The sequence below is a fragment of the Sycon ciliatum genome, chromosome 13, assembly GCF_964019385.1.
Source record: "Sycon ciliatum chromosome 13, ocSycCili1.1, whole genome shotgun sequence".
In the NCBI taxonomy this organism is placed as follows: domain Eukaryota; kingdom Metazoa; phylum Porifera; class Calcarea; order Leucosolenida; family Sycettidae; genus Sycon; species Sycon ciliatum.
Window position 1 is genome coordinate 24,752,656 of NC_088655.1, and position 72,089 is coordinate 24,824,744.

The 72,089-nt window shown below is 45.3% G+C and overlaps 2 protein-coding genes and 1 long non-coding RNA gene across 3 annotated transcripts; 2 read left to right on the forward strand and 1 right to left on the reverse strand.

Moving 5' to 3' along the window:
• Positions 1–3,701: 3,701 nt before the first annotated feature.
• LOC135830075 (uncharacterized) lies at positions 3,702–9,425 on the reverse strand. The gene is made up of 2 exons (XR_010555989.1): positions 9,105–9,425; positions 3,702–4,291 (listed from the first exon to the last, which is right to left on the reverse strand). It is a non-coding gene; the product is annotated as an uncharacterized LOC135830075 (long non-coding RNA).
• A 6,301-nt stretch (positions 9,426–15,726) lies between these two features.
• On the forward strand, positions 15,727–51,062 carry LOC135829764 (uncharacterized). Its single transcript, XM_065342148.1, has 6 exons — positions 15,727–15,865; positions 16,946–17,022; positions 27,719–28,036; positions 38,680–38,856; positions 44,012–44,179; positions 50,746–51,062. The coding sequence occupies exons 1-6, from the start codon at positions 15,861–15,863 to the stop codon at positions 50,754–50,756; spliced, it is 756 nt and encodes a 251-aa protein (XP_065198220.1). The 5' UTR covers positions 15,727–15,860; the 3' UTR covers positions 50,757–51,062.
• A 19,866-nt stretch (positions 51,063–70,928) lies between these two features.
• Positions 70,929–71,354, forward strand: LOC135829311 (uncharacterized). Its single transcript, XM_065341715.1, has one exon. The coding sequence runs from the start codon at positions 70,929–70,931 to the stop codon at positions 71,352–71,354; it is 426 nt and encodes a 141-aa protein (XP_065197787.1).
• Positions 71,355–72,089: the final 735 nt, after the last annotated feature.

Genomic DNA, 72,089 nt, shown 5'->3' on the forward strand with positions numbered 1-72,089 from the left:
TATACCCAATATACATACCCGAACTGGGCACAAATCTATCCCATTCCTTGGTGCTGACCCCTTTGATGCGCCCCCGAATCCCTTAGCATTATTAGTACCTCCAATTCATTTCATCATCAGCTCACCGCATGCTCAGTACTGTGTTGTAAAGTATGCAAATTTTCGACGCTTTTAAATTGCAGCCTCCCCAGGGCAAAAACACATCTCGGCCACATTGAAATTTCAGCCTGTACTGCTGATGCCTGTATGCACTGTCACGTTGAACCTTGCAAAACGAATTTTAGGCTACAAATACCCAGTAAATAAAAGGGGAGAAGGCACTGAACGAAGCGTCAACCTACGAATACAACCTCAGTGCAACAACGTGCTCTTTCTCTTTCTGCTTGTGTAAGCAGAAAGAGCATGTTGTTACACTGAGGTTGTATTCGTAGGTTGACAGTTCGTTCAGTGCCTTCTCACCTTGGGTTACGTAATCTTGTTACCTTTTGCGTTTCCTCTAGTAAATAAAAGGGGGGTTGTCAAATGACAACCGCTCTATTCAGTTGCTATTCACTCCTGGCGCATGCGCTGGACGAAAAATTCTTTTATTAGTGATGTCGAAAAAGTATGCGGTTGTCAGTTGACAAACCTCCTTTTATTTACAATTCAGTTGCTTGATGTCCACCACTTTCCGAATTAAAAATGCACAGGCCGATAATAGCCGAAAATAAAATATGCGCCGAATATGCAGTACCTTGCGCACTCTGTTAGAAGACATTAGGGCTACTGGGAATGAATGCCCAAGTAAAATGATGAAGTACAGTAATACAATACTATAGGGAGTGCATTTGCCATGAATGCACCAAGCCAACTCTCCTATACAAACAGTATAGTGTTGCTGCCAAAAATATGATTAGCTAAAGTTGCCTTTTTGCATTATTATGGTTGAACTTTTTTTTCCTGTAGCCTCATTCCCATGCTGTGGATTTAATCACGAAATTTGTTAGCAAGACGAAGAGGTTTTATGTGAGCTTACTGTTATTCTACCTGCACTTGCTTTTATCTTTTTTGTGCAGGACTCTGAGAAGCTGGAGGGACCCCACAAACCTCAAGCATTGAGGATACAACTTTTAACCAAGAACCAGGCAACATGATGTGCATGTATCACGTTCGCTGTGATTGCATCGTTTCAGGGTACACTGACAACATACTAGTACTAGTAACTAGTCCTTGATTAGCAGCAGTGGCCTGAATTATTGCCTGGCCGCTATTCATATAATCCTTTGGTGCTTACTCATCGCCTTGTTTTGTCTCTAAAATGGCGTATGGGTGTTCCGAGGCTTGTAATATTTGCTCAAGCCGCGCATTGGCATTGGTGTATGTCGGTAAATGCCAGCCACTGCTGCCTAGCTCAACATGTTTTGTATGATGTAGAATGCGCTCTGTGTATCTACAATCGAGTGACCTGCTTGTGTGGGCCAACTGCAACTACACCAACAGTTGCACTAGTATGTGCACTGTGCTGGCACAGTGTATCATACTCAGTCTTGTCACTTCTTCTCCCACGTTTACTGTATTGTTTAATTCACTGTACACATCTTGCCCAGCTCCTCTAAGGCCACACAGAATTAGTTTGTTGTTTTGGGCCACTACACTCAGCTGGTGTAAGGTTGGTCTGCTTCTCTCTTCCTTCTCTTTGACGTGTCCAGCCAATCATTCATGTCAAGCTTTGCATAACTTAGATCACTGTATAATATACAGTCACCTGGCTGGAAACGTCCATGCCTGCAAAATCGCATCTTTCTTGAGGGACCCCATTTTATAGAGTGGACGACATTCACTTTCCTGATAGACTCACCTCAGATGTTGGTATTGTACCCATCCCTGATTTGTACATGCACCACGTTTTTGGCAACTCCGAACAGTGAGAATGTCTGCTGTGGATAGTTCTCATGCTTTAAACTCATTCCTAAATTGAATGTAAACAAGTACAGTATAATACCACCAAAATGTAGTTCATTACAAGTCGTCGATTATGATCCTTTGTTGAGACGAAAGCTTCGGGACCTGGGAGTACTTGTGACATACCCATATCATATTCTCTCAGGTTCTGAAGCTGTGTGCTGTGTGCCAGGGGTTATGGCGATCGAGTGCATGTATGTTCGGATAAGGGCGTGGGAAAACACTCATCTTAAACATACTCATTTCCTCATGCATACTTTCATTTCTCATTCTTTTTGGCACACACTCCAGCTCCTCGAAATTATCATGGGATGCATGTTGATGACAGCCTGAGCAGTTCGGACAATCAATCATTCGGATAATCGGCATTCTATATTACTACAGTTGTAGTAGCTGTATTTCATGTACAGTACTACAGTAGAGTCGGGCGCCAAAGAACGTGTTGCCCAAGAATGTCCAGCCTGAAATGCTAAGAACGCCACCGCCTTAAGTTTAAAAGAATGGCGGTGTTGGTTTTCCGGCAGCTTTCGGGATACATAATAATATGATCCAAACATGATTGTTTCTAAGAACATGCTACAAGAGCGCAGCCGGATTGCTGAAAAATACGAACACCCAAGGCTAACCTCTGGGACACAACGTTCTTGGACGCTCTACTCTACTGTAGTATGGAAGAACGCTCTTCGGCAGGGATGTTACATGTTAGAAATCATGCGTACAAGATGCCTATTTAAGTCTGCTCTTCTTTTATGACAAGCTTTGGCATGCATGCAGCTCTTAAAATTAATCCCAAAGGTGGAGTGCAATGACATGTTTAATAAGTCCCAAAGGCGGAGTGCAATGACATGCATTTGGAACCGTGATCACTAAAATCCTGCGCTTAATTCTAAGATTTAGAACTATAAGTGATGTTGCACACCCAAGAACGTCGTTCCGAGGGCCTAGGTCGGGGGCGTTCGTGGAAGAACATCATGCTGGATTGTAGATAAACTACTGTATATAACCCGCATGTGTGTGATAACAAAAGCTGCGGTACAGTGCGGAGAAACTAGTATAACATACTAATATCACCAGTAGGTTTTCTAAACTTCTTGTTCTATACTGGAGAATATTCCAGCGAGTGAATCCAGAGCAAGTGCTATGGAAATGGACTAGCGAGAGCTCACAATAGCCAGACAGACCCACGAGTCCTTTCTTGAACCGAACAATAATCATCTATGGCATTCAACATGCAGTTTGGGAAGCCATGCAGTCCTGGGACAAATATCCAAATGCATTCTTGTCTCCAGACCAAACAACGATTGTTATCATACTTAACAATTTCCAACTCTACGACCACCATGCCAGCTCAAGCAGAAAGAAGCAAAGGAAGACGGAGATTTCTACTTGTGCAGCCATTCAGGGAGGAGCACGAAGGCTGTTTTAACATTACATGATTCAACTGTGCACGCACTTTCCAAAAGTGTACTTATCACATACCACGTGAACTCTTAGGCTGTTTGCAGTGCGATATACTTACATGTGCATGCCCTTGCCGCACATTCACACTCCAGTACAAAACATAATTATGCAAATATGTAATGCACATAATGTAACATTCTACGCTTGAAAGCAGATCAGCATTCGAACTTTTTCATTGCCTTCAGGCTGCAACAGCATATTGCAAGAGGGCACAATGGCCCCACCCAACATCTTCCCGTGAACACCATCGGCCATGGCAGTACAGACCATCTGACATCACTCACACCACCCACATGGAAGAGAAGCAATGTTGATACTTCATAGTTAACACGTTACAAATACTACTGAGAGTGCATATAGGCAGTACACCAGGTTCAGGATGCATTGATCCATTCTTCTGCTTCAACTACCTTAGCTGCTCATTTGATCTATGGCTATGCATGCTGTCATCAGCGAGCCACATCATTTCGAAAGACTGATGACGGAGAGATCATTGTGCGTGTGTAGTCACAATACTATCAGAGAAATACGTTTGGCTAATATAGGAATACTGTGGACAAAATCGTACACAATAACCTGCCTTGAAGCAAATCTCAGAAAGAAAGCGCTGTGCAGATGCATGTCAGCCGCTTCAGATTCAGTCACTTCGTGAGATCCAATATTCTTCCAACTGTACTGTTCAGCCTTCGGTGATCCACAGAGACAGACAAACAATCTGTTCCGTCCTTCCACATGAGACACAGAGAGGGAACATGTTCCAGTTCATTCCAGTATGAAGGTGGCGGAAACAGGCAATGAAAGTCATCGTTGGGCCAACATGACCAGCCTTCAGACATGCGTTCTCAGAGACCTTCGCTCATCATAATGGTATTCACCCTTGGCTACAATCCTGCAAAACACGTGAAAAGATTGCAGCAAAACAAACTGAATGTTATAAAGAAGCAATTTAGGAAAACTATGCCTATCGTATTTGTAGTACAGTGAAGCTAAGATACAACACCCAGGCAAACTTGATAATATCCGATGAATTAGCATGCCTGGTCATGGCATACCGGGTACAAAATATGCAACCAGCATAACGTTTCCACCAGTATTGATAATCTATCGTAACGTTATTATCAAACTACATAACTGCTAAGAATGTGCAACTACTAACATAAGGTACGATCGGCTTCGAAATCCAATGATTATGAGCAAGCGCGCATATATTTCTACATGTGCCATGTAGATAGAGTGTTTCATCAGGTTCAGTAGGCATGGATCCACAGTTCATTGTTCTGCTTCAACTACCGTAGCTGTGATGTACAAGTTTTGATCTCTGGCTATGCATGATGGTATTAGTGAGCCCAATGGCCTACAAAAGCCGAAGTGATGAAACTTTCTGCCGTGGGCAGAGGGATCATCGAGTTGCCCACTCTTGGTTATGTACTCATGCCATGACCAACTATCAGTGCACAAGTACTGCTACGCCCTCACTATGATCCATTGCAACAATATCACCAGGCACATGCATGCTACTGCACCCATTAAACCAAGAGTCGCAAATAGGAAAATCTTTGCTGTGAACCACAGCTATAAGGTGCTTTGAGTCCAGTTTTGTGGGAAAGTTGCACTGCACGATGCACAATACCACATTGAGCGAAATTCTTTTTTTTCACATAGCGTGAAGTGTCTCTCGAGAAATGCAATGCACAATGCATAGCACATCGCAGAAAAATCTTGTATTGCACCTGCAGTCTAAAACTACTTGCCAGCCAGAGCTCTTGAGTCACATGCACCAGCATGCAGGAAGTGATGCCCATCACGTGTCACCCAACCTTGAAGTGGAGCTAGACTCAATTTCCCGTGATACGACCTGTGATGGAGCTGGAACAACCAGCGATGCAAGTTTGCAGTCCAATTATTTGAAACTGGCCCGCTATGTTGCTGAGAACGTACTCAAGGCAACATTTGAGAAATTACCTTTCGAAAAAATGTTCGGTACAAACCTGGCCGGATATTGTTTAAACTTTACGGTCTGTGTGAAGAAAGCAACTATTTTATTGCATAGACTAAAGCTATCCAGCTTTATCGATAATTTTCACGAAATGAAAGAAGGACCCTCCTCCACCCACCCACCACCCCCCCCCCCCCCGATTGATGTCTGTAATATCAGTATTTTTTCGAAATGAAACTCCCCTTGACCCACCCACCAACGAAACTTTTTCTCTTCGTGTAAAAGATCGACAATTATGGACCCGGCATTATCGATAATTTTCACGAAATGAAAAGTTGAGTGATGAGTAACTTGTGACCGTCCTCCACCCCCACCTACTCACCCCTCAACGAAAAATAGCTGGAATGGACTAGTGTTTCAGCTATCAATATTTTTCATTACGAAACCCTTCTTGACCCACCCATGAACGATTTTTTTCTCGTTTCTTGTTAAAGATAGATAATTATGGATGGCCCCTAACGTGCCAGGTTCGAATGAATGGACCGTAGAAGATTGTTTGTGATATCACACGATCAGAACAGGTGACAACCAACACTACATGGCTGTATACTTGATGTGTTGCATTTACTGGGTGCAACGCAGGGAGTTGTAGCATCTAGGTAGATGGCACAGGCGACTGTAAAGCTAAATGACATGGGGTTCGACCCAGGGGTTCCTGTTTCAGCCACCCCTGGGGCACCATTGGGCAGATCTATACACGCTCGTACGTGGCATTGCTAATCTGGGCCGTTCTCAGGGTCAGTAGGTCAAGGCCGTGATTGCAGAGATCACGGAGAACCTCCAAATCCTGACCCAAAATTCTATAAAGTATTGTGTAGTCTCCCTACAGTGTAGGTGCTATGACTCCCTGGCGCGATGTACCTGCTGGTAAATAGACAAATTGCAACCAGGCCATAATTTGGATAGAGCAGACGATCCTGTCCTGGACCCTGTTCCACATTCAAAGTATCTAGACTCATTATAGTGAGGGAGGAATATTGTGGTACTGACTCCGATTTTCATGCGCTAAGAAATTATCAAGTATATGTAACTGTAAGTGATAATCACTCAAAGTACGAAGCTAACAGTAATATTCACTGGTTAGAGGGAAAGGCACAAACGGGAAAGGTCTGAAGAAAAAATTGACTGTCATCACCAGGATTCGAACCAGGGACCTTCGCTTGAGGCCAGCGATGCTCTAATCACTGAGCTAAGGTGTAGCCGTCATCCCAGCCGAGATCGTTCAACATTTTCTTCAGACTTCGTAACGCACACTAAGGGGGTGATTATATGTGCAGCTCCAGCCCGGGCTGGTCGACAGGCGGGCCAGCCCGCCTGCAACGGGATCTCGGGGTTGTCCACAAATCCACACAAAACGTGTTGTGCGTTTACATGGCAAGCGGGCTGGCCCGGCGAGGCGGGATCCCGCCTCGAGGCACCCGGGATCCCGGCTAGGCGGGCCAGAAAAAGCACATATAAACAGACCAGCCCGGGCCAGAGTTGTATTATTATGGTGTCGACACTGCGTTCATACTACAAAATAGGTACTTTTACCTTTTGAGGGAAGTTATAAAGAGGATTCCCGATATTGTCTTGAAAATCTATGAAGCTTTTTGTACAGCAACAAGAAGGACGTGCAGTGAGCACTGTGTATTTGTCGACATGCAGGATTTACATTAAAATGGAAGGGGAACTACTTGCAAAATACTTTGATATGGACAGCTAAAAATGTGAAAAACAGGGAAAAGAAACGAGGTGATACAACACACCAAACATGTGCCACAGCAAGAAAAGAAATCAGCAGAAGAATAAAATGTGTGAGAAAAAAGTTTTTATGTTTATAACCTGAGTTACAGTGAGTATGGCTTGCAGCCCTGCGTCTCAGCCCGGGGCAGCACATTACAGTCGTAGTGTGTTTGCTGCATACTCACAACGGGCTGGCGTGTGCTCAGCGCATATAAACTCACTGCGGGCTGGCGACCAGCCCCGCCTTGCACATGTAAACACCCTTGGCGGGCTGGCCCGCTCGCTCCAGCCCAGGCTGGAGTTGCACATATAAAAGGCCCCTAACAGCATCAGCTAATGGCATATGTACTCTTTTTCGATTGTACATGCAAGCTCTACCTTGTGATGTTGAGCTCTCTTCGTTTGGTGGGGGTACTCCGATCGTCTAATGTGAACCACAGTCCACCTACAATTCTACATTTGCAACGTTTACCAATGTGCATCGGCACTCATTGTACATAACTGTTACAGCAGAGTGTAGATTATCCGCACCCCTCGGGCGCACGCTTTCTCCAGGGGGTTCGGATGGGGAAAAATTCTGATAAGGGAGCAGTCACACATCCATCTAAGACTTGCACATTCCTTCACGTTTCCATCATTTCTCACATTCTCTTCACAGGAACTAGACACACTCTAGCTCCTCAATATGACACCACGGTGATACATTGTTGCTCCAACCTGTTGCAAACTATCTTGTGCACCGCTTGAATGGTGCTTGGGGTTGGGGAAAATGAGCAGAAGCTCATTTTCGTCCCTTCAATTCAATGGAAACTGGCATTTCGAATAAGTGATTGTTCGGATTATCGGCATTCTCCTGTACCATAAAGTCGCGGATAAAAGCCGGGCTTATAAGCACATGAGCCGCTTTCTGCATCAGGCTTTAATGCAAACCAGGCTTGTATGCAAACCATGCTTATATGCACCACTGATATTTTTGCCAGACTTGTATTCCAGGCTTCTACGCGCGACAAGCGTAGATCTACCACTGACTACCAGTATGGCGGCAGTTTTACTATGCACCGTACATAGCGCATGCACTCTTGACCCACCCGATCCGCGCTTGCATAGAAGCCAGGCTTCTACGAGCGACAGGCTTATATGCATTTAACCCGTTTGATTTTCAGGCTTCTATCTGCGATGTGCTTGTATGCAAACCCGGCTTTTATCCGCGACTTTACGGTATTCATATTCACGCTTTTGGTACAGTCTGGAACAGGAGATCCTAGTTCGACTCAGACTGCCCTTTCCATAATACGTTTCCCATGTACTCGCAGTTCTTTTATCGGAACATCTTTTCTTCCCAACCTCAAATCCTGTGCAACACCGGTTGGCTTTCCTCAGTTTCCTGAGTGGTGTTACCTCTCAATAGAAGCATGAGTGGCCATTCAATATACCGGTATAGTAAAACATGTCCATAATTATCGGAGAAAGGATCGGATGTGGCTAAATAATTTGAAACTGTTCACCTCTCCTCACTGCGCTCTTGGCCCACATTTACCACACCATAGCGAGGAAGTTCGTTCTTGGATAGATGCTCTACATCCTCCAGACATCTATCCAAGAACAAACTTCCTCGCTATGGTGTGGTGAATGTGAGCCAAGAGTGCAGTGGTGGACAGTTGCAAATAATTTTACTACAATGTGCTAAGCAGAACAGAGGTACTCGCACCTGGGTGGAAACTATTCTGAATTTTGAATGCCAGGGAAGGCTGAAGGATACCGATGAAACCACTGCCAAAGCAAACACGAATTTGAAAAGCAGTGCATGCATGGTGGCGGTGGGAAAAAGCAGCCAAGGAAAGTGTGTACATATTTTTGTTGAAAGCACGAGAATTCAAAGAAAGCTGGCTGCTTCCTCTATTTCCATGATCGGCCAGTGCCTGCAGCACGAACAGTACATTGTAATACATGTATGTGCATAGACAGACAAATAAACACCAACCTGAGCATGGGTACCGCTTGTATTCGTGGTCAGGAAAGTGAAAGTACGAACGAAGGAGAAGAAGATTGTTGACCATGGCGAACAACTGCATATCCAGAGGGCACACGGCTTGCCAGAATGGGTCGGCTACATCTTCGCTAATTTTCTATCCTAACAACATTCAGCTTCAAGGTCAAGGACGACGGCATTTTTGGAAGGAAATTTCGAATTTTGGAGAAGAAGCTTGCTTTCGGAAAAATGTTCCTTTCACGCAAGGCAGCATGCCAGGTCAGGCGTGTGAACCAGGTGAACTGTGTCAGCAGATCGACGTTTACGTTCCAGGCCGACAGTTTTTTGACCAAGCCGTGAATCGCCCTCGCTCTGACTCGCCCGGCTACGAAGGAGTAATTTTACAACTCTTCAGGCCAGCTACAGGTCTCTGATGCAGAGCTGCAAGTGACGGATATCGGTCATTTGCAGCCACTACTTTGGGCCTCCTGGTCGTCGCAATCTGATACATAATATACCTCCAAATGGACGGTGGTTTATGTGCAGGGGCAGAAGGAGGGAAAACGGGCTACAAATGTGTATGGTACTAAGGCTGTGTTTACATGAGAAATTTCAACCCGGGTCGAGTTCAGCCCGGGTTGAAAGTCTGTACGACAAACAAAAGAGGTGAGCGTTTACATGAAGACAGTTGACCCGGGTCAAATACTGATATGCCGCCAAAAGTCCACTTCTACAGTCCTGTATGGTCACGTGAATCCGTTCGCGCGAAATTTGCATCTGCAGTGCCGTTCAAACCTGGCGCGAGATACGCACAGAAGTACGTTTGTACGATTTTCTTGACCCGGGTTGATTTCAACCCGGGGCGAAATTTCAACCCGGGTCAAGCGCAATGCGTCATGTAAACGCGCCATTCACTTTGTGCACATGGCGGGTTGAAATCTGACCCGGGTCGAACTCAACCCGGGTTGAAACGCTTCATGTAAACACAGCCTAAGGCGGTGTTTACATGAGGCGTTTCAACCCGGGTTGAGTTCGACCCGGGTCAGATTTCAACCCGCCATGTGCATAAAATGAATTGCGCGTTTACATGACGCATTGCGCTTGACCCGGGTTGAAATTTCGCCCCGGGTTGATTTCAACCCTCCCCCCAAGGGGAGGGTTGAAATCAACCCGGGTCAAGAAAATCGTACAAACGTACTTCTGTGCGTATCTCGCGCCAGGTTTGAACGGCACTGCAGATGCAAATTTCGCGCGAACGGATTCACGTGACCATACAGGACTGTAGAAGTGGACTTTTGGCGGCATATCAGTATTTGACCCGGGTCAACTGTCTTCATGTAAACGCTCACCTCTTTTGTCTATCGTACAGACTTTCAACCCGGGCTGAACTCGACCCGGGTTGAAATTTCTCATGTAAACACAGCCTAATTATTGCATGCAGGGTCAGCGGGAAATGGGTCAAATATGGAGGTTATGAAGTGTGTACGGTTCTACAAATGTGTATCACTATTGCATGCAGGGGTGGGGGATATGGTGCAATGAAGTGTGTATGAACTACTGCATGCAGGGGATGGGGGTAATGGTGCAATTATGGGGGTTATGAAGTGTGTGTGAACTATTGCAGGGCTAGGGGTAGGGGGTAATGGTGCAATGAAGTGTGTATGAACTACTGCATGCAGGGGTAGGGGGTAATGGTGCAATGAAGTGTGTATGAACTACTGCATGCAGGGGTAGGGGGTAATGGTGCAATGAAGCGTGTATGAACTACTGCATGCATGGGTAGGGGGTAATGGTGCAATTATGGGGGTTATGAAGTGTGTGAACTATTGCAGGGGTAGGGGGTAATGGTGCAATGAAGTGTGTATGAACTACTGCATGCAGGGGTAGGGGTAATGGTGCAATAATGTGTGTATGAACTACTGCATGCATGGGTAGGGGGTAATGGTGCAATTATGGGGGTTATGAAGTGTGTATGAACTATTGCATGCAGGGGTCGAGATCCAAAATATGGGATGCGTATAACCAAGAGTCCATGGACACTATCGTTGGCAGTTCCCAATCTAGGGAAAGGTTCAAGGACTCATTGACCGAGTTTGCCAAATAAATTCGCATATCAAGGAAAATCTCCATTGTGGAGAGGTTCAGTAACTTGTTTGCTTCATACGAAACGAGCCAATGGGTGCAGTCTCGTGAAAATCTCGTACTTGTATGATTGCATTTGTTTACTCGAGTCTGGGCTGTTTGATTTGTGAGTATCGCCGAGATTGCACTGCCCCAAATAAAGTTTCGTGCCGCTAATGCAAGAATTACGATCTGCAATCTGTTTGTAGTACTCTTGGTAGTACCTGTAGTACCTGCAAGAATGTGCAGTCCGTGTATCGTACTTTCTCTGTTGCTGTTACAGTTGCTGTCAAGTTGCTAAAGAAAGGTTCAGTAGAGAGGTTCTGCAAAACGAAAATTCGAACGAAGTTTCACGACAGTCCTTGCGAAAGTGTGTGCGAATTTTTGCACGAACTTTGCGTTCTGCAGATTTTCGTAGTTTGCGCGGGCCAAGTGCACGTACGCCATGACCCGATCTCACGAAATTTCCTACGACAGTTCATTTCGTGTTCCCTGCAAGTTTCGCTTCCAAAGTTGCGAAAGTTCGTGCGAAGTTTCGCACCTCCTGATGTAGAGGGAAAGTTTGTACGCATTTTCGTTTTGCAGAACCTCTCTAGTGACTCTTTTGTTTGATACGAGACGAGTCAATGAGTCGGTGTGGCTTAGAATCTTTCGCTGTAGAATAAATCTATTCGTATGTCTATTTGAGAAATAATTGTATTCACTGGTTATAAAATAGGTTAAGACAAACTCACAGAATAAATACCATCGGTCCCTTGGTGTTCGTCCTAAAGAGGTTCGACTGGATATCATTCATACTCACCAAAAGATGTGTAAGATTTTATTATCATGGAGTGCCTGTTTATCTCTCAGTATCAGTACCTCCAACCATAGCCTTGACCCTTTTATCCTCAGGATCAGTGTAGTTGTTGGAACGAGGTGTCGGACTCAGCAATGTATTTGTTTGCATTTAATACATGTTTATTGTTCCTCCTTTGCTGTGTTGTTTTAGAAAATCGTGGACTAACAGTTTGAAGTCATTGAACTACTTCCAAAAGTTGTATCGACATCAACAGGATTACGATTTCCGTGCAATATGATGGTGGATGACCTTATCACGATAACCCATGATTATAAACCAATATAAACACAGAATCAACAAAAACATCTGCGACACGCACCTGCCGCATGGCTACATTTCTCAAACAAATCTGATCGAGGGTGGGGAAATCTGAAATATCTGAAAGGCACGACTCATGCATAACCTTCCTAGGGGCTCCCGTAAGAAGACCATAGATCTGTGGGAAGCACCCTAGTAAAAAAAAAAAAAATTCACGGTTCGCGTGAGACTCGGCTGGAAGCCGGGCTTTCCGCATCCGTAGGAACGCCACCACCCTTCAAGGATCAAGGCGCAGCCTAGTAAAATAAAAGTAAATAATAATAGTTTCCTCTGAGACAAAAATGCGATAATATGTATTTCACCTGATGAGAAGGCTTGAAAGTATACTTGTGAAGACAAAAACTTTCAAGATGTTTGTAATGAGCCTGAAGTGTGTCCTTTTTATGAGTATAAATAATAATAATAAGACAAATTTATGACAGAGTCATGAAATTCTGCAACAGCAACATGCACAGAGTGAACTCCGTATAAAAAAGTATAACCACCACTACTCACATGTTCACCTGCAGGAGAACATGCATTATCATGCTAGTGCCATTTTCTGCCACAAAAGGCTTGCACATCAATGCGTATAATACGGTATTGATATGATCAAGAGTGCATAAACCTCTTGATATGATGTGAAGGCCATCATTTACATAATTATTGATACAGGCAAGAGTACATAACCCCGGGGTTATGTACTCTTGATATAGGGCATTCCGTTGATTGGTGACAGAAAAAACAAAAGAAATTATAGCAATAAAAACTGCTTTATGGCAGTTTTCTAAAAAAGGTTATTGTGTTCTAGTCCATGGACCCCGTCCAAAAAGTAAGAAATTACCGAAATGTGATAGCTGGAAATTAAAATTTCACACAAAACCTCACAATAATCACACACAGAATTAATTGCTACATGTAGAAGACCTTTTCCCCTCGTGATCCTCTTTCCTATGCATGCATGTTGCCAATTGTTGGTGCAGAACAAGTTAAAGTTGAAAGCAGCATTTCAAGTGTTGTCAGTGATTATTGTGAGGTTTTGTGTGAAATTTTAATTTCCAGCTATCACATTTCGGTAATTTCTTACTTTTTGGACGGGGTCCATGGACTAGAACACAATAACCTTTTTTAGAAAACTGCCATAAAGCAGTTTTTATTGCTATAATGAACTACTGCATGCAGGGGTAGGGGGTAATGCAGCAATGAAGTGTGTATGAACTACTGCATGCAGGGGTAGGGGGTAATGGTGCAATGAAGTGTGTATGAACTACTGCATGCAGGGGTAGGGGGTAATGGTGCAATGAAGTGTGTATGAACTATTATCCCATGGTACGGTACTATAGGCCTGTTTCAGCCAATCAGGAGCCTTGCTGACCGGGAAATAATAGCCAATACAATCCCGCGCGGGATGATATTCATTATTAACTGGGTTCACTTTTACCGTACCTACTACGGTGCACCCTGCATTGGCATGCCCCCACCCCTCTCGATTCGGTGCAATGCATCTTGCCACTGGAGTCCTTTCGATCAGAACCCAGCGATAAAATGCACTACACAGAACCGTGAGAGGGTGGGAGCATGCCAAAGCAGAGTGCACCGTCGGTACAGTAAAAGTGAACGGAGAGAACTTACCTCCGCGACTACGTCCAAAACCAGATTCCACACAAACAAACAACGAACTCCAATCACTATTCAACTCAACACTACGACACAAAGGAGACTTCGAAGTTCATCAGTTCTCATTCACTCTTTGTAAACTCGAAAACTACACAAAGTATCACCATCCGAGTGAAAATTACTAATTGCAAGGAGAGATACCGAAACAACACGAAAAGTACAAGACGTGAAAGTGAGAGGAAAAATCTTGTACAGAATATTCAACAGTGTGAAAGAAGAAGAGCGTAGCAATCCATGTGTGATGTAGATAAGATATGGATGCAAGATGCGACCCGCAGTGATTATCATGACATTGTATCCAGTACGATTACCACAAGAACAATCTAAAACGTAGATGCTGCTACAAATCCAGTATGCCTAAATATAACAAGATCAACGGTCTTCTGATTGCATAGTGGCCGATAGTGAAACAACCAAGAGTCTTGATACAACGAAATGCTCTTTACTCACTGGTACCAATGTCCGACGATATGTACAATGTGGTTACTGCCTGCACGGACAGTGTTCAGCAAGGATCCCAAACCGTTGAAAGTAATTAGTTCCACGCCGATCCAATGACAAGGAAGTCAGCACCAGCATCCATAATGACGTTGTATCTCGTCGTGACTTGAAGTATGGCCCTTACTTTGAACCAAATGACTATGTATCATAACAGTGCAATCTTCGTCAATTCTCTAGTCCAACTACTAAAATGCAACTTGTCTCCCGAGCTCCATCGCTCTCAAACCTTGACTGGATTGAAAAGAAAGGCAGCATTTTGTTTTTGGTATAGCTGTACCTTGGTAATTGTATTCAGAACGCAGTTGCGTCGATCCCCAAAATGCGTAGATGTACCTGGGATAAGTAGGATATTGACCCGCGTACTCGGGTGTTACCGTACCCTCATATCATCCCTCCTGCTACGCAGTCGGGATGATATTCGGGAGGTAACACCCTCGTACTTGGGTAATATCCTATACCTGCATGCAGGGGTAGGGGGTAATGGTGCAATGAAGTGTGTATGAACTACTGCATGCAGGGGTAGGGGGTAATGGTGCAATGAAGTGTGTATGAACTAATGCATGCAGGGGTCGAGATCCAAATATGGGATGCGTATAACCAAGAGTCCATGGACTCTTGGTATAACATAACATGCTGTCAAAATCGAAAAACATGTCTGGACTCTGCCAACCGGGTTATGGCTGTAGTCAGGAGAACTACGTATACGTACGCGTCCTCGCCTTGTATTACATGCTGTCAAAATCGAAAAACATGTTAAACTACCAAGCAAGGCTTGTGTGTACGTGTAGTGCATGCGAGATTTGCGAGGTCATTCCCGAACGCAAATTGAATCGCGATTTTCCCAGGGGTCAGCGCATTGCGAGATTTGCGAGGCCATTCCCGGGCGCAAATTGAATTGTGGATCGCGCTTCAGCCCAACCGCGACCCACGCAACCCGCGGCGCATGAGCTCAGTTATAACAAGAGTACATGAAAACCAGAGTGTGCAGCTTGGGGCCTTTCTGCTATGGGTGTCTGTCACGGCGAAATTCCGTACATCATATTTGGCCCAGATCTGAGGCGGGAAATGGCGTAGTGCGTACAACTGAGCTGCAGGTGTGCAGAAAGAGACCTGCTTGAATCCTGCTTGTACGCACTACATCCCTAAAATGATTTAATCACGGAATTTCGCCGTGACAGCAACCCATCCGAGCTGCACACTCTGGTTTTCATGTACTCTTGGTTATAAGGGCTTCACCTTCAGTCCCCTTCTCAGTTGCTTTCTTGTATCGCTAGAGGGAGGTTTGACTACACTGGACTTTGAGGAGTTGTCTTGGAGTGGATCTGCTATCTATGCGGTAAGTTCTATTCGTTTTTGTGAATGTATATGAGAATAGGTGTGCTGTCCGAGCGGGAGAGGATTAGCTTGTACATGTACCTCAATGTGCCTCTATCAGGACCCTCTCTAAGGTTGCGTTTGTTCGGTGCCATTCCGCCACCATTCCAAAGTCATTCCGCCGTGTTTTGGTTCCGGAGCGGTTTTTTTGATACACTCGAAAGCGTTTGTTCGGTGCAATTCCGATTCCGGTCGCGGAATGAAGGGGGCAGAATCGTTTCTGGCGATTCCTAAGAAAAAGTGGAATGAGGTTTCATTCCGAGCGGAATGAAAATGCGCGGAGGGGCTTCGTTGCTGCTGCATACCTGTACCTCACCAACAAAACAAAACTTCAAACTCGATTATCGATACTATGTACAGGAATGTTGGCGGACATCGTCCAGGATATAGGCTGGTACTGGGAATGACCGAACAAATGCAACCAAATTTTAATCTTTTTCAAACCCTTTATGTACCGTAACGTACTTGTGTATCAGTGTCTTTCAGTGGTAGATTTTCTTGTGACCTGACAGGAGCAGACAATGCTTGCAAACGCAAGCACAAACAGCAAAACAGGGAGTTGCAGTAATAAAGAATATTCTTTCATTCACTCGTTACCATCAAGAACGTTTGATTACTGAGAGACTGTGTTTATTTCGGCCCTATCCATGAGTTAGTGGAGTGTACGCACATGGCGCCAGTATGTTCAATCACGATCACTACCCCTTCTTAAATGGAAAGGTATGCACTAACTAATACTGTTTTATAGAAGATATTCTGATGCAGAGTATCTACACTCGAATAACTGGCATATGTGCCAAGTAAGCAAGAACAGAACAGTGCAAAGTGGAAGTGGTATGACCTTACCAAACTTCAGTACTGCATGTTGCCACTCTTCAAGCACTCTTTTCTACCGATCGTCAGCTAGCGTTTTGAGGGTAATGCAATTGGCAACTTCCAGTTGTGATGTTGGCTGTTCTACATGTATATGATCTTGTTGGCTATTGCTTGGATTCTATTTTGCAACAACTCCAGTTCATTGTTTTGCATGTACTGTTAACAGGTGGAAGATGGGATCTATTTTATTGCTTGCACTATGTATGTTGGCTTCAATGCTGCACACAATAAATTGTGCTGAAGGTAAGACTTTAAAAAGATATTCAGTGTCATTTTCTATCCTTTTGCTCGGAACTTGCAATGACAATTGTAATATTCCATTACATTACATTTCTGTAATTTCGGGTGCGGGGAAAATTAACATGATCAACCTGTTGCCATGGCTCCCCACTGTGTCACATATTAGCAAAAGACTTTGTAGTGTACTTCGTACCTTGAGTCAACTTTGAGGCACATTGTAGTCTAGTTCCAATGTCAGATTTGTGATGGCTTGTTCACATAATTATGTTGACAACAAACCGCAAAATGAAACATTCTATGAAGTACTCAATGACCTTCATATAGGTCACAAAATTATATGTGAGTCCGAACAGTCTGGAAAACAATTCGGGTGGATAAAACTGATTTCCAGCGGTCATTACAATATTACACAACGATAAAGCACGACTTTTTTCAACCCTTCTTTACGCGCAAAAGTTAAATTTAAAAATTTAAAAATTAACACAATGGATTAAAATGCAATACGACATACACTGGAGAAGAATAAGAAAAATGCACGTGTAAAAATAAAGATTTTCAAACCCAACCCAAACAGAACTTCAAATCAAAACTTTATGAAACAAAATAAATAATTCTCACCAAACTCCATCAATAAACTCAATTCAAAGGAGAAAAAACATCAAAACAAAACAAAAAACATTGTATGAATTACGTCATAACACTACTGTCTAAGGTATTCAATTGTTTGAGGGAAAGACAGAAACAAAGTCTGAAAAAAAAAAAGACTCACCACCAGGACTCGAACCAGGTACCCTCACTTGTAAGGGTGAGGGTACCTGGTTCGAGTCCTGGCGGTGAGTCAATTTTTTCTTCAGACTTTGTTTGACTTTGTTTCTGTCTTTCCCTCAAACAATTGTCGTGATAAATCTAATATTGACTTCGTACTTGGTCAGTATAGGAAATAAAAACCTCGTAAAAGACCTCGGCTTTGCCTCGGTCTTTTACTCGGCTTTTATTTCCTATATTGACCTCGTACTCAGTCAATATTAGATACTTAGAAAAACCAAGGTCCCCCGATGTTTTTTATTAGTTTTTATTGGTCATAAACCCAAGGCCGGAGCATTTATTGCATTTAAAATCAACCAGTAAAAACTCCTACTCAATCTCCAACAACAAAATTAGTGGACAGCTGTTATTTGTGTTGCTATGACAACTCGTGTGCTGGACGAGTATTTGTTGTCATTGGTTCAATTTCTTTTACTCTTCATAGGCTATCAGATCATTTTCCTTATTCGGTCTAGTTATAACCAGTATCTATAATGAGAGTGTGGTCTGTCTCCATGGTTACCGGTGTTCATTTCATAACTATAGCCACTGCTCCTTGTTTGATCTTATCTGGAAGGCCCATTCTTGCACATTCCAACAGCAGCCAAGGGAGCTGGCTCTCGTGGTTATTCAGACTGGGTCCGATCCTAAAATGCTGTTTTTATGAACTGTTTTTATGACCTTTTTTTAAAAATGTTTTTTTGGATAGGATATGATTATGTTGAATAAACGAGGTTTGTGTCAATGGGAGATTGACTTGGAGTTTTTACGAGTTGATTCTAAGAAATTTGAAACTCCATAAAAAAATGAAATAAAATAAATTATCGTGTTCGTTCCCGAAGGGAACTCACGGGGGCCGATTCCCACTCGGTACCGTGAGTGCCGTGCCGTGAGTACCCATGGTGATTTTGCTCATGTGTGGGGCAGTTTTGGCGCGAGTTCATTCCGTGGCTCCTGCCATACCGCGCCGTGGACATTCCGTTGCCGAGGGCCTCTGGGGGGTGGAAATGGCATGCCGTAGTATTCCGCGAGGTGGAATGCAGTGAGTAGTAGAGAAAAAGGTATTTTACTACTGCCTGAAAGGAAGTTTTTTCTTTCTTTTGTATTTGTGGTACGAAGTTTTTTCTTGGCGTTTGGCTTTTCGATTGGTTGAATCTTGAGCTTTCTCCAGTCATCTTCCCGGCCCCCGCTATTTTCCCTCAGGACCAAAGTCAGAATTTTTTTTAAAAAAAATGGTGATCCGGCCTGCCGACGGAATGCACGGAATGACTGTGCGCAGGTGTAAATCACTCTCAGCTTTAAGCTCGTACCGTGGGGTACACGTGACCTACCCAAATCCTCGGCACGGTACTCACGGTACCATAGTGGGAATCGGCCCTAACACCCTGTAAAACTCTACTGTAGCCTTGTCATGCTATGTTCAGTACACCGAACTGTCATATGTTCAGTACACCAAACCTTGTCATATGTTCAGTACACCCAACCTTGTAATATGTTCAGTACACCCAACCTTGTCATATGTTCAGTACACCCAACTGTCATATGTTCAGTACGAGGTCATTTGCTATTTTTGGACACTCAAATTAAATAGCACCTTATTATGTTGGTTTGTAAAAAAAATTCTTACTTTTCTATTGGCACACTTATGCTTTACCACCGCCACACACACACCTGAAGGCCTAGAGTTGAAGCGTGTGGCCACAACTTGACCTGATCGAAGGTGTCTTTTTCTACTGCTTTTTCAATGCGAGGAATTATTAGACAACTAAACGAGAGAGCTTGGAAGCTCAGGGCCCTACGTTATGCTTTTTTCCTTGATGACCTAGACAAAAAAAAGCAAAGGGATGTTGTAAATTCTTTAAAAAATTCCTTTTTTTTAAGACATAACCTGGGATTCGAACCCGCACTATCGCGCCCTGCATGCATCCCCCGATACACTTCGCATACATACTAATTCTTCCAAGTTGCTTCACATGATCTTGCATTTGAAAGCCCTATTTGAATATGCATTGTGGCCAGCCGTCTTTGATGGTACGGTACGGTAGGGATAGGTACGGGACAGGTACGATCGAGGGTAATACAACACCGTCTCCCGTACCGTGCCATCAAACACAGCTGGCCACATACAGCTGCCCACAATATTCAAATAGGGCTTTCAAACGCAAGATCATAACGTGAAGCAACTTGGATGAATGGGTATGAATGCGAAGTGTATGGGGGAATGCATGTAGGGCGATAGGGCGGGTTCGAATCCCTGGATATGCCTGAAAAAATAGGAGAATTGAAAAATTTATAACATCCCTATGATTTTTTGCCGTCAGATACGGGATAGCGCCAGGCGTGACACAAACAAACAAACAAACACACAAACAAATACCAAATTAAAGCTGTGTGGACCCTGGCTAGCGCCAGACGTTACTGAAGTAACGTCTTCTGCATAACTACGGGAATTAAATAGCATCTAGCAGCAGTCTGCAATGGTGTGGACAAGTAAACTTGCACAGGACATGAAAATGGGGTAAGGCTATGCTTATGAGACCGGCTGATATGAGTTCTAATGACGAGCCGTTCATAGCAAGCTTTTCAAGGTTGTTCAATGTGACACACAATTTAAAGTGTCACCCAAGGGTTTCATGGACGTCATATTCAAGAACAGAGGAGAGCACTCCAGTGTGGCGCATCTCCTTCTCATATTTCGCAAAGAGTGAAGGGCTAGCGCCGTAACTAGCCGCTGCGTCCTTCTTTGTTAGGAAGTGGTCACTGGGGCCAGGTGAGTGGAACGCTCGCACTGCTTAAAGAGATTTATCCTGACCAGAACTCCTTCACAAATGCACGGGCTGAGAAGACGAGGAGACTCTTACTGTATTTAATCCACTGTTCCTGTTCCTTTTCCCTTGCCTGTATTTCACCTGACGAGAAGGCTTGAAAGTATACTTGTGAAGACAAAAACTTTCAAGATGTTTGTAATGAGCCTGAAGTGTCTCCTTTTTATGAGTATTATTTACTATTTAATCGAAATTTTCGAAATTACTCAAAACATTACCTAAAAATAGCAAAGAAAACGCCCAGAAAGAAACGGCTTTCGCCGCTAAAAATAGGAAGGAAGGAACTTGAGGACCACACGAAGACACTCTTGTCAAAGATTTGTCCACCAAGGAAAGGGCAACGACTCAGGAGGACTCTACTTCCATATTTAACTTATTTGTCCAAAAATTGCGAATCACCTCGTACACCCAACCTTGTCATATGTTCAGTACACCCAACTGTGATATGTTCAGTACACCCAACTCGCAACACACGAACATGGCATCATCAGGGATATCACTGATGATGCCCTCCTGGGTGAAAATGTGGACAATTTACTGTACTTGGTGTAAGCAAGGACTGTTTGTGTGTTGCGAGTTGGGTGTATTTCCTCCGTTAACACAAACTTGGTGATGAATTATGAATTTTGGGCTGAAACGATTATACGGAAAAATCGAGTACTCGTTTGATAACTCTAACGATCGAGTGATCGTTTAGATTACCGATTACGATTATTTTGCGTTATTTAAACTTGTGTCCAGAAAGAACTGTAAACCCTCGTTTTTGCGAAGTTTTAATCAGTTTCCGCTGGGAGTATGCAGTTGCCAGGGTATGGTTCATGTTCTGAGGTTAAATTGACTTCAAAACTGCCATGTTTCGGAGCTACTCTTTCACTAATGCAGATTTGTTGGTATTATGAAGGCATAGGCCGTGATCGTTTGGTCGGATCCAGATCCAGATCCATCGGATCCACTGGATCTGCAATGATCGATTGGTCGAATCCGGATCCAGATCCTTCGGATTTGGATCCGAGCAACCCTGCCCCGGGAGCAGGGTTGACTGGATCCATCGGATCCAAATGTGACCTTTGTGCGTATATGGTGGGTAAAAATCATTTTTATACTCATTGTCGTACGTCTAGTGGACTTTTGTTGACTTTTCGTACGACGCGGGCGATCAGTACGACTTTTGCCTTTTTTGGGTGACCTGTCAGCGCCATTTTTTACTTCGTCAACATGGCAACAGCCAAGGTCCGCAAAAAAGTGTTCGGTTGATTCTGAAGGATCCGACGGATCTGAGATTTGGATCTGGATCTGGATCCGACCAAACGATCATAGCCTTAGTTTGTGGAAACAGAGTAATGTTTGCACAAAATTATGACTCTATTTGCTAACGATTATAATAGATTACTCGATCATTAAGCTAAAGAGTATTCGATACGTGAAAATCCACAATCGTTTCAGCCCTAACTTTGATGGGTATGAAAACGCTTGAAACAGGTCAAGTACCAGGCCCGCCGGAAGGCAGGCGAAGTTGATCCGGTTTGAGTGGGTCCGGGGATTTCCCCAGGGGCATTTTTGAAAAATCGGGTCGGATTTAGCAGAATTTGGCCCTTTCACAAGTTTTCAGAGCCCCCTACAGGGAATAATTTTGCATGGATATCAATGTACGATGTTTGGCCTACTATGGGAGTATTGGTGTTTGTACAGATGTACATGTACATGTATGTATGATCGATAATACATGTACATGTACATGTACCCAGAATTTTTCTCCCCGGTTTTAGACAAATCCCAGGGAGTGACCTGAGCCAGAGTTGGTCCGGTTGTCTCCGGACCAACCGGACCGGCTCCGGGGCATGCATTTGTATCAACTGTACATCATGGAACGAAGGTAGTTCAGCTGATGTACGGCGTCTTTACAAGAGAAACTACCTTTGCTCCGTGATGTACAGTCGATACAAACTGTTCTTGACCTGTTCCGAGCAGCGAGTTCAGTTTGCGTCGCTTTTGCTCTACTCATTTTTGAACCAGCGTCGCTGTCGTAATCTGCTGCACGCGAATCGTCATCTCTCTCGAGTCGATGTTCAGCTCTTTTCACCCTTGCCTCGGCTGCTTTGATCACACTCGGCTGCACTTTGCTGATGCCGCCATCCTTCAAGCTGGCTTTCAAGCTGCGTGATCCGCCAGGGTGGCGATTACTCGTTTCCACCAGGGAGTCGTAAAATATATTTTATGGCTCCCTAGTTTCAACTCCAATCTCCAGAACTCCGCGAAACCAGGAGTAGACGCACAGCCAAACTGATTCCATTGTCCCTGATTACTGCTTCTGCCAGCACTGAACGGCTGTGGCTAGCAAGCAATGTCCACTTTCCTTAGCCACAAGACTCGTGTCGGACTACAGACTTCGGAAGAATGCATGGTCATCGGCATTCGAATCTGGGCTTTGCGCAAGTCGAACAATAACTTATTGTGTAGTGCGATCGGAGCAGCTACACGTTCACTCGCTCATTGTGTGGGCTTGCTGCTCGTTGCATCGATCTCTATCAATCTAAAACTCAGTGCTAGAGAAGCCAAGCGGCGCATTATGTCCTCGGAGAAGTGGTATTTCAGTTTTGCTCACCATGGCCGTCACCATCTATGTTGCCACAGCGCAGCCATCGATTCCGCTCGGTTTGCTGTGAAATATCACTTTCCTTGCATCGTATCTCTTTCTTGGCTTGCCAGGAAAGGCCCAGAAAGTGATCGCAACTCATTTCACATCAGTTTGTGCGCAAACCAGTCACTCAAAAATCCATCACGAAGTTTTTGTTAACGGAGAAAGTACTGAAAACTGATAAAAACATCCAGATAATTTGTTCGACATGACTAATAAAGGAATTATTCATCCAGTGCATGCGCCAAAGAGTGAATAGCAACTGAATGGAGCGGTTGTCCGTTGACAAACCCACTTTTATTTACAATGCAGTCGCGTGATGTCCACCACTTTCTGAGTGCAGAGAAATAACAAAACAAAAAACTTGATAACACAGTATTCAAGATCAGAAAATTACGTAACAAGGCAAGACTCGGCCACCACGACAAAACTATCCACAAAACGTTGGGTGGGGAAACCCCAACGAGAACGAGCACCACGGACACAAAGAATGCTGGATCTCAGTAAAGAGAAAGAGAGACGGGCACGCAGCAGACTCATGACAACGGAGTATTCGCTACCAGAAGACTGACATTGTAAGCGACGTTCTCTACAACCACCATGAATACCAAACCCTAGAGGGGTGAAGGAAGCACGCTCTACATTGACAACTCCCTCTTCCTACTCGTGACGCTTGGAATCCTCATGTTGCATTAAGCACGACTCGTATTATTTCACACACACACACACACACACACACACACACACACAACCTAGCTGCAAACCACATTAATCCAGCAAAGTGGATTTCTTCAGCCGAATCGAGAGCATTCTGGATTAATGTCTATAAGACATTGACTGGGACGAGGTCTGTATGGGAAATTTAGGCTGCTTACGTGACCCCTTTATTTCCCATATAGATCTCGTTTCAGGCAATATCCTTTTTTTTATCACGACCAAATATGAACGGACATGGCCAAATTTCTGATTTCGCTCACAGTTGGCTCCTATCCCCAGGTGGACCTCATTCACCCAATATGATGTTTGGTCCAGAAACCCTCCGTCCTTTAGATATTGCCTAAAATCAAAAAAAGTCGATAAAAATACGAACTGAAACACATTCAAACAAGGTACAAGATTGAGGGTTTGCAGCTACTTACAACAACGCAGTACAGCCAAACCAACTATGTTCTCATACCGATCCAATTTACCTAGTAATGTTTAGCCATCCATACAACGACCTGAAAAATTCCAGATCCACAAACTCCCTCACATCACACGAGGATCTAGTTGCACTGAGGCAGCTCGCCCAGGATCGTCGAAAGTGGAAGGAACTAACGTGTGCTGTGTGTAATGGCTGAAGTTATACAATTACACTAGATACCCTTAACAATAATAACGGATACAATTACACTAGATACTCTAGATACTAGATACTCGGTACTCTAGATACTAGCTACTCTAACAATTTTATCAAACATGATAATTACCACATCAAATGCTGCGGAGACCTATCCAGAATCGGCAATATGCTGGCCCTGGCCTGGAGATCTGCAACTATAATCAGCTTCTACTTTGCAACACTAACGGATTAGTCCCCTTTGTCGATTGATGGATCAATCGGTAGATTCGGCTCTGTTTTTCTTTCCTTTCTTTCTTGTTTTGAATTGTACGTTGAACTCATTGGATTTCTTTGTATTCTGTATCTCGTTATCGTTATATTTCCCTCTAGCCCTCTCGCTTAGGATGAGCTTTCTTTTTTATGGCAGCTTAAGCGAAGGCTATATACCTGCTTTATGCAGGTTGATGCCAACGCGAACAAGCAAAATAATAATAATAATATTAGGATTGGTGACTTGCTGAGTTTATTGAACAAATCGATCAATTCAGCCTGTCTACTGGCGGCCATTGCAAAGGCCAGTAGCAGCGGGTTACGTCCTGAAATTGGGGAAGGCCACCAACATGACTATCACCACGTTACAACCTGTCCCCAAGCGCCAACAAGTGATAGTCTTGAATAAAGGTATCCACTAAAAATCACTTGGGGGAAATATTCAAATTTCGAACTCTCCAACGGCCATGCACTAGCCGAATCCAACTCACTGGGAATCGTAACAGGATAGCACACACAGAGCGCCTCCATATACCTTTTTTTCCTATAAACCTTTTTGCTACGCTACCAGCACTAAGACATGATGGGAATAATCCCTGCCCTCACAGAAACTGGAATAAAGCCGCCACGAAGCGTCATTTGCTGAACAAACGCCCAGCATGACAAAAAAGAAGAACTGCTCCACAACAACAACAACTCAGCAAGGACTGCAACAGTAGCACAAGATGGCCCAACATTTCTCTTGTACAAGGCAGCGAGTGCACGCGAGTTTCACGTGTGCATCGATGCCTCGTCGCACTAGTGGAAAATCATGACGTAGCAGTCGGGCGCTCGAGGATATCAGGTATGCATTGCAGTTGGAAAATCAAGAATCGAAAAGTAAAAACTTCTCTTTGGGGGGCAGCTACGGCCCTGCAAAAATATGCATGATGTAACCGCGCATGCACCAGACATACATGGGCTCATAGCAACTAGAGAGAAATTTTGAATTTTTGGATGGGAGCGTGGCACGCATGTGAAACTCGCATGCACTAGCTGCCCAGCACAAGAAATCATTCTGGACCAATCTGGGCCATCTTGCACTACTGTTGCAGTCCTTGCTGATTTGTTGTTGTTTCTTTCATTTTTTATTTTTTTAAAGAGAACACAAACCTACAAATCATGTTGAAAGACAAAAAGTACATTGGACTGGGTAGGCGCTATCCACAATGCCAGTAGCTGTGCTGATGAAATACATGAACTCTGCCGACCATAGGTCTCGGCGTCACAGTGCCATGTATGCATCAAAATTAATCATAAGTTTATAATGAGCCAACATAAGGGGTCGTCCACAATTATCGAACTTTTTTCACGAAACGAAATAATTTCGTTATGGGGTGGGAGGGGGTAGACCAATTTCGTTTCAGAAAAGTTCGATACATGTACATGGCCATAGGAGCGGGTTTTGTTGTATATTCATGTATATGTCAACAATTTTTACGTTCTGAGGGGGAGGGAGGGAGGGGTTGGGTCTAAACTAAAATAATTCGTTTGGTGAAAAAAGTTCGATATTTGCGGACGGCCCCTAAGAAAGTGACAAAAAATAAAATAAAAAATAAGACAAAACAAGAAGGGAATAATAATGGTGGAAAAAAGGGGGAGATTGAGAGATGCGTGGGTAGCTCTCGAGTGATACGGCAGGGTGAATCTAGACCAGAGTGGCTGGCGACTTCGTTGCAGGTGTGTGCAGCAGTGCCGGGCTTTCAGAGGTGGTCTGTAGCCCACAGCCAGTCAGTGTGTAGCAAGTGCTTCCATGCAGCTGCCTTGAAGCAGTGCAGCCGTTGCAGTGGAGAAGTTCTTCTTTCTCGTCATGGTGGGCTGGTGCTTTAAAGCTAGTGACGCTTCGTATCCCAGTATCCAAGCAACATTACTAACGTCTCTGGACCAAACTGTCATAGTGGGCGAACAAGGTCCGCTCAGGTATAAAAGGAGCCAACTTTAAGCAAAATCGGTATTTGGCCATATCCGGTGATAGTTGCTCGTTACAGACATTGACTCTTAAACTATGCAACTGCGTTTAGTTCCTTCTGGATTTTAGCTCTTGTTGCCAAATATAGGACTAATAGTTTCAACCCATCATCATTTAGATCAGGACTTCTTCGTGTGGTACTTTGAGACTAAACTGGACCTCTCACCTAGCACTAAAATCAATTGACCCAACTCACTTGAAGACACTAGAAACTCCTTGGACAAGAAGAACATCCAGTCCATCGAAAATGAATCTTTACGAGCCAGCTCACACTTTGACATCACATTTTGTTGATTTATAATATTATTAAACACACAAGTGATGGTTTTCGCTGAAAGGATCTCACCTCTTATCATGTCCCCTGCCTGCCTCATTGCAGTATGTAAGAATACTCCAAAGCTGTTAAAGATTCTCGAGCAGGTGGTCAACGAATGCCAGCCAGAGGTGCTATAGGGTTTTTACATTGCCAAGTTACAGCCTGCTCCTTGTAGACAGAAGGTGCTTTTGAGGAAGATAGTGCTTTTCTGACTTTCCTCCCCCTCCTTCCCTGCTATAGTTATTGTGCTCTTTGGAGCAACTCACTCCATCATTTAGCCTGTGTACGTTTCAACACCATTCTACCGCCGATATGCTGTGTAAATTGACATTGTTGTGCTTCGTCTCATTTTCAACCTTAACCGATTTGAGAAATGATTGTACAAAAGGACTCATCAGATTTACAACTCCATTGTCTCTTCGTATGCTAATATGTTTCCCTTTGTAGAAGTCTTGAGTTCATTTCTGTCTCCATGGCAACTGACCTATGGGTACACTTCCATTTTTTTGTTTCGTTGCAGGTGAACATCACCATGTTTGTGACGATGGTGAACATGGCATAGGAGTGCTTTTTATGCACACGCAGGACAAACTGGATTACAAAGGTGCCGAGAAATTTTGTAGTGATAGAGGCGCAGTTATACCTCACAAAAACGTCGAGGGGAGTTGCATGAACACGCTTTCCACCCAGTTACAAGGAATCTATGGTAGACTATTTTTCTGGACTACTGCACCTGGTTTGAACGGTCCCGACCATTTTGGTGCCGACACGTTTGGCTATAATGGAGAATGGAAGCAAATTGGGAACAACTTTAATGTAGCCTGCTTTGACAATAGGAGTAAGTCCAGCAAATATAACTTGCACGTATTATTTGAGTTTCTTTGTGTTGTGCTGATGGGTGCTCAATGGATGAAACAGCATGCTGTCTGCAGATATAAGAGTTATTGAGCAAAGTCAGCTACTTTTATCCTTGTGTGAATCTTGTTCACTGACTAAGATGGTTTGATCCAGAGGTCCTTGTCACCTACCCTTATAGCGAATACCCCTATAACAATATTACCCTTAAAACGATATTTTTTGTTCACCGACTAAGATAGTTTGGTCCAGAGATCCTTGTCACCTACCCTTATAACGAATGCCCCCTATAACAATATTACCTTATAACGATATTTTTCTGCCAAAAAAATCACTGCATTGCCTTTGGTACACGATGCCTTACCCTTGTCACAATAATTGTTGCTATTACGATATTGCCCTTGGAATGATATAAAATGGGCTGACCATTCATATTTCTTCCATTCTATAACAATATCTAAGAAAGGGTTTCTTCCCCACACTGGAGTTCGCGGTATTCCGCCGACTTGACTTGACACTTTACTCGGTGGAATAGCGCGAGCTCCAGTGTCGGGAGCCACCCTTTCTTACAAATCATCGCCGAAGTTGCAACCACAATTTCATAACACTATCTAGCAGGGAATATGTAGAGTCCACTACCCAGGTAGTGCAAGCTTCACTTGAAAAGTCGCTGCGACATGACGAAATGCAATGGGGGCACCAGTAACTGCCTTGCTGTGTACATAATGTGCATAGAACATACAATCATTTGCCTTAGGGTGCGTTCTTAAATTCTCTACCTTCTAGGAGAAGAAGAAAAGAGAAGTCGAAGAAACTGGGATTCTTCAAGAACGGGTCTTGAAGAATTCGGAGATATTTTGCAGATGTCAAGCAAAATGAAGCGCCAAAGGGGCCGCGATCTTGAGTGCCACGAATATAGTATGCGCTGTGCGTATCCGAAAAGGGAAATGCGTACACTCATGATCAACACGTGGCTTTTAGCCTAGTTCGCATGCGCTGATCCCAAACCGCGGGAATCTCCAAGTTTCAACCACCTCTGGAGCTTGGAGAGCTTTGGAGAGCCTCCTAAAATTCGGAGAGGATATAAGAACAGCTCTCGAACTTTTCGGAGAGTCTCCAACTTTTCCGAGAGGATTTAAGAACGCACCCTTAGGTTTCATGCTCTGAAGAGTGTAAAAACAAAAATCATGAATTATGACGTTCATGTATGAAATGAACCAGTAACCGTGTAACAATAAATTAGTACCCTTTTAACGATTAATGCGATTAATAGTATAAGTGAAGCGGACATTACAAAATGATGAATGAGAATACATGTATCTAAAATGGTTGTTCCTAATCGATTTTCTTGAGACTATCATCAGGGAAAATCGTCTCACAATAGAGGCTATACGGAGAAACAAACTACTTATAGGTTATCGGATAGTGGGAAGCATACAAGGTGAGGTGTGAAAAAAACTAAAGTGGGAGAGAAGACGAAAGAAATTAGAAGAAAAGATGTGAGAGTGTTCTGACGGTGTGAGCTACTACAAAAGGTGAGTGAAATGAAGGCGTGGAAGCAGGTGAATGTGATAGAGTGAGGAACTGTGAGGTGTAGGTGTATGCGAATGAATACGTGTGTGAATGCTGGGTGAAGAGTCTCAGTTTTCTTGGTCTGACGCAAGTATCGTTAGAAGGGTAGGTCAACTGCAATTACAATAATAATAATTTGATAACCGCAATAAGACAAGCTGAATTGACATTTGTGTACTTTATTCATGCAATGTAAAACAGTGGAGACGATGTGCAATAACACGATGAAAGTAGGTGTAGAGAAAAAAATAAGGATTCAAAAAGTTTTCGTACAACACTCATCAGGAATCGTCGTTGTACTAAAGGACAATGAAACAAAATTGAACTATTATAGAAGATCTAAGTTAGCGAAATAGCACTAAGAACAACAGCAGTGAAATTTACACGTGTGAATCTTAACAATGAAATCGAGAGCAATAACGAATGTGCACTCATAATCATGTATAAACAATTAAAATGAAACAATTCCAGAACGTTTTCGTGTGACCATCATCAGTGGAACATCGTCACATAGTAAGAATCACTAAAACAACCAGTTATATAGCTAGAGTAACATGAAAAGAAGCGGTACCATTCTCAGATACACTGCAAAGGTTCACACTACACGCGTTATGCATAACCGCTAGCTGTGCTGCATTCTCACGCTTCTTTTCATGTTACTCTAGCTATATAACTGGTTGTTTTAGTGATTCTTACTATGTGACGATGTTCCACTGATGATGGTCACACGAAAACGTTCTGGAATTGTTTCATTTTAATTGTTTATACATGATTATGAGTGCACAATTGATATTTTTCATTGCTATTTTACGACTGTTGTCTCCTCGTCGGTTATTTAAATAACGAATGTGTGCTAACAATAAACTTGCAAATGGAAAAATGAACAAACAAGAGAAAGAATGAAGGAAAGACAAAGTGATAACGCATAACAGGAGTACATTTCATCTAGAACATTAACGGCCAAGCTTGGCCGCACCAAACAACACACGTTACTTGAACAATTTCAACCCAATTATACTATCTTTCTGTATACACAAATTAGGCTTATACAGACCGATCTAGCTAGCAGATGATTGTACACTGAAGACTTGCTACCACGAAACCTACGCACAACACTAACATTCTCACCAGCACTCTCACTATCACTCTCATCATCGCTCTCCGACTCACTGCTCCCTTCGCCGTCCGTTACATCCTCCATTTCCTCTTCGCTCTCTCTATCTCGTCCATCCCGCCTGACCCGGTCCATTGAACTTGACTCGACCGTCACCCTGCCGTCATGTCCCTCCTTTCGCCCTTGTCCGTTGAGTGCGTAGCTTCTGTTGTAGTTGGCTGTTGATCGTCTTGGTCTTTCAATAATGGGCTTGGATGGTGGATTAATTGTGGTTGCTGTAGATTGCGTTGTTGGCGTTGGTGTGGGAGCTGCTGATATGCAAGGTGGGTCTTTTTTAGTCGGCATTTGTAGTGTTAATGCCACTGTCGGTGTTGCTCGCGGCCTGTCACTGGCAAGCTCCACCGACGGCAGGAGCAGAGGCGGCGACACAAGCCCACCCGATGAGCCACCACGACGGCAGAGCAAGCACGGTCTGTGAGCCAGGATCCGCGGGTTGTGTAGGTAACGGTTGTGTGGTTAAAGGGGAAGTATACTCTAAAATCAAAATTTCACCAGTTGTAGTCTTCGGGGTGCTGAGTTGAATGGTCTTGGTCCGAGGACGCTGAGATGCTTCCTTCCTCTTTATTCCCAATCGAACCCGCGCATTTCCACCGAAACTGGGTGACTGCGGCCTACTACAGTCTGTTTCAAAAAGATTAGCAATCAAGTTTGGGTCTTAAAAAGTATGAAGATAAGGGAAATTTGAACAAGAAAGTACATAAAATGGCTTGTTAGGACACGGCAAATTGTTCTGTGAAGGTTTCGGAACAATTGGACCAACCGTTAAGGAGTTAGAATTTCGGCCAGGTTTCTGGCCTTTTCCCATTGTTTATAATTTGCCCTGGAAGCCAGTATCGATTTGTTATCAAAACCCACGATTTATCCCTTCTTTTTGGCCTTGTTGTTATGAATGTTGTCTGCTGACCATGAAGTTGTGAGTTTAAATCCCAACAAATTTTCAAGTCAAACATTTTTTCTTCATTTTTTCATTGTTTTGGTGATCAGGCTGGTACAGGACAAAGAATGTGGCAGCGCCAAACGACTTGTTGTTGGAGCTTGCGTTTCTTGCCGAACTGACTGACACTTGACTGGCTCACGCCATGTGAAGTTGTAAACACACACAACACTGAAACCGTGTGTGTGAACACGGAAGTCATTGCACTGTAGCTACGTGTTGTTGAATACCCCGGCACATCGATCGATCCATTTCTGTTTGACAATTATTTTAGTATTTGAAGATCGCCAATTTATTTGAATTTAGGAGTCAACGCCGTCTTCTATCAGCTTTCACAGGCGTCTGCTTTTCTCAAAATGTCGACGAAATCACATGGTTAGCTTTGCCACATCAAGGCCTTGGGAATGAGTCTGTGTCGATGCCGTTTTCGTCACATCGTGAGAGTAAATTGCATCCGCGGCAGCTCAAAGAATCTATTCGGTCACAAAACGAATTGGGACGCATCCCGCTCATCAAAATTTACCACACTTTCGACATGTCCTCGACCAGCTCCTCTCTGACTCCATATCGATACGAGGAAGAACTCGTTTGTTCTAAACCAGACGAAAATGCATGTACGAGTACGAGTACCGACGTCAGTGAGTTGTCATTTTCATGCTTTCGCGCGGAATATTTCTTCGAGTTCACAGTGAGTTTTTCCAGGCAGCGCTCGAGCGCTCATACGGTAAGACGGCAAACTCCCCGGGCGATCGCCAGGATTGCTAATCTTTTTGAAACTGACTATAGATAGGGATTTGTATGGAAAAAGTCACTAAAAACGCCGTTTCGTTCTTATAAAAGCACGGATGACCGCGACTGGTCCATATGTTGTAGCAAGAGTCCATAACCCCCCAGAGTGTGCAACTCGTGATCCTTCTCAGCACGAAATGGGGAGTTTGGCCCGGACCTACTTCGCCCGTTTGCCCAATTTGGGGTCTTTCTTTACGAATCCAAGGCCAGGTATTGTACGTAACACGCCTGGAAAGGCTCAAGTTCCGGTACACAAAGAATTAGAGTTGTCGAACAGTTTTCTCTTTTGAGGGTCTCTCCGATAAGAGAAGAACAATGGCCACTGTTGAGCCTAAAGCAAAGCGCTCCCCATTGTCGCCGGAGTGCAGTGTCTCTGTGGACGATATTCGTCAGTTTTTGCTCGATCTGGGCTCCTCATTTTCTTCTCTCGATTGTCGAGTGTTGGAAACTGTTAATTCTTCCAGCACCTGGCTAGAGATTTATTGCTCGAAGTCTGTAAATCTATATCCATGCCTATCCATGCCTATTCTTGCTATCCCGGAGTCACGAACTCTCCCAATACAAGCTTTTCAGACAACGAGCAGAGAAACTCTCTTCAAATAAAAAAATTCTGTGACTGTGAAATCAAAGCCGTTCTGCGCTGCTGACATTGCATAGCCCGTGGAGCAAACGTTTTACGTGACACTTCCGTGGCTTGCTTCAAAGCAACCTTCAACTAAATTACTTGGAACACCCGCCGGATGTACCAGATATGCACATGGCCCCATCCGCCCATGCTTGCCCGGGGACCGGATGACGCAATGTTTGGATTTCGTTGCGCCAGACCCCAACCTGGAGTTGCACACTCTGGGGGGTTATGGACTCTTGGTTGTAGTCTTGTGGCCACTGAGTCGACTGGTTTTAGTCCGAAAAGGCTGCGATGCAGCGTTCGGCCCTTATTCCCAATCGAACACGGTTGATTGAGCGGTCACGATAGTTTAAACAAGTCACTATGGACTCAACATGGACCCCGCGACTATGAGATGCAGGTTCTCGTGTGCATCGTACTAGTACGATGCTCGCGCTAAATAGGTTGTGTAGTGTGTGTTCTCTCTGTTGTTGACCTACCATCTTATTTAATATCCATAATTATGATCAATGGCCACACCTCTGCCTGCTGGATGCTAGCCCGGTGCTAGCCTATCTCCGGCCTTCGGCCGAGTGCTGATAGATATTAATAACAGAATAACAGAAAAGGCGTAATTTGTATTTTATTATATTTAAGGATTTCCCAAAGGCTTTGAGCCTGTCGCGGAGATCTCCTGCAAGAAGACTGAAATGACAACTTTATGTAGAGGGAGCAGTTAATCGAGGATAGGCTAAGGAAATAGATCGAGGCATAAAATCTGGTAATTAAGGAGTTGGTATACAGTCAGTGTAATGAATATATCGGCAAACATGCTGATAGAGAGAATGCCTGAATTCGAGGAGGCTGGTTATAGAGGTAAGAGAAGGCGGTAGGCAATTCCATAGCATTGCAGCTTTGTTGGAAAAGAGGGGAGAAAAACGCACACCGTGATAATATTGATGTTAAGTTGGTTTGGTCTTCTTGGACTTGAAGACAGTGAAAGGTGAAAATGTTGGAGGTGTTCTGGAGATATATGGATAAGTTTAAATAGAGTAACAAGAGCTGATACTTGTCTGCGAAAGTGCAAGGACTCTAAGTCACAAAGGGCATTTAACTGGGGTTTCGTTTCGCATCTATCTACATTGACTTTTTTTACGTAGCAAATATTTCCTAGTTATTCTGGATTGTAAAATATTTAAACGCTCCAGCTCAGCTTTGGTGATGGCATAGGACCAGGCCGAGGTGGCGTGTTCCAGGGTGGGTCTGACTAAACCTTTATATAGAAGTAGAAAGGCTGTGGGGGCGAGATGCCGTCCCATGAAGCATAGCAGATTAACACGACGTTGGAAGGTTTTCAGGATGGTCTGAAGGTGGACGGTGTTGGACTGGTCGGGTGTTAAATACACTCCAAGATGCTTCGCAGCTTCAACGATGGTGATAGGTTGGGAAGAGAGCTGGATAGGGTGGTCGTTACTGTAGTTACGGATCTGAGTTGTTTAGACTGGTGAGAACTCTCCACCGCCGTTGCTGGCCCATAGTTGGCAGGTAATGAAAACAGATGGCGAAAGAGGCAGCTTGCTAAGCTGGCCAGGCTGTGCCAAGATTATGGTTGACTCGGCGAATGGAGTCGGCAACGATTGCCAAATGAGGGGGTAAAGGACAAGCTAGCCACTAGACACGAGATCCTGAAAAGGGGACTTAATGTCGTACTGGAAGAGGTTAAGCAGCAAATTCATGCTACATCCGCTGGGATCAAGCGCTCCGATGAGCGATCCCGGCAGTTTCGACAGAATGGAACCTTTGAGACAGACCAGAGACAAATCTACTGTGAACTTCAAGGGGACAACACTACAACCGCCAAACCATCAGACGGTACCTCACTTGACTCACAAAATGCTGTAGCCTTCTAGCAAGGCATAAGGTCCTCACCCGTGACCTATGATCAACAAGCAGAGTGGGTGACCACTGTGGAAAGTGACCTCCGAGAAGTTTAACCCTTTCACTACCCATTATTTTCGCAATTGAGTCAATTCACAGTCTACAAAAATACTTCGCCATGCGCCAGATATGCACCAAGGAGTGAAAGCGATAGTTGCAGTCGATAGCCAAGGTCTTTCTCAAGACATAAACCCCTCATCTGTAATAATCCGACAATGTTTGAGCGTGAGACGAAATATTTAGTGATTGCCTATTGCATCGATCCACATGGATCGATATTTGAATGGCTGGTAGTGAGAGGGTTAAGGACAAGATGAGGTGTGCATTTTCATCATGCATGTGCAAGAGTTTTAGCCGGCATGCCGTACTGGAAGGTACCAGGCCCAGATGGTGTTCAGTGGTACCGGGTGAAGAAGTTTACCTCTTTGCATACTGCAATGGCCCGAATGCTTAACGCATGCCTGCAGGATGCCGAAGTGCCAGCTTGGATGAATCATGGTCGCACAGTTCTGATCATGAAAGACCCTGGCAAGAGCGTTTTAACCAATTACGGACCAATTACCTGCCTTCCAGTCATGTGGAAATTATCCTGCAGCATTCTGAGCAAAAAGATCACAGCCCATCTTCGGGCGTCATCTCTGCTTCCTGATGAGCAGAAAGGTTGCAAGCGTGGAACTTATAACACTAAAGATCAACGTGAAGGAGGACAGTAAGCATCGCAGAACCAATTTGGTTGGACAGCTTGTAGAAGTTTTTATTCAATGTTTTTTGGGGATTCACTTTGCCTACAATGGATCATAGTTTGCGGCGATGTCACGTGTCAAGCCTGTTGCCAAGTGCTGCTGTCAAGGTCCACAGACCACAGGGTGCATAATAGAACCGTAAGGATAAGTGTGTAGAAGAGGTTGGTGCGACTTTGGCGATAATTGGGGAATTGTGTGTTGCTCCCTAAGTGGGAGCGTGCGCGATTCCTGCCGACTTGAATTCTCACTTTACTGACTCACGACTGTCATCCAGAGCACAATAGAAGTCCATCGAAACTTCCACTCGGAAAACCTGAAAGAAAACACCACTCCCAGCTAAGGGGCCGTCCAAGGTTACCAATAATATATTTAAAACGAAATGTTTTAATTTGTGGGTGGGTGGGTTTGATGGAGTTTCGTTTTGAAAATAATCATCGAATGCTGATGGAGAATGCCCAGTTACTTCTGGGTGTCGAAAATTGACATCAATATTTTATTGGAATTCGTTTTACCTGCAGAAAAGGTGGGTGATTGGAGGCTGAAAAATATAGTGTTGAAACGATCTCACCGGATACTTGTTAGCTCGCTCGCCAGAAACTCGGCTCGTTTGTGCGGCCAGCTCGTTTGCACTAACGAACACCGTACACCGTACTCCGTACACATGGCAGTACATGTCGACCGGGGAGTCGTAAAATATTTTACGACTCCCTGGTCGATTGAGAGTCCAGTCCCGCGCAAAGTGAAAATCACTCGCAGTTACAGGTGACTGTATGCCTCCACGACACTTGAGTTGTTTCAGTTGTCGTTGCAGCTTTGGTGGACTCTACTGATGTCTTGTTCCGCATCTGCTGACCTGTCGCAGGATATGCTTCGGTCACCTCTCCATTCGAGTGAAAGTTACGCTCAGTCGTTTGGAAGTTTTCTCCCGCGATGCAGCGAAGACCAGGGCTACTTGCAATCTTTGCAAAACGGTCTATTCTTACAAAGGCTAATGGACGACGGCGCTGAAAAGACATCTCGACACCAAACAGTAGCTCTTTGACACAGAGGCCGCACACAGAAAATCCCATCAGCCGTTGAGCGACCTGGTCTGAAACCAGCTTGTGACTCGTCTACAAATTGCTGAATATTGGTGTTAATTCTCTTTGTGATTATGGTTGTAAGAATGTAAGGACTTATTATTATTATTATTATTATTTTAGAATTGCGATCAACAGAACGAGCTGAACCGACATTTTCACAAAGGCTTTTATTGTATTCAAAAAAAGAGTGTATACGAAGGCAGTGAAGAACATGGAAGAAAGAAAAAATGTGATATGGAAGAAATGATGAACAAAAAATTGTACTTCGAACTAGTTTTCGCACAACACTCCTCAGGAAGCTACGTTGTACTAATGAAAAACAATCCAGAAAGATACTAATAAAGAGAAATGGAGTGAGAAGAAACAACACCTATGAAAATGATAATCCTAGCACTAAGGTAATAACAGGAAAAACTGCGAAAGCTGCGAAAGCACTTAACGAACTTGTAAGGACTACTAGTATACTGTGACACAAGATCTGACACCATGGCCAACCAGAGCCAAACAGACAGAACAAGTTGCTACTAAAACAATTTCAAACGAATAATGTTGTCCTTCTGGACACACAGATTAGGCTTATGAATACGTTGACAAACGGCTTCTAACACACTCAACTGCAACTTATAACCATGACGAGCACGGCACAAAATAGAAAAAGAAGAATCAGAATAAACCTTACAGCAATCAGGACGAGATGCAAGATGCTTATACACTGATGACTTCCTACTAGAAAACACACGCTCGCACCCACTCTTACTCACACGATCATTCTCGCTCTCACACTCACCGGAATCACTGGACTCACTGGCCGAATCCTCCTCAACGACTTCCTGCCTCGGAGCAATCAGGTCCCGTCTCCTCCCATCCCTCGTCTCACGTTCCTGTTGTGTATTCCGTTGGCTCGGTACTTCCGTACTGAAATAATAACTCCTTAATGTCTGTGCATGCTTTAAGGACTTTCCAAACCACTGACGATAGCATTACTGGTCTGTTACTCTTCAGGGCTCCTTTCGGTTTGCCATTTTGTATATTGGCACAATAATTCCAGTAGTCATGTCTGCTGGGCAGTGCTGTATTTGGCAAATTAGATTGAAAAATGAGGACACCCAACCAGCTAGAATGTCAGAACCTGCATGCAACATCTCACTGCAATTGCCATCCTGACCGACTGCTCCACCTACGTTTTGCTTCTGTATCGCTGCACAAACGTCTTCTGTTGAGAAAGGCTCGTCATCCCTGACACTAGTCGCCGGCTGATGAACCGGTTTACACGACATGCTGGTACTGTAGAAAGTTGATGAAAAATAGTCACTAAATAGTCACTAAATAGTCACTAAATAGTCACTAATTAATAGTCACTAAATAGTCACTAAATAGTCACTAAATAGTCACTAAATAGTCACTAAATAGTCACTAAATAGTCACTAAATAGTCACTAAATAGTCACTAAATAGTCACTAAAATGAATAGTCACTAAATAGTCACTAAATAGTCACTAAATAGTCACTAAATAGTCACTAAATAGTCACTAAATAGTCACTAAATAGTCACTCCAACCAATGTCTGGGATGATCCCTCCATCCATGCTCCCGGCGAGCTGTTGACACCGTGACAAGTATTGGCCTTCAAGTCAGCCTCCATAGTGGCTGTGGAGGCTCAGGCTTTGAGCTGCCTGGCGGTGCGGACTTATCCATGATAGGCATACCCGACCCAACATAACCAGAAGAAACATGAAATACTAGAAACACTCATCAAGCCTCTTTTTGCCCTTTGATCTCTGTTGTTAGTTTGTCTACGGCCTACGGATCCAGGCACTCGTGGGTCTTACGGCAACGGTGTATTCTCCCAACAAGAAGGTCTGAATACGCTGACTTTGACATGTAATCAGGGATATGAGGTTGTCGGTAACCCCAAGGTGACTTGCTTAAAAGCTCCTCGCTCTATTACCTCACTAGCCGGATGCAGTAAGCTTTCTTGTGTGGTTTTCAGATTGCAAAATCAGTGTTACAACAGTATCCCGTGAGCTTGTTCCCAGCAACTGACTGATTTGGGTGCATGTGTGTTAATTTCATTGTTTGTGAAAAATACGAAATACAATCGGACGTGCTTCAAATAGACCGCATCTCCATTCCATTTGTAACCATGCGCCTTGGTGTGGATAGAGCTAAATCATATTCACTGATGAGACCTTAGTGGTCGAAACAGCGTTGAAAATCGGCTTTCGGTATGAACGTCCATTCAAACACGACTTTGCCCTGAGGAGTGTGTAATTGGTTTCAACGGTACTTAGTCTGCCCAGTTACAATTGGCGCTTATCTTCACACTTGCCTCAGGAAGGAAATATCAATATTTGAAGTAAGGCTGCAACCACACTAGGTACAAAATCACGTACAAACGGCATTACAGTAGAAATCGTCATGCCGACGCGTGCGAAATGCAAAATGCGCTTTGTAGGTTTTCAGCAACTGGCGCACCCCTGTAGAAAGCCACGTTTGTCGTTTTCATCGTTTTCGCGCTCCATCTCCTGTGTGCAACTTTGTTTTTGTACCTGGTCGTCGTACATAGCATCAGCATTGGTTTTGAATTTCCCGGTCTTTTCCAGCGCAAGGCACACGCTTTGGTACGACAACGTCACGTGCTGGTTGCGTGAAAACGTCATCTATGCAGACCGAAGAGTGTAGTGTGGTTGCGTACCGACTTGTACTGAGATATGCATGAAAGTTTGTACTGTGGTTGCGGCCTAAGCCAAGATCACAAAGCATTATATACTATTTACATGATTATTTACATGTCAGTAAACAACTCAGTCGAAAATTCAATCAAGTTACACATCCTCCTCGCTACTATCGTCGCTGGAAGAAGAGCTCAAAACGTTCGATTCGGACAGCTGCTGCACGTTTCATGGCTTGTTCCACTTCTCCTCGTCTCGAATCACGCTCAAAGGCAGTGCGTGTCTGTCACTTTGCCGATCAGAAGCTGAGTGAGACTGCCCGCATGTTGGCTGTAGGTAGAGAGGTTGTGCATAACGAAAATTCGTAAAGATCTTTCGGAATCTGAGTCATCTGGAAGTGACGACAATACGTAAAGAAAATCTGTTGTGCTCAACGAAAAACGTAGTGTGACCATGGTGACCCTTTCGAGTACTTTTTTGAATCAAGTACAAGTGTGCACTCCGGCCCACGTGTAGGCACACCGCCGAACTGAGTTGGGCTCAAGTTTTCCAGCTCACAGGCAACGATCTCCATGGCTGGAGACCCTCGTCGAGACGGTTAGTCGTGACAACGAAGCTGCCTGAGAAGGCCAGGTCCATCGCGAGATCAAAATAATGTCCTTCGCTGAGACGTCGCAGGGGAAGATTAAGATGCCAAAGTGGCAGAATTCTGCTGCGAGGTTTCAGCAGAATAATTTTGTCACAGGGCGAGCACTGACTGGACTTCCAGATCTGACAGAACCACCCGAGAGGATCGCTGAGAGAGCGGGAAAGAGATCCATCAGCTCCACAGGATGCCGAGTAGGAAGAACTCGCAGAACGAGGCCATGGCGAACAAATCTTGACACCACGTGCATCAACACAGCTACATGTACATGTATACAGAAGCTTGCGAGAAAGTAGCGAAAGTTCAAAACGTAAGATCTTCAAGTTTTGCGACCATCCTCGCGAAAGTTCCTTTCCTTTTTCGTTACTCGTGGCCAGACTTCGTCTAAGTTACAAATTTTCGTTATGCACAACCTCTCTAGTGTTATCCCCGTTCGTCGCAATAATGCGACTTTGTTTGAGACAAAAAGGCAACGCCATATCAGTGTTCTTTTTTCAAATCGCCTCTTGCGCTTGTCGTACTTGCTGATCAGCACTCACGCGAGCTGCTGGTGCGTGTACATGCAGCGCAGTGATAGCTTCCGCTTGATGTAGCACCTCAGGTCCTGTGCGTACTGCTGTACCTAGGTGACTAAGTCCTAACGCCGTGCACCATGTACCAGGCTTTTCGGCTAGTTTCCTGAAAGTCCTTTGCACTAGTGTTTCCCTCAGGATTTGCTGTTTTCTTTGATTAGCTCCGTTGCTCTGTCCTCTGTGAGTTTCAAAGTGTGTCCGCCGGATTGGTCTCACTTACTGGAGATATCGACATGAGCTGCAGTTTCTTCGTCAGCGATTTTCTGGTGATAGTCCTTCACTAGGCGCTGCACTGTGCAAGCACTGAAATTCAAGCTCACGAAGCGCTTTTTCAGCTTCTCTATATCTCCCCGGGGTAAGTGATACTTGCCATCAGACAGCTGGAAGTAGACAGAAACTGTATTCTCCATCGGTCTGAAATGCGAACATACTGACCTATTTAATGGACTCGAGCGGAGGTTGCAGTGTTTTCTTGCGCTGACGGAAGTGTTCGTCGGCGGCAGCTCCGTCAAAAAGACTCAAACTAACCAATTGCAACTTCTGTGATGGTTTGTGCTGTCATGTTGTTGGATGCAATGGTCATTGGTTATGTTCGGATGGTGAATCGGTGGTTCCATGCCGTGTGACACAGGCAGAACACCGAAAAACCAAGTGAGAAGATATGCGCCAATTTTGACCCTTTGCATTCTGAGCCCCCTTTTCTCCAATCCACTGGCTTTCCAGCGCACTGACTCTCTTGTTGGAGTATGCACTCACAGCTCAGAACGAATTTATTCTCATTTCACTCCACCTTGATGGATTTTCATCATCCTGGACTCATTGGAAAGGTCAGGACCAAGCGAATCCATCCTGGCAGCTCCCAGGTCCACAGACACACATCAGGGCCACTTCCACGTCCTCTCCAAACTACTCCACCGTGCCTCGGAACGGCACAACTCAATTTCACATTCTTGTTCGGCTTCTTGCCCAAATTCGACCGATTTTCACGATTCATACTGCGCTGCAAAGCTGAGATCCAAGCGCGTCATTTGATGTCCATCACGCATGCGCCGTGCTAAAGGGAAATCCCCTGGCACGCTCATCAACAAAAAGAAGTCATGAACAAAAATGCGCGTTACCTCTGGCTCGTGATTTCCGTGTTCATCTAATTGCCGCTCAATGGATTCTTATCCTATCGCAAAGAACTTTATATACCCGGAAAGGTGAGTACAAGACCTTTCCAAAGGTATATTGATTGTTGCCGTGTGTTTATGTTCGACGAAGTTACAAAGTTTGTAAACTCGTCTGTCCACTGCGATATATCGCGCGACTTTTTTTGCGAGTTAACGTACATAGTGGATCAGGTCATGCATAAAGCGCGAATTAACTCGTACTCAGCACTAGTGCACTAGCCCTTTCCCAAAGGTGCTCTTTTAATTCGCACTTAGTGCTTTTCGCGGCCCTCAAAATATGCTGAAAAAGTGCTCTTTTTTCAGTGAAAACAGGCCAAAAGTGCTCTTTTTTCAGTGAAAGCAGGCAAAAAGTGCTCTTTTTTAGTGAAGCATAGCCATGATACATGTTCAGATATGAACCCAAGTTGAGAAATGAATACGCACTCTTCCATTCATTGGTCGACGAAAGGCAAAACAGGAAGTTAGTTAAAAAAAACACTTTTTACAGCATTGTGTACAAGCTTCACCAACTAGCACTTGTTGCCCCCAAAAAAGCGGCATGCCAAGGCCCATCGAGTACTTGGAAACTGTGATCGCATGCATGAGCAAACAGATTTTAGCACTTTTTCAGCTAAAAAAGCTCAAAAAGGGCGATAATCACCAAAAAACGCAATAAAGGGCGAAAGAAACGGGCTTTTCCAAAAAGGGCGAAAAAAGGGCGAGCACCTTTGGTAAAGGGCTACTCAGCACGCAAAGGATTAACTAATACTTGGCGGACCAAGTAGTATGAACAATGAAGCAATTCCACCTCCTCCACATACGCTCTCTGGCCGACAATGACATCAGCAACATTACTACAAGTTGTATATACTGACAGATATAATTTCCTCCAGGCAGCGTTGTTTGGATCACTAAGGTCTGATCAGTGTAGGTTGAGAATAGCGAATGGCTAGCATTAATTTGAAGTCACATATTTATACATAGAATGAAGTGAAGAATTGTGATCCTGCGCTTTGAGATACCAGATGGACGAAGTGCTTACACATGGAGAAAAGGCGCAATATACTGCGGACATGATCGATACTTAAATAACAGATTCTAGCACTTCGAGATACAACCATGTAGCATACTGAAAAACGGGGCGACAGTTCAGTCCTTTGCGCTCCAACACCGCACTGCAAGTACGCAAGAGGCCCCCGGCCTGGGGCATTTGCTGCGTGAATTCACTCACCACCAAACAGAACTGTCATGGCATGGTCGGGCGAAAATTCTGCTGTTGTCTCCCTTGTATAATTACGGTTCTCGTATGATGTCACCCTATTAAGTATTAGTATGAACACTAGTATGTAAACTTGTAAAACCAAATACCTCTAGGGTATTATAGATTAGCAAATCCGGTTTTAGAGTGAGTGGGAGGTGTCTAGGTCAGAGCAAGGTTTGCCCAGTCGAGCAAGGGGAATGTGCATTACACATGTGTGGCACGCTTCACTTGGAAATACACAGATATCCTTGGAGGTACAGTGGTGCCTTTTCGTCATTCAGTTTTGAAAAACATTTCCTTGATTAATTGATAAACTTTCATGTCTCCGTCAGTTTTTAGCGAGGCAGCAATATTAATACGAGGTCAGTGTTCATAAGCAAAGTGAACCCTTTGCCTGAATCGTGCAACTTTCCATGACGAAAAATCCCATGCACTGCATCACTGCTTCCGTCATTCCAGGCCACGAGTTCCCAAACTAAACTCTGGGTTGCAGCACGGCTGGAAAAAAGCCCTTCTACTTCCAAGCAGGACTTGAACCTGGTACCCTCTATTTCTCAATCATGGTCTTGGACCGCCCCACTTTAGCTACCTGCTGAGGTGGGGAAAGCCTCCGTACTTAGACACAGGGATATTGTGTATCGCACACCTTTCCCCCATCAACCTCTCCAGCACATCTGCGCTCTTCAGAGGGCCTCTCCATTGTTGTGGCTGTAGTTCTGAGCGCAGGTTTTGAATTGTACTGGGAAGTAGCATATAAACCAACCAAACAACCCGCCAACTATTTTCTATATGTTGTCTCTGAACTGTGTTGCTGGTAGCCAAGATATGTACAAAACCAACTGTACCAAACGGAACTTTTAGGAAAGGTTCATTCAATGGCGTAAACAATACACTGCCGGGAACGTGTGACAATGGCTACACAGCTGTACAACAGCTTAAGGCGACTTGCGACTTTTTTGGCAGGGTGACTGTGGTGGGCAAATGCGGTAAGATATCCTGCGTGTTTCTGATTGAGATTGTATAGTGGTGACAATTGATGTGAGCCTTAATATTTAGTTTAACTTTTAGTAATGCAATAAATATAAGTAAATGCGCACTCATATCACAACCATAAAAAATAAAATAAAAATTATCGTATCCGTTCCCGAAGGGAACTCACGACGGCCGCTAACACCTGATAAACCCTAGCGGCAGATGCAGCGCTACAACAAATACACTTCGGACTTCCGCCATGAAAAGTACGCCGCATCGACTAAGTTGTCCAAGCACATCTGGGATCTGAAAAACGAGAACCGCAGATTCGACATCAGATGGGAGATCAAGGATAGAGCACCTTCATACAGTAACATCAGCAAGAAGTGTGGCGTATGCCTCACCGAAAAGTTCCACATGCTGAAAGCTTCAAAAGCTACCTCCCTAAACAAGAGAAGTGAGCTGGTATCTAAATGCCCTCACCAGCGCAAGTTTCTGCTGGCCACCCCTATAACATAGACAGCTATGACCGCTGCGGGGTTTTTGATGCGTGATTGCAGGAGTTTGTGTGCGCTTAGGCCTCGGTCACACTACGGCAAAAATGCTGCATCAGCGTCAGAATCATGAGCTTTTCCATGGCAACTGACGCAACGCGGGAAGTTTGAGCGTCAGACGCTGCGGCGTCTGACGTGGGGAAATCGGCTGCGTTGCCGCTGATGGGAGTGACGCTTGGCGGAAAAACAGTGTCTTTCAAGTAAAATAATTATTAGTTTCAAGACACTTTGCTTGAGTTGAGCAGTTATTCGACATTCGTCTGTTCAAGGTTTGTTTTGTTCCCTCTTTTTGTTCGAGATAAGTCCGTGGACCTACGAGGCCGAGGCTGCTCTGCTCCGAACCTGGCGGAAGAGCGAGGCGTTTTCTGAGAAGAAAATGATGTCGAGAAAGGACCAGTTGTTTGAGTGGGTCATCGGCCAACTGGAGCCTGTTGACTTGTGAGTGTTGTGTTGTCGTCAAGAGCCCCAAAAAGGACAACCAGTATGACGAAGTCAGGAGAAACACAGCTGCGATGCGGACTTTTCTTGCCTGATCAATGACACTACAACTGAAAATGGCTTCAAATTCGGAAAGAAACAACAACGATCGTGCACGCGTGGACCAGTACCTTTCGTCTTCTTGTAATCAAAAATCAATGAAAAATTCGAAAACTTTGTCCGACAATTTTTTTGTATAATAAGCAAAAGGCCGGTTTCCGTGGGAATCCGTGTCGTCATTGAGTTTTCCTGATGGTTTTGTGACGTAGAAAAATGCGTCAAGCCGCGGCAGTCATCATCTGGTCATGAGCTGCAAAAAAAACAAAACACCGTGTGACCCCGTGTCTCCGTCAAGTGCTGCGGCTTGACGCTGCGTCCAGCTTCAAACTGCCGTAGTGTGACCGAGGCCTAAGGCCTCGGTCACACTACGGCAAAAATGCTGCGTCAGCGTCAGAATCATGAGCTTTTCCATGGCAACTGACGCAACGCGGGAAATTTGAGCGTCAGACGCTGCTGCGTCTGACGTGGGGAAATCGGCTGCGTTGCCGCTGATGGGAGTGACGCTTGGCGGAAAAACAGTGTCTTTCAAGTAAAATTAGTTTCAAGACACTTTGCTTGAGTTTAGCAGTTATTCGACATTCGTCTGTTCAAGGTTTGTTTTGTTCCCTCTTTTTGTTCGAGATGAGTCCGTGGACCTACGAGGCGAGGCTGCTCTGCTCCGAACCTGGCGGAAGAGCGAGGCGTTTTCTGAGAAGAAAATGATGTCGAGAAAGGACCAGTTGTTTGAGTGGGTCATCGGCCAACTGGAGCCTGTCGACTTGTGAGTGTTGTGTTGTCGTCAAGAGCCCCAAAAAGGACAACCAGTATGACGAAGTCAGGAGAAACACAGCTGCGATGCGGACTTTTCTTGCCTGATCAATGACACTACAACTGAAAATGGCTTCAAATTCGGAAAGAAACAACAACGATCGTGCACGCGTGGACCTACCTTTCGTCTTCTTGTAATCAAAAATCAATGAAAAATTCGAAAACTTTGTCCGACAATTTTTTTGTATAATAAGCAAAAGGCCGGTTTCCGTGGGAATCCGTGTCGTCATTGAGTTTTCCTGGTGGTTTTGTGACGTAGACAAATGCGTCAAGCCGCGGCAGTCATGAGCTGCAAAAAAAACCAAACACTGTGTGACCCCGCGTCTCCGTCAAGTGCTGCGGCTGGACGCTGCGTCCAGCTTCAAACTGCCGTAGTGTGACCGAGGCCTTAGATTGGTCATACGAACGTAGATGCCTGTGTATGCGCGTGTGCGTGTGGGCATGTGTGTGTATATGTGTGCGCATTATATCTATAGGTGTGTATATGCGTGTATGCGTGTGTTTTTGCGGGTGCAAGTTAGGGTGCTGTGGGTGGGTGTCTGTGTGTGCGTGCGCCCGTGTGCAAGTTAGGGTGTTGTGGGTGGGTGTATGTGTGTGTGTGTGTGTGTGTGTGTGTGTGTGTGTGTGTGTGTGTGTGTGTGTGTGTGTGTGTGTGTGTGTGTGTGTGTGTGTGTGTGTGTGTGTGTGTGTGTGTGTGTGTGTGTGTGTGTGTGTGTGTGTGTGTGTGTGTGTGTGTGGGATTCACTGGCCAGAAAATGTCACTCCAAATAGCTGTATGGTGTAGACCAGGCTGAATAGTGACGGTCAATTCTTCAGCCTTGCAAGCTGTTAAATGGTGTAATCCCAGCACAAGTTGCTATGGCTTCTGCCGTAGCATTGCTATCATCGCCTCCGGCGATGGGCGTCAAAGGTCAAAGGTGTGTGTGTGTGATAGTGTGATAGTGTGTGCGTGTATGTGTGTGGGTGTTACTATGTGTGTGCGTGTTAGTATGTGTGTGTGTGTGTGTGTGGGTGTGGTGTGTGAGCGTGCTTGTTAGTGCTAGACCTGCGCCTACTGCATCTGCCTCTGAAATAGCCTGTCCCTTTATACATTCACGCGATTACTCCTCTCGCTATCGTATTATCACACCTCTCTCCACTTAGATATTCCAGCGCTGCCTCCTATTCCATTATTGTTGTCTGATGATTGGTTCAGCCATGAAACTCTGAGTCACAACGGAGTTAATTTGCCAAGGTTTTCATTGTGTGCCTTTGTTTATATAGAAGTAGAAAGGCTGTGGGGCAAGATGCCGTACCATGAAGCATAGCAGATTAACACGACGTTGGAAGGTTTTCAGGATGGTCTGAAGGTGGACGGTGTTGGACTAGTCGGGTGTTAAAATACACTCCAAGATGCTTCGCAGCTTCAACGATGGTGATAGGTTGGGAAGAGAGCCGGATAGGGTGGTCGTTACTGTAGTTACGGATCTGAGTCGTTTTGGCTGGTGAGAACTCTCCACCGCCGTTGCTGGCCCATAGTTGGCAGGCAGAAAGGTCGCTCTCTAGACGAGATTGGTTCCACTGCAGGGAATTCGTGTTATCATGTACATACAGGAGGGTGACATCGTCAGCAAATAAGTGTTCAGCGTGTCTTGGAGGTGTGAGCCTCGGCAAGTATGCCCGGTCGATTGGCCCAAACTAACTCTGCTTCCGGATAAGATCTGGGATTCTTTTCCAAATCGACCCCACATTCTTTCAGTGACTGAAAACTCCAAGACATGATCGAGGAACTCCCAACGTGGCAGGCACGTCTCGAGCCAAATCGGTACCTAGTTGCAGATGTCGTTCGGGTGCTAGTTTCTGAAAAGACCAAAAATAGGGATTACCGGCCAGAAAAAGTCACTTCAAATAGCTGTATGGTGTAGACCAGGCTGAATAGTGATGGTCAATTCTTCCGCCTTGCAAGCTGTTGAATGGTGCAATCTCCGCACAAGTTACTATGGCTTCTGCCGTAGCATTGCTATCATCGCCTCCTGCGATAGGCGTCAAAAGGTCAAAAGTGTGTGTGTGTGTGTGTGTGTGTGTGTGTGTGTGTGTGTGTGTGTGTATGTGTAAAAACTGTGAACCAAGAGTCACCATAAACTATTCTCTTAGCATTCACACACACACACAAACACACACACACACGCACGCACGCACCCCCCCCCTCCACATATATTATTAGGTATTATATCACATTGTGTTCATTCCCCCGGGGATAGCATCCGTGAGAGTCCAAGTCGGAAAGTTGAGATTCAAGTAGTGCCGGAGTACGATGTTTCGTGCCAAAATCCGTAGAGGCGCTTCGGATTTTTTATACCTCGTTTTCGAGCAGTGAAATGTTCCTGAGTACGAAACTTATGTGTTTGCCGTCATTGCCTAGGTTACGATCGCAAACACGTCACATTCTCGCGCTATGCCTTTTTTATTTTGAAAAATTTGTACCGAAATCAAAGCTTCCCGCTGAAAATCGATGTTCCTCGTACCAAATTTGTACGCGAAAATGCCGAAAAATCGTATGGAGCAGGCCTGGAAAAAATTCGTACCGCCCATAAAGATTTTGGCACGGAAAATCCTACCCCGGAACCTCTCTAATATAATTATTAAAAACAGCGTAGCGCCCAATATACTGCCCTGGGCTGCACCTGCAGAGATTGTGTAGAGAGAAGAAATCTACTCGCCGACTAAGCACTGGAGTGAACGGCCATCGCTAGCTATGAAGAGTGCCAGTAATTCCGGACCTTGTAGAGGAGGCTCACGTGGAACACCCGGCCAACGGCCACGGCTATATCGACTGCGAGAATTCGTGCCGCACTGCTGGCTTGGCCAACGATGCCCAACCAGGCGTTATGAAGTGCCTGTAGTGCGTCTGCCGTGCCAAGACCCCTACGGAACCCAAACTGGTGGGGAGTGAGGAGCTGCTGGCGTTTGAGATGGTTCATCATTTTGGCGATTGACTATAGTTTCCATGGCTTTCCATGACACATTATGCATAACAACGAGACTGGGCGGTGGTTCTTCAGAACAGAGCGCGAGGACCGTTTGTGGACCAGCACCACGTTAGCTGTCTTCCAAAGATTTTGTTGAACTCCACATCTGGAACAGAGAGCGAATAGCTTGGACAAAGACTTCGCAAGCTCTTTTGCACATTCTTCAGGACCCGGGCTGAAATGCCGTCAGGACTAGGCGTCTTTGACGTGTTGCATCACGCTAGGAGATGGTAGACAGTTGCCGGGCGAAAGTGAGCAGCTGTGATTGCCGCTGGTCCGTTTGGAACAAGGTCAGGTAAATGGCCGGAAGCAAGATCCTGGCCAGTGGCACTGCACTTCTTGGGGAAGAAGGTGGCAAAGGCCTCCGATTTCTCAGCGGTGTACAAAAATTAGAACTTTCTGAGTGTATGTGTGTGCAAGGCTGACAATACTAAGAAGTGCCAGAAGCCGTGCGTTGGCACCACCACTATCCACTACGGACGGGTGAGGACGCACGTACAATGACAACGGAAGTGACAACAACAGTAAATATTCGAAAACGTGGTAGACCGCGAAAACGAACCTCGACATCGGACACCGGACATGTTGAAGTAAGAAGCTCAACAGAAAACCGCAATGGAGGAGACGTGGCTGAAAGGACACTGGGCATCGCACACACACAATGGCCAGTGTCAGGAAACGTGGAAGGCCACGAAAACAGACAGAGACGGATAGTGGTGGTGCCGCGAAGAGGCGAGATCACGGGACATTGGAGGAGACAACACCCAACGGAGCTAAGAATCGCACTTCGTCAATCAAGCATTATCTGTCAGCCCGTACCAATTGTCCTGAGTTGTACAGTGATTGTTTTCTCAATATTGTCACGTGGTAGATGTGCGTTGCATTTGGCTGTGTTAGAAGCTTTGTATATACGTACATTAGATCCTGAACTTTGTGTACAGAAAGAAAATGTGTTGTCGCTACAATTGTTTGGTGTTGCTCCTCGTTGACGTGTTAACAATGTAACTAAATTTGCTCACTATGTTGTTGTCACTATCAATATTTTCCTTCGAGTTTTGTGTCGTTCCGAACTTGATAAGTTTCCACCTTGCTACGAGTGTTGCTATCTCATTATCTTTACGCTATATAAGTTTTAGTCTTTCCAGCTTGAGCAATTCATTCCCTGTACAATCCTTGATGAGAAGGGACTGAAAACGTTCGGATACTTTATGACAAGTGCCTTTATTGACTAGATGTGTGTGTTTGCGTGGATATTTGTGACCTAATACTTACCTTCGTTTTTAATTAATTAATTCAAGTAATAATTATTATTACTCACTGCCATCCAAACTATAGTTAACAATGTTGCCAGGGATTCACAGAACATGTTCAGCACTTGGAAATCACTGAGTTTGTTTTGTGGTCATCTGGTCTGGCTTTCCGTGAGTGAGGATTTGGTGGATTTGGCCATGTAGCACAGGAGCAAGCTTCGTTTTTTGTTTGCGTGTGTGTGTGTGTGTGGTGTGTGGTGTGTGTGTACGTGTGTGCGTGTGGGTGTGCACATGTGTGTGTGCACATGTGTGTGCGCGCGTGCGTGCGTGCACGCGTGCGTGTGAGTGCATGTGTCTGTGTGTGTGCGTGCGTGTGTGTGCATGTGCATGTGCGTGTGTCTGTTTGTCTTTTTTCTGGTGGCAGTGAAAGATTAAGATGATATCTGGTAGATATTGCAACATACTCCGCAGGTTGTATCTGCTGCTCGCTATGCTTAGTGTCCCGTCTGCTTACCTCAACCAACCCACAGTAACCATGGTAACTGTATAGTGATGGGTGATAGCAACAGAACCGTAGAATACCACCCTATCTCACATGCCTAGACTGCATTTGTTAGAAGGCGTTTCTTCGTTTTCTTCATATTCTTTTCTCCTTTTCGTCCACTCTTCCCTTCTCTGATCTCATAGCGCTGGTAATACATATATATAATCAACCTTTGATCAAGAGAATATTCAAACCAATCTGCAACCTCAAAGTCTGCTGAGAGTGATATTATGCCGGTGTGACGGAATATAGGTATCACATACCATGCAACAGGGATTTGTTGAATTATATTTGCCGCTAAAATCACAATCCAGCCTCAACAAGCAGCCAAATATGGTGTCTAAGTGACGACATGAGAACAGGTATCTACTTAAATACTACGGTGTCACCTGAAATGTCTCCACAGCCTCCTGCCCACACATACACCCTGCCCACACCAGCTATGTCATGCATGTACTCTGTGCTAACACCACACTGCTAGCTCTGTCATTACCTCTACAGCCTCCAGCCTACAACGTCCACACACCTTGCGTACAACCTCCTGCCCACACCAGCCACATATTCTGCGCTGATGTTGCACTGCTAACCCTGCCATTGCCTCTACAGCTCCCCTGCCTTCAACAACCACACACTCTGCACACACACAGTCTCCTGCCTAGAATACTGACGTACATAACTGAACGACCTTGTTGCTCGGAGTCATACTATTCATTTACTGCATTGCTGAGCTCGAAAAAAATCTTTCGTCCACACCTGAACGTCCTCCTGAGCTACCTGGAGGCGACAAGAAATCCCTGCTGGCGTGCCAGTGCTCAAGTGATAATCTGTTCGTTGTCGCCTGCATGCCAACATTACCTCACCTGAGTAGTCTTCACATCACCACCACATAGAGCCATGGCTACATCGAGGAAAGCAATGGCCATCATCTCCAAATATCACTCAATTGCATCGCTAAAATAGCCAAATTTAAAGGGCCATGGCGTGAACCATTTACGGGGTCTATTTCCCTGAACCATGCACTGCATGATAGTGGCCGGCATGTCTCCACCCAGGCCATGTCTCCACCCAGGCCATGTCTCCACCCAGCCATGTCTCCACCCAGGCCATGTCTCCACCCAGGCCATGTCTCCACCCAGGCCATGTCTCCACCCAGGCCATGTCTCCACCCAGGCCATGTCTCCACCCAGGCCATGTCTCCACCCAGGCCATGTACATGTCTAGTAAAAAGCAGGGAGTAGTACAATACCGGGAGGTGACACGGGCACACATCCGGGATTACGAGCTTTGCCTCACAAAAAAAAATACAAACCGCGCGAAAATTCAAATTTTTGCTCTTTTGACAGCGCTGAGAAACCTTCAAATAGTGACGAGAAGACCAGACGTATCCCTTCGTGACAAGCTGCCACTTGTTCATTTCAGCTCGAGCCTTTTTTGGGAGCTACTCTGGTACATCGTCCACACTGCTGCCAAGTCTCCACTTCCCAAAATGGATGGAAGTGACGAATATGGAGGACGCTATCCTAGGTAAGTAACGTGATGGAATTTTCTCATCTTGACATGGTGTAACACGAACCTGAATTTCTCATTTGGACCCACTCGGACACCTCACCAAGTTGGGATATTTCGAAACTATACCTATTTGTCTACCATTCTACTTCATCTCAACGTGTTAGCTTATGTAACTCTTTGGAAAACTCATTCCGAAAATTTTGAAACTTATTTATTTGTATAGACTTGAACATAATGTTCAAGATCACTTGTTTTCAGCACTGAATGAGGCCAGGCCTGCTTGCTTTGTTGCTTTTTTAACCCCCAGAACCCGTGGACAGAAGAGGAAGAGCGACGACTTGGGTGCGGCTGCGAAGTCTGCCTGCCCAACGCCAATTGCTCCTCACCCAAAAAGTAAACAAATTATATAGCAGGAGTGGTTTCAAGTGGTTTCAATGCATTGTGTTTTTGGGATGTTGGTGTGTACTTATGCAGTCCTAGCGTGTTGAGCATAGCAAAGCACTGCAACTATGCACCACCCCCCGTGGTACTTCACAACCGAGTTAGCCGCTTGATCCATGGTGCGGCGAGCAACCTCCATGTCCATAGGGTTGCTCGGAGCTGTGGCTGCTGACGCAGGCTTCCTATTCATAGTGAAATCAAGAAGAAGGGCAAATAGTGCACTGGACACTCTGACACCTGTACAAAACACCAATCCACGCACACACACACACACACACACACACACAAACACGCACTGTCTATGAAAAAAACAAACACTTCAAAGTACAATTTGGTACAATAAATCTCTACAGCGCAATAGGAACAGAAAATGACCAGTATGATGATGACATTACCTGTACTTGCAGAACTGGTGTCTAGCTCTTGGAAAATGGTTGACGAATTGCGAAGTAAATCAGTCCACACATTTGAGACATTCGTGCACTCTCCTCTCCTTAATTTTCCTAAGGCCTTGTTCTTGAAAAACAACGTCTGCTGCTGCTCACAATTTATTATTGCCTGCCGAAAGTGAACTATGAACAGCTCCACGTTTGCAGGGTGCTTGTCCAGTGACCAGAGTTGCTGAGCTACTGCCACCTCATGTTGGCAGTAGCGTTGCATGTCCGAGTCCTTGCACAGATCTGGTGAGATGTAACCCAAAGAGAAATGAAAATGTGAATGACTGAAAGTCAACAAACTATACTCTGTTGAAGACACACTCTTACCTGCTGCCCATGTCAAAATACTGGACACACTGAAGGTATCCGGCTGAGGTACAATGGCTACTTGGCATACCTCGTCTGATTCCTCCTCGTCACTAGGAAAAACTAAAACATTTGTTGTCTCCATTGCACAGACTAACTTCTTGGACAGGTTCTGGAAAACAAGAATGACTATGGTGATGTTGTGGCACCAAAACCTTTTGTCACTGGCAAATATACACCCACACACCTACACACACCCTCGTGTACTTGTACACCACACACGCACGCGCGCATACATACAACTATTCGTCTGTATCCTTTTGTGTTTGACATGATTCCACGGTGCCATGAAAGTAACATTGGTGCCATAAAAGTAACATTGGTTATAATCAAGGAGTAATGGTATTGTACGATTCTGATTGCGTATGCTCTTGGTGGCCATATATATCAGGAAGTAGTACAATACCGGTATTGTACTACTCCCTGATATATACTATAGTTCATCGTCACGCAGCTCCCCACAAAGTACAAATTGTAGTAAAAGCAATTACGTACTAATACGTATAGTAATATGCAGACACATACAACTAGTAGTCACACAAAGTATCTATAATAAGCACACGTACTAGGAATAGTACGTAAGCAGGCTATCTTTATCCTTTTACGCTTGGTCTGATTACCTGCATACACGACTTACACGGCATGGTCACTTGCACCAGTAACATTGTACATAATTCCACACTGCCTTTATCATCAACACCAGTTCCTGTTAACGCGTAACATCTCAGGCTTTGTAGCAGGGAGTAGCACAGTGCCATTGTACCATTGTGCTACTCCCTGCTTGACACAGACTTGCGTCATAGTGACATTTGCGAATAGCTGCCCCTGCAGTATAAAATTTATTTTATTTTGTGTTTCTCTCTGACGACTATAGCATCTGGATTCGGAATAGCCTTACTATCTTGAGACGGGTCAGCCATACCTGAAACATGTTGTTCATTGTGACTAAAACTTGAGTCAACATTATCTATTCCCCTAGAAACGACGTGAATAACTAAATGTAATACAACTAAATGTAATACAAATTAAATTAGGAAGAAAATTTCACTCTTACAAGCCGCCCACGTAAAAACTGGACACACTGAAGGTACCCGTGCGAAGGCCAGCTGCTACTTGATATCCTTCGTAGGATTCATCCTCATCACTCAGCAAAGACTGATGGATTCGTTCCCTACATCGTCAAAACAAACTTCAAAAAGTACTGCTCGAAAACTTCTTGACAGCATTCTGCCAATCTCTTCAAGTCGTTCTATGAATTTTTTTGAAAAATGCTACGAAATGCTACGATAAATGGTACGCGAAGTACGATATTTCGTGACGTTTCCCGGGACACAGCGCGCGAAGTACGATATTTCGTGACGTTTCCCGGGACACAGCGCTCCACAGAAAAGTGACCTGAGGCAAAGCTCGCCCGCCTGAATGTGTGGCCGTGTCACCTCCCGGTATTGTACTACTCCCTGGTAAAAAGTGTCCCACGCTTTCCGGAAATAAACAAATTTCAATATTTTCACTTCACCACATTGCAGCATTTCCAATTTCCTACCCGACGACAGCAAGCGCCTCCTCAAGCGCCAAAACAAGGCGCCGCTCCAGACGCCACCACGCCAAACACTGCAGCGTGGTCACCTCTACCGAGTCTGACAAGAAATATGAACTGACAACCCTTGTCACTCGGAACAACAAGCACTTCCCTCCCTGGCAGGAAAGCTCTGATCTGAAGTGCAAAACATATTGAACAAACCTCGATTTGATCAATCGAAGATGCTATATTTGCGTCCTGAAACTGGCCGTGCCCGACCACCGCGTGACATAGCAGGTCGACAGATTTCAGCGAGTTGATCGACAATCAAGATCAGAATCAAAATCTGGATGATCAGGTTGATTTTTACGATGATATGATTTATCGCTCTCGGGATTCACAGAAGCTTTTTTGCAATGCGACAGACGCGAAACCGGGAAAACCCCAAATCGCAGCCATGTCGCACCCCACGCAACTGCCGCAACTGGGCCATCGCAGGCCATCGCAGAAGCTGAGCTTGGCTCAACTTTTGCGATGCGATGCGACAAGCGATTTGGCGTACGATTTTGACCTTTTCTACAGCAAAGTTGTACAAAGGTTCAAGAGTTGTGTTGATTCTTCACAAAATGTGTTATTTTGCCCATACGAGAGGCTTGTCCAAAAAAAAAGAGTTGCCTATAAATTTGTACAAGTTGTATCAAACCGCGCAAATATCATGGTGATGTAGCCCAATCAGCAAGATGTTGTCGCATCACTGACTTCTTCTGTGAATGGTATTTCGCGAGTTCGCATCGCACGCGTCCGTCGCAGATCGCGTCGCATCGCGTGTCGCATCGCAAAAAAGCTTCTGTGAATCCCGCTTCAGGCTGCGTTTACACGCAGACGAAACGAAACGGAACGAAACGGAACGAAAACGGGCTGGCCTCGAATCGTTTTCAAACCGTTTACACGAGAACGGCAAATCGTTTTGAACCGTTTACACGAAAACGGAAAACTGGCGATCAGGCTGGAGTTAGCACGTGCTGGCTTGGCGCAAGGGCGGGAAGTAACAACTTAGTTGGAGTTGATACGTGCAGGTGGTCGCAAAGGTCAGGTATTTCCCGCAAAATATAGTCCCGCGCTGAATGGTTTCCATGACCGTGCTCCGTTTCCAATCGTTTTCACTGTTTTCACCGTTTACACGAGAACGAAAACGTTTTGAAAACGTTTCAAAGCATTTTGAAGTGCGTTTCCATTTCGTTCCTTTTTAGGTATCGTTTTCGGGCGTTGTCGTGTAAACGATAGTAGTAAACGCAACGATTTCGTTCCGTTTAGGTCGTACTTCGTTGTCGTATAAACGCAAATCGTTTTCAATCGTTGTCGTGTAAACGCAGCCTTAGTATTGACTCCCATTGATTTTCGCTATACCTAAGCAGTCAAATATCCCTGCATGTTTCACTCCTTAGGGCTATATTGACTACTTATATTTGACTGCTTATTGGTGGCGCAGTTGAACGGTGCCTAGAACATGGCCGCTGTACTTTGCCGGGTTGTGCAACAATCGTAGATTCCTCAAGGACCCGCAGGGTTCGACGTGGAATCGGGGTTACACGAGGAGTGAAGGCGAAGAATGTGACAGTGTGTTTGGTCTCAAATCGCTCTAGTGTTCCATTAATTCCCAGCGGTTTAAAGATAAAATACAAATGCACGCCTTGATTGGACCTAGCACTTCTTGCTTTCTTTGGCCTCTTCTGAGCGACCAAAATGATAGTGCAATCAAGAGTAATGACAGTGAGGGGTGGGTGACACCAGCACAACGGGCGGGAACACACTGTCACATTCTTCGCCTTCACTCCTCGTGTAACCTCGATTCCATATCGGACCCTGCGGGTCCTAGCGGAATCTACGATTATACTTGGGAGATTCAGCTTCGAATGTGACAGTGTGACTTTTAAAGTGATCCACCACCTCAACCAAGGGCGTAGTCAAGCGTTATGCGCGAAGGAGAATCGCGGATGTGGAGTGAAGGAACTGGCATCTCGCAGAGTGCCTGACACACAGTGCAAACGTAACAGGACACACTCTATGTACATGTGCCCTTCGAGTCGGAGAAATGAAGGGAGAAAAGGGTGACAGTCAATTAACAATGGCTAGCACAGGACACACAACACAATACTGCGACACCATGGCAAGGCTGTGTCGAAATACTGAATGTATTCCTCGAGACAGGAATGTGGACAAAGAAGTTTGTCCCTTGCAAACCAAAGAACCAGGAAGTCTTAGATCTGGAACCCTAGACATTTTTCTTGCTTGCGGAGGCAAGGTCGAACACAGCATGTACCTTGGGAGTTGATGGCTGTTGAATACGGACTGACTGCGAAGCTCCGAGATGAACGAGGATTGGGGTCCCCAAGGCTGCAGAACCTCCAGAACATTGACGACACTCCATGTGCTGGCAGGCCAGCAGTAATAGACATCGGGCATCAAATGGGTGGTCGCTACATCAGCATGACCAATACTCCAAGAGGCCCTGAACACGTAGCTGGAGTGTTGAAAAAGTCTTGGTACCTGGTCTATACTGCCTCCCATCAAATACCTATGTCGTAAGGTATTTGATGATTTCTAGTTTAGTGTTATTTGTTGTGCACGTTTCTTTACGCAGTACATGCAGTTACAGGTGCTAGAAGCTGTCTATATTCGTACACGTCACCCTGTTCTGTGTACTGAAGTTTTTTTAAAGTTTTTTTACTAAGTACAGTGTACACAACCTACTCGGCAGAAGGGGAGAAGACAACAGAGTATACAATAACAAAACAGCAGGGAGAATATCTTTGATATTTTTGACCCACCCAAGTTGGGTGGTGTGCTGCTTTGCTGCTTCGAATTGTAGTTAGACCGCTTTGTCAAATCGCCTACTGGTCTCGTCATCGTCCAGTGACAATCGACATTCTTTGTTCCGTTGGGCAAAATTTTAACATATAGATTGAGAAGAGGAAGGGTTATATCAAATGCATGCTGTAGAAATCAGCCATACCATTCTTTACTATGTTATAGAAACTCTGGAAGGAATGAAACCAGCGGGTTCGAAGCGGGTGTTGGCAAAGATGGTACGGACACGAGACACAAAGCAATGACTATTTTGAGTGGTTCTAATGTCAGTGGGGAGAGAATTCCAGGTGGCAGCGGTAACAAAGAGGAAGGTGGCACGCGAGTAGCTGTTTGCCCTGGCAGGCGGTACAAGTTGGAGAGGGCGCCGCGCGCTGGTGGAGAGACTATAGCCCAGCTCCATAAGGGCAGTGGTCTGGTGGTGGACCAGGTGATGGAGCTCCCGGAGGCACTGGATGTGTCGCCGCCATGCCAGGCTGGGCCATTGCAGGTGCGCGAACAGAGATGCCTTCGGTTCAGTAGCGGAGGGAAACACACCGTACTGTCTCAAGACGACTCGTGCCAATCTGGCCGGCAGACGCTTAAGCACCGCTGCTTGGGATGCGGACAGTTGGAACTGCCACAGTGGCGAGGCGTATTCAATGGTGGGTCGGACAAAACCAGTATAAAGCCGGTTTGTAACTTCCGGCGTTAGGCGGCTCGACATGTGGGCAAGTAGTACCACGCGTTGGCGAAATTTGGTGGTGATTGTTTCGATGTGGCACTGGAAGTTGAGGTGGCTATCAATTTGCACGCCAAGATGTCGGTGCGTGTCGACCGCGCGCACTTCTTCCTGGTTCATTCGCAGGTGCCCGATGTTTGGAGGGTTCGGTCTGTTGGTACGTAGGGAGAACGTCATTTGGAAGGACTTCGTGGGGTTAAAGCGTCCACCTCTGCTTGGGGGGGGGGGGGGAGGAGCTTCAAGATGGAAATAGTTCTGAACTGTTAGAGGGAGTCTGTGGCCCAAAGCCACTGGCTTCGGCGAAGATGGTAGTGGACGTTCGCTTTGAAGGATTGTAGGCCCTTAGGAGATGGTGGTTTGGTGAAGAGGGAGTATGGCAGCGCGTTCCAGGTGTTGATGATGTTGTATGGAAAGGAGCGTCTTAGGTAGTTGGGAGCGCCTGGAGGGAGAACATTTTCCAGTTGGTAGGGGTGTGAAGCAGATTGTTGGCACTGTCTCCGGGTTACAGGTGCGGCATGGTGGACAAGGAGAGGAGGGACCATGGATCTCAGCAGAGGAGGACCCGGTTGGCCCAGTAGCTTGTAGACGAAAGTCAGCGCTGCCACTGTCCGTCGGGCCTCGAGGCTCTGTAGCAAGATGTTGGGTCCCAGGATGTGGAAGGCACGCCTCTGCACTCGGTTAAGGTGATCAAGGTTGGTGGGAGCTGCTACCATCCAGACAAGGGGAGCGTACTCGAGCAGGGGCCGGACGAAGCCGTGAAACAAGGCCAGCATGCCACGACAGTCCAGAACGCGAGCAGCTCTACTTAGGAGGCCAATACGTGAATTTGCCCTGGCAGCAGCTGACCGGAGATGCATGGAAAAGGATAGCTTGGAGTCAACCATAACTCCGAGGAGCTTGAGGTGTGGCTGTTGTGGGGTGATCTCCCCTCCAAAGTTTATAGCGGGGACAGGCCAAGGCTGCTGTCGATGGCAGGAGATTCGTAGGAGCTGCGACTTGGAAGTACTGTTAATCATGAAGATTAAACGAACAATTTGAAACTCGGGTATTGAGCCAATAATAGTAGAAAAGAAAAGGACATATGGAAACGAGTTAAGAGTAACTCTCCACCACCGTAACTAGATACTATTTACAGTCAGAAAGTGCAACAACTAGGCACAAAACTGACAGAGTACTGAGACATTCGACGTCCTGACACCTAGCTTCAACACATCTCCGTGGCGCTAACCGACAGCCTTTCAACTTAAAAGGTTCAAGGTTATGGAAAAACCAAAGAGGGGAAGGCAACTCTGTTAGTTTTGTGCCTAGTTGTTGCACTTTCTGACTGTATATAGTATCTAGTTACGGTGGTGGAGAGTTACTCTTAACTCGTTTCCTTTTCCTTTCTACTTTTAACGAACAAGTAAATCTAACGAGTTAACGAGTGAAGATTTGTCGTTATTTTAAAATTCGTTAGTAAAAGTTGTATCCATTGATTTGGGCTTCGCACGATTGAATTTTTTTCCCTGTAGTCAGTCTGAGAAAATCGTTAACTTTTCAAACCGTTAACTATTCAAAATTTAATAATAATAATAATAATAATAATAATAATAACCTTCGAAAATCAGAAAATCGTTGACTTTGCGGGTCGTTAAAATAATGTGATTTACGGTAAGCAGAAAGAAAATGTTGTAGCACTCACACTCTTCAAATAATACGAATAGTATTATATAGGCGATTCACACGACAGGCAAATTCACGTTTACAGGAAAGTCACCATGGAGATATTCCTGCGGGCAACCAAAATTTGCCCGCGGGAATCAAAAGTGTCCATGGCCTTTTTGCCCGTGGATGCACTCACCTGCGGCACTTTAATAGGCCATTCACACGACGGGCAAACTTACTTTTATCGTACTGTTTCCAAGGATATTTACTCGGATACGATAAACTTGGACACACGCGTGTAACTGATTTTTTATCTTGGCCGAGGCCCTTTTGCTCGCGATTATCTTTGCACGCCAGGAAAAGTGTCGGTTGTTGAAAGTGCGTACTGCAAATGCACTGCTTGAACAAGGGAAAATTCAAAATTGAACATTTCCCGGCATTTTCAGGAGGTCACTATGGATACATTGACGGTTGCAAAGTTTGCCCAGCACCGTGTGAACTGGATCACGGTTTGCCAGTGTTATCTCGGTCACACATGTGTGAATATACGGCGTTACTGTGGTGATTTGGAACGAGTACCCAAAGAAAAAGGCCAAACAACCAGGGTTCAAGACTACCGTACGATAGTACGACCTCACAGCCTCATAAGTGTAATAGGCCATTCACACGACGTGTAAACATTTGCACATGTGTGACCAAGATAACACTGGCAAACCGTGATCCAGTTCACACGGTGCTGGGCAAACTTTGCAACCGTCAATGTATCCATAGTGACCTCCTGAAAATGCCGGGAAATGTTCAATTTTGAATTTTCCCTTGTTCAAGCACTGCATTTGCAGTACGCACTTTCAACAACCGACACTTTTCCTGGCGTGCAAAGATAATCGCGAGCAAAAGGGCCTCGGCCAAGATAAAAAATCAGTTGCACGCGGGTGTCCAAGTTTATCGTATCCGAGTAAATATCCTTGGAAACAGTACGATAAAAGTAAGTTTGGCCGTCGTGTGAATGGCCTATAAAAGTGCCCGCAGATGAGTGCATCCGCGGGCAAAAATGCCATTGACACTTTTGATTCTCGCGGGCAAATTTTGGTCACCCGCAGGAATATCTCCATGGCGACTTTCCTGACGTGGATTTGCCTGTCGTGTGAATCGCCTATTTAAGGGCGCGCTCACACTGCGACCATGAGCACGCGTCCATGCGTCAGAAAAACGCAGAAACGTGGGAGTCGTGCTCACACTAGGCCTCGTAGACGCGTAGACGTGAAGTTGTCACACAAACTTTACGAATTGCAGTTCGTATCCAAAAGAGTTCGTGCGTTTCCTAATAAAGTTGTGGCCCGTTTTGGATGTAATTTTTCACATGTTGCATATGCGCATGTTGGAGGAAGTGCCTCGTGACGCGTGGCTCGTATTCTTGAAGTCGACGAAAATAATTCATACAATCAGGTAGGTTTGAACTCTTGCTATTCGCTGTGTCCATGGATCACGCTCAATTCGCCGCCGTCACTTTGACCATGCCCCTGTCGACCTGGTCCGAGCAGAGGCACAGCTGGTGGTCAGCTAGACAGTTGTCATCATGTTTAATTTCTTTAGTTCTTTAGTTCTCAATCTATCATTTTCATGCCAGGCGTGAGCCAGCCCCTGGCTTAACAAAATGGGTGCTTCTTTTTAGTTTAGTTTTCTTCCTTTTAGTTTGCGAAGGACTAAACGCATATGCATGCATAGAAATAAAGAATGCATATATGGCGGTGCGTGCGTGCAGGACCACAACTACAAAATTTTAAAAAATGTGCAAATGTCGAGGTGACATCGACAACCGCCGATTTTCATGAATCAACACACCGGAATTTGAGAAATTGAACATACTTCAGGCCAGGTTGTACACAAATACGCTTCACGTCTACGATCATGTTGCCGCCAAGTCGTGGCACCCCCCTCCGGAGGTCGCGGTCACGATTTGAAACGTGGCCGCGACGTTTTGGTCAAGTTCATGCCGTTGCCATGCAACTTGGCCGCATGGCCGCATGGACGCTGGTTGGTTGCGACCAAAACCAGCGTCCATGCGGCAGCGTCCATGCGGCCATGCGGCCAAGTTGCATGGCAACGGCATGAACTTGACCAAAACGTCGCGGCCACGTTTCAAATCGTGACCGCGACCTCCGGACTCCGGAGGGGGGTGCCACGACTTGGCGGCAACATGATCGTAGACGTGAAGCGTATTTGTGTACAACCTGGCCTGAAGTATGTTCAATTTCTCAAATTCCGGTGTGTTGATTCATGAAAATCGGCGGTTGTCGATGTCACCAGTCACCTCGACATTTGCACATTTTTAAAATTTTGTAGTTGTGGTCCTGCACGCACGCACCGCCATATATGCATTCTTTGCCCTTTTTGGACGATGTCGATTTTGTTTTTGTTTTTGTAGTTGCTTCGTTGTGATCGGGTCAGTGACCAATTTATTTCTACAGTGTACTCGTTCAATACGATGGCAGCTTGGTCTGGCTTTTCGGTTTCGGAAATTATCTTTCTCTACTTTTCTGCGATGATGGAATGCCATACCTCAAGACATTTCAGTTACATATCATCGGAAAATACAGTTCTCATCTCGGCAACAGACGAAAGAAACCACTACCGGAATTTCCACTGCACTAGCACTTGCTCTGACCACGAGGTCAGGAAAGCGAAAGCGCTTGGATGTGAGCGGCAGTCCCTCAAGAGTACAAACCTACCTGATTGTATGAATTATTTTCGTCGACTTCAAGAATGATTATAGCAATAAAAACTGCTTTATGGCATTTTTTAAAAATGTTATTGTGTCTAGTCAATGGACCCCGTCTAAAAAGTAAGAAATTAACGAAATGTGATAGCTGAAAATTAAAATTTCGCACAAAACCTCACAATAATCACAACACTTGAAATACTGCTTTCAACACTAAACTTGTACTGCACCAACAATTGGCAACATGCATGCATAGGAAAGAGGATCACGAGGGGAAAAGGTCTTCTGCATGTAGCTTTTCATTCTGTGTGTGATTATTGTGAGGTTTTGTGTGAAATTTTAATTTTCAGCTATCACATTTCGTTAATTTCTTACTTTTTAGACGGGGTCCATGGACTAGACACAATAACTTTTTTTAGAAAACTGCCATAAAGCAGTGTCATCTGTAGACAACCTGTCTCAGTGTCTGTTTCTCCCAGTTTTTCCCCTTTTTCTCTGTATCATTTTGTATGTTATAATTTCCGCGGATTCCAGTTTTTCTCCCTTCATTATAATTTAAGCGCAGTTTAGCGCGTATTGGCTTATGATTTCTTTTTCTTCTGTTTGTATTTAGCGCTTGACCGGTTATTATTTTCCTTCTCTTTATTTTGCGCTACATATTATTATTTTTCTGGTAATAATCGCATAATTCATAAAGCAGTTTTTATTGCTATAATTTCTTTTGTTTTTTCTGTCACCAATCAATGGAATGCCCTTTCAAACGACCCACGTGCCCTTTGCTAGGTTACGACAAATCAGCAGCCTCGGAGAGCGGGCTTTGATATTCCATCAAAGCCCGCTGTGGTATTGACAACCTGTACGAGAAAACCATCAAAGCCCGCTGCCATTGGCAACTGTACGACAAAACCATCAAAGCCCTGATCATGCCCAATCTCAGTCTTTTCAAGGTGATCTGGCTATAAGAACAAGAAACCGATAGGGGTGGTGGTCGGGGATGCGGTGGCTCTCAACTTGTTGAGTTGGAAATCTAGCTCCAGCACCGCAGAACTCTCAGCAGTATGCAGCGTGAGCAAGGCGTGTATGGTGGAAGTGAAAATACTTCCGTGACTCTTCAGCCACGTCTGGCTCTTGACACGGAGTCCTGAGAAATTTCTCACGAAACAGGTTTTACATTACTTTCCCTTTGCTGTAATAGCCTTTGGGTAATCCTGAAATAAAGATTATTATAAAGATTATTATTATCTCTGTGTGAAACTTACGAACGGGACGAAAACGACATGCACTTTAGACTTCAGGCTGCTCTGAAATCCCAAACGAAAGGCCGACATTGTCCACACCGTCTCGAGATCACCCAAAGAATGAAGCGAGTTTGATTCAAAATAAAATAAAATGTTGGGGATCGTCTGAAGCATATTCAAGCGAGGTACAGTCGGGCTTGATGACTGATCAAAGCCCTCGGGCCCAGCCCTTGGGCCTACGGCCCTCGGGCTGGACCCTTGGGCTTTGATCAGCCATCAAGCCCTCTGTACCTCGCTTGATTATCTACATATCAATATGTAAATGATGGCCTTCACATCATATCAGCACCATAATTATACGCATTGATGTGCAAGCCTTTTCTTGCAGAAAATGGCACTAGCATAATGCATGTTCTTCTGCGGGGAAACATGTGAGCAGTGGTGGTGATACCTTTTTTATACAGAGGTCATTCTGTGCATGTTGCTGTTGCAAAATTTCATAAAATTGTCTTGCATTTCAGAGTTCTCCACCCTCAATCAGATTTATTTGAGAAATGTAGCCATGCGCCAGGTGCGTGTCACAGATGTTTTTGTTGATTCTGTGTTTATAATGGTTTATAGTCATGGGTTATTGTGATAAGGTCATCCAGCATCATATTGAAACTGAAATCGTAATCCTGTTGATGTCGATACAACTGTTGGAAGTAGTTCAATGACTTCAAACTGTTAGTCCACGATTGTCTAAAACAACACAGCAAAGGAGGAACAATAAACATGTATTAAAATGTAAACGAATACATTGCTGAGTCCAAAACCTCGTTCCAACAACTACACTGATCCTGAGGAGAAAAGGGGCAAGGCTATGGTGGGAGGCACCGAGAGATAAACAAGGCACTCCACAATAATAAAATCTTACACATCTTTTGGTGAGTATGAATGATATCCAGTCGAACCTCTTTAGGACGAACACCAAGGGACCGATGGTATTTATTCTGTGAGCTTAACCTATTTTATAACCAGAGAATACAATTATATGTCCAATAGACATACATGTACGAATAGATTTCTTCTACAGCGAAAGATTCTAATCCACACCGACTCATCTCGTATGAAACAATTGAGTCACTAGAGAGATTCTGCAAAACGAAAATGCGTACAAACTTTCGCTCTACATCATGAAGTGCGAAACTTCGCACCTTTGGACGCGAAACTTGCAGAAGGCGAAATGAACTGTCGTAGGAAATTTCGTGAGATCGGGTCATGGCGTACGTGCACTTGGCCCGCGCAAACTACGAAAATGTGCAGAACGCAAAGTTCGTGCAAAAATTCGCACACACTTTCGCAAGGACTGTCGCGAAACGTCGTTCGAATTTTCGTTTTGCAGAACCTCTCTACTGAACCCTTCTTTAGCAACAATACGGCAACTGAAACAGCAACAGAGAAAGTACGATACATGTACTCCACATTCTTACAGGTACAACAAACAGATTGCAGATCGTAATTCTTGCTTTGGCGGCACGAAACTTTATTTGGGGCAGTGCAATCTCGGCCGTACTCACAAATCAAACAGCCCAGACTTGAGTAAACAAATCCAATCATACAAGTACGAGATTTTCACGAGACGAGACTGCACCTATTGGCTTGTTTCGTATGAAACAAACAAGTTACTGAACCTCTCCACAATAGAGATTTCCCCTGATATGCGAATTTATTTTGCGAACTCGGTCAATTGGTACTTGAACCTCTCCCTCCAGATTGGGAACTGCCAACGATAATATGCCACTGACCAGTGCCTTACTTGTAACGTACCAATGTACAATGAATATGAGTATTTCGACAACACATCTAACATAAGCCTTACCGTCAAGAAGTTGAACTCGCGTTCTTCGCACACTGTAGACAAGGGCAAAGAGATAAAAATGGATCTAAATCCGAATAAAATCAGCACACGTTTCCGTAAATGAAAGGTGAACATAAGCAAATGAATCGAAGGAAACCGGGCAACTTAGAGATCACCTGTCATCGAGTATTCCGTAAAAGGAGGCCTCCGCAGCTCGGCAGCAGAAAAGCAAACTTTAGAAAAGAGATCCTGTCAACTTTTCCATTATTTATTGCATTCCGCCCCAAAATCAGCACACTTTTCTTGAATGAAAGAGTCAACACAAGCAAATGAATCAAAGGCAACTGGTCAACTCACCTGTCATTGAGTAATATTCCGCGAAAGGAGGTCTCAGCAGCGCCGAAACGAAATAAGCCAGGCCATGAGACGAAATATCCGAAACAGCTCATGCAAGAAGCAGTTCCAAAGAAGGAAGTTCCTCGCGCATGCACATCCGAACACGGATCCGCGGACTGCATGCATGCACTGAATTGAACACAATGTCTGCCGTGCACGTGCACAGCACACGGCTACCACGCGTTGGTAGATCTAATACCGAGCACCTTACGTAGAGACTTACGTAGCCTAAGTGAAATACCGAGCACCTTACGTAGAAACTTACGTAGCATAGCGATGTCGTTTTTTCTGCCATGTGAACACAATAATAGAAAAGCTGACAGGATCGCTTTTCTAAATACGAGCCACGAGGCACTTCCTCCAACATGCAACATGCGAAAAATTACGTCCAAAACGGGCCACAACTTTATTAGGAAACACACGAACTCTTTTGGATACGAACTGCAATTCGTAAAGTTTGTGTGACAACTTCACGTCTACGCGTGTACGAGGCCTAGTGTGAGCACGACTGCCACGGTTCTGCGTTTTGCTGACGCATGGAGTCGTGCTCATGGTCGCAGTGTGAGCGCGCCCTTAGCAAACAACGGTAACGCAATTTTTAACGGTACTCGGACCTTGATCACCCAAATAGCGTTGAAGCTGCAGCGTATAAACGTTATGGGGGCTGATTTATTTTTTATATTTTTTTTTCAAGCATCAGTGAGCATGTCATGAAAATAAATCCGAGAAGAAAGAAAAAGGCCCAACCCTGCCCTGCCAGTTATTTGGACTTGTGGGGGTCGCCATGGCAAATAATAAACATAAAACTGCACACGTTCGGGCTCTCCGCCTTCTCCGTGAAATCATAATACCGTAAAAGAAAACTAGAGGGGAAAAAAGAAGCAACAATGAGGAATAGGAACTGATTTAGGAACCACTTGCAGTCAGTTACACAGGGCAGCGGGCCTCGGCAACGGCCAAGGTAGCAGATGCATCCGCCACATCGCTGACGCGCATGGGGCGTCGCCGAGCACCACGCAAACAAACCATGCTGGAGCGAACCAGAGCAAAGCCAAGTCGGCAGCGAATCCACGCCATTACACGGTTGTACGGCTCCTTCGTCTTGTCGGACAGGAGCCCGGCAATCCGCTTATAACAGGCTGTTGCCGACTTGCCCATGCCGCCTGTTGAGGAGAGAACGAGAGGTGAAAAAGTTGCATGTTCGATCTCTCGAACACGCTCCTCATAGCAGCGGCGTTTCTCCCGTTCGTGGCGCTGGTAGCAGGAGGGTACTGAGGTGGAGCGATTTGAAGCCGCGAAAGGGTTAAAAACCCGTACATCGAAGAAAGTGCGGTCAAAACGCCCACCCCAGACACCACTCGCTGCTATATCCAGCCTAGCCTGGGGGTCCGTTATGGCAGAGCGGTAGCGGAATGCTTCCCCAGTCACCGGCTGCAGGTGTGATTCAGTGGTGACGTTGTTGGCGACCCGTTTGAGGAGACCAGCCGTAACATCTCGTACCTCGTTGTGCCTCAGTGAGGGAAACCCACCCAGAGAGCACGACAAGGCGTGGGCGACGGTGAACGATGCACCACACGGGCAGATCGATGGAAGGTGGGCTGGCGGCCAGCCATAGCGGAGCGCAAGGCCATCCCGGAACTCACCCTTCGAGAGGGCAAAGCCATGGGCCTTCAGGGGTCTACAGGTCAGCCAAGCCGACGCACCCTTCTCCGCCGCCAGACCGACACAGAGCTGGATATCATTTATCGTTGTGACCAACGGTACGTGTTTTGGCCAAATATTGTATAGTCCGTACGCATTTCACCTTGTATCGCGTATATGGTGGCAAAAATGGTTGTACCGCGCGATTTTTTTTGGAGTGGAATTATTAATTTTTTTTGCGGGGAAAATAAGACATTTTGTGAAGAATCAACACATAAAACGAATCATCAGATACAGTATTTACAGAGTCTGTCACTCAGTAGGATCACTGCACTGTGCAGGTTCACTGGATGCGTGCCTCCGCCGCCACTAGCACAGCAGGGGACTCAGGCACGGCAGGAGCAAACATGCTCCTTGAGCCACGCAGGCACATAGCACCACAACGCACCAGGGCAAACCCAAGGCGGCAGCGCAGCAAGGAGATAATCTGCCCATATGGCTCCTTACTCTTCTCAGCCAGGAGAGAGGCGATCCGCGTGAAAAGAGCATTGGCATGCTTGCCATAGCCACCAGAGGCAGAAAGCACAACGGGCACGAAGGAGGCATGCTCAACTTAACGTACTCGCTCTTCGTACTTCCACGGCTTTTCCTGTTCATGGCGTCTGTAGCTAGCAGCGAGGGAGGTGGCACGATTCGAAGACGCAAAAGGGTTGAACACCCGTACATCAATAAAGATGCGCTCGAATCGGTCACCCCACACACCACTAGCCGCAACGTCCAGCCGAGCTTGCTCCTCCGTGACAGCTGTGCGATGGCGGAAGGCCTCTCCGGTGACGGGCTGGAGGTGGGGTTCCACTGTCACGTTGTGAGCGACCTGCCTTAGAGCTCTGGCGGTGATGTCCCTCACCTCGTTATGTCGCAACGTCGGGAAGCCACCAAACGGGCACGACAGGGCGTGACTCACATTCAGCGGCTTACTGCACACGCAGAGGCTTGGGAGCCGAGGAGGTGTCCAGTCGTACCGGAGGCACAGGCCATCCCGGAAATCTCCCTTGCTGAGTGTGAAACCATGGCGGCTGAGGGGCGGCAGGTCAGCCAGCTGGATGCACCCTTTTCTGAGGCCAGGTCGAGAACAGGGGCCAGCTCCCGGTGATCCGAGCGAAGAGCGTCAGCCATAGACTTGAACGCGCTCCGCTTCTCGGCCCGAACCGTCGCCTTGACCGTCCGGAGCTGAGTCAGAGAGTCGCCAAGAGACGACTCCTGCTCCAGCAGGCGAGACACGAGGCTAACCGTGATCCTTCGAGATGGGGTGTACTGTTCAGCCACTGAACAAGGGTCTGCCATACCCAGTCCCCCAAGCCGGCAAGGCAGAGAGAGTAGGGAGCGAATAGTTGTCCCAGGTGGAGCCTGACCCGTGATGGCCGGGATGAGCCGACCGCTGATCACGTGTTCCAGCGGTTCAAGCAGGGACGGCGGGATGGAGGAGGTCCGGCAGAGGAAGGACCACTTGTTTCCCGCGCGAAATCAAAGCTATTAGAGAGGTTAAGTTTCACGTAAAAGTCTTACGTCCGTGAACTTTTACGTCAAAAAGTGAAAAAAACTCACGTAAAATTTGACGTGTTTTACGTGAGTTGACTGTCCCGCACGTAAGTTCATGACGTGAGTTTTTGGAAGTTTCGCTTGGTTCTCCGGACCGAATTTGTGTGAGTTTCCGGAATTTTATCGAGATTTATCAAGTTTGTTGGAAGATTTGATATTTGTGCGAACTAAACCCGAATCCTGCCAGGCAAAATTTCACGGCACGTCGCACGTGTAACTTAACCTCTAAAAATTACACGTAACGTGAGATTTGCACCGCGTTTTGAAAAAGGGCAAAAAACGTGAAACTTAACCTCTCTATTCTCGTGGCAACAGCGTACTAAAATTACCGTGCATCTTGCTAAAGGTCGAACCCAAATCACGGTATTTTTCCCCTTACAATAATACCGTTATATAATTATAACGTTTTTTGCTAAGGGTGTCTACTATCTCGTCCACTTCGGGACACCTCATAAAACCCTGCTTTTCACTGAAAACACTATCTGCATGACCTCCAAACCCTTTACCACTGATGCAGACCACCAGCACTGATCAGGTGCATTGTACACAATTCTGTAGCCTACATACTAGAACTGTGGTACAATCATGTAGTTATGCTCCTACCTCCGAAAGGATGCCAAATTATGCTCCAAATTTTCAAACACCTAATTATGCCAATAATTATGCCGGCATAAGGGATGCCACTGACGGACCACTGCCCTGTCATATGCTCCGCATCCTGGTCAGCACTGTCTGCAATCTATCGCTCAGTATCAGGAGCAACCAAGGGTCAGACTAGGGAGAACACCACAGAGAAACGAACAATCAATTTCAACAAGTTGCGCACAATACTCAGTACTGAGAAGTGGTGTGCTCCTGGCGGCCGGTTGCTCGTTTTTGAGCTCCTGGCTCGTCAGGTAGCGTGGACTCTGGGTTGACTGCCCAGAGTGTTCCTTTCTTTGCCTCTCTGGTAAGCTAGGAATAACACCAACTTAGTCTATCGGCATTATCGACGCATTCATTCTTTCATTCATTCAACGTTTGTTTATTTTCGTCTTCCATGGTTCCGACTATCAATGATAATAATGTGATAGTAATTGTTTGACAACGGAATGGCGAGTGGCGACTTTCAACGTACGTGGACTTGCTATGGACGCGAAGAAACGCGACCTGGTGGCGGATGCAAGGACCTACTCCGCGGACGTCGTCGCTCTACAAGAAACCAAGATACAAGACAACGTAACGGCAACGCTTGAAGGATATCGACTATTGACGTTCAAGCCAGAAACTCCTGCGTACGGCTTGGGCTTCTTGGTAGCCCCCCGCCAGGGCCAGTTCCTGTACCGCTCCTGGACACCGGCGGACTGCGAGCGACTGGCCGTACTGCAATTCAAGTTATCTTGCAGCGGTGGAAAACGGACGTTTCTGCTGAGCTTGGTGAACGCGTACGGTCCCACGTCAGCTGTATCGGAGCGAAAACCAGAAGTCCTCGATAAGTTTTATGACCAGTTGACGAAAGTATTACACGACGTCCGGGGCAGCTCAGCTATGCTGGTGCTGGGAGACTTCAATTGAAAAGTGGGCCGTAAGCAATGTTATGAAGAGTGCCTGGGAAAATACAGTAAAGGCAAGCGGAATGCCAATGGAGACGCTCTCATTGAATTTGCGCAAATGAACAATCTTCTAATGAGCAATACGTGCTTCCAACACCCAAGCAGACATCTAACCACCTGGGAAGGCAAGAGCCCAGCCGGTAAAAGGATCTTCAATCAGATCGACTTCATACTATGTAACTCGAGACAAAGAGCTGTGCTGCAGGACGCCAGGTCATACGCTGGCACAAGAACCTTTTCTGATCATCGCCTAGTTATGGCCCGTGTAAAATTTAAAGCTCTTCACCCTGTGTGGAACCGAGGCAAAACAATCCGCAAACGCAAGTTCAACACCATGAGACTGGTCAATGACAAGAAAATGCAGAAATTATACCAAACGAAAATGGAAGAAGCGGCACCTCAACTCCTCAATGTGGCAGAAGCAAGCGCAAGACTCACGGCAACATGCTCATCCATTCGCAAGGTGGAACCTGGAGTAGTCGGATACACACCGAGCAGAAGCAAGCTACCCTACGCTACGGATGAGGTAGACAAACTCTCAGAATTGCAGAGGAAGCTGCGTATGGATCTTAATAGCACACCAAACATGAATAGAAGAAATGAGCTGCGAGTGCAACGTAACAGAGTGCAGAAGGAAATCCGAATCCTGTCTCGACAGCTGGCGTTACAGCATCTTGAGAGCCGCATCAGAGAAGTG

Excerpts from the sequence above, each read along its gene's own strand:
- LOC135829311 (XM_065341715.1), top strand. The coding sequence starts at position 70,929 with ATGGACGCGAAGAAACGCGACCTGGTGGCGGATGCAAGGACCTACTCC.
- LOC135829764 (XM_065342148.1), top strand. Across the intron at positions 17,023-27,718 it reads CACAATAAATTGTGCTGAAG|GTGAACATCACCATGTTTGT; the intron begins GTAAGACTTTAA and ends GTTTCGTTGCAG. Across the intron at positions 28,037-38,679 it reads AGCCTGCTTTGACAATAGGA|TTTGTCTACGGCCTACGGAT; the intron begins GTAAGTCCAGCA and ends CTCTGTTGTTAG.